This window comes from Cajanus cajan, chromosome 6, assembly GCF_000230855.2.
Source record: "Cajanus cajan strain Asha chromosome 6, NIPB_CcT2T_4, whole genome shotgun sequence".
In the NCBI taxonomy this organism is placed as follows: domain Eukaryota; kingdom Viridiplantae; phylum Streptophyta; class Magnoliopsida; order Fabales; family Fabaceae; genus Cajanus; species Cajanus cajan.
The window spans coordinates 13,488,678-13,550,781 of NC_138522.1; the positions used below are offsets into that span (position 1 = coordinate 13,488,678).

At 32.2% G+C, this 62,104-nt stretch overlaps 2 protein-coding genes and 2 pseudogenes across 5 annotated transcripts in view; 1 reads left to right on the plus strand and 3 right to left on the minus strand.

The window, feature by feature from the left end:
* Positions 1-3,046, minus strand: part of LOC109813331 (uncharacterized) — a 3,902-nt gene extending 856 nt beyond the window's left edge. The window contains exons 1-6 of one of the 2 annotated variants that reach the window (XM_020377491.3): positions 2,810-3,046; positions 1,332-2,153; positions 1,122-1,262; positions 948-1,029; positions 733-799; positions 1-75 (exon numbers count right to left, since the gene is read on the minus strand). The exon at positions 1-75 is cut by the window's left edge and continues 111 nt beyond it. In XM_020377491.3, the coding sequence (XP_020233080.1) occupies positions 1-75; positions 733-799; positions 948-1,029; positions 1,122-1,262; positions 1,332-1,884 (918 nt within the window). In that variant the 5' untranslated portion in view covers positions 1,885-2,153; positions 2,810-3,046. Of the gene's footprint in view, positions 76-732; positions 800-947; positions 1,030-1,121; positions 2,154-2,809 lie in introns of both variants that reach the window. The other variant, XM_020377490.3, reaches the window with a different exon arrangement.
* Positions 3,047-10,818: 7,772 nt separating this feature from the next.
* Positions 10,819-23,329, plus strand: LOC109813320 (pre-mRNA-splicing factor ATP-dependent RNA helicase DEAH1-like; annotated as a pseudogene). The gene is made up of 6 exons (XR_014434351.1): positions 10,819-10,905; positions 11,362-11,433; positions 20,410-20,496; positions 20,676-20,791; positions 20,872-20,938; positions 21,271-23,329. The product of XR_014434351.1 is annotated as a pre-mRNA-splicing factor ATP-dependent RNA helicase DEAH1-like (transcript).
* A 7,592-nt stretch (positions 23,330-30,921) lies between these two features.
* On the minus strand, positions 30,922-33,491 carry LOC109813321 (pre-mRNA-splicing factor ATP-dependent RNA helicase DEAH1-like; annotated as a pseudogene). The gene is made up of 6 exons (XR_014434352.1): positions 32,971-33,491; positions 32,667-32,729; positions 31,714-31,837; positions 31,539-31,639; positions 31,142-31,204; positions 30,922-31,053 (listed from the first exon to the last, which is right to left on the minus strand). The product of XR_014434352.1 is annotated as a pre-mRNA-splicing factor ATP-dependent RNA helicase DEAH1-like (transcript).
* Positions 33,492-47,232: 13,741 nt separating this feature from the next.
* On the minus strand, positions 47,233-48,920 carry LOC145958567 (uncharacterized). Its single transcript, XM_083076074.1, has 3 exons — positions 48,828-48,920; positions 48,243-48,298; positions 47,233-47,614 (listed from the first exon to the last, which is right to left on the minus strand). Exons 1-3 carry the CDS (start codon positions 48,918-48,920, stop codon positions 47,233-47,235), a joined length of 531 nt encoding a protein of 176 aa, XP_082932200.1.
* Positions 48,921-62,104: the final 13,184 nt, after the last annotated feature.

The following is a 62,104-nucleotide window of genomic DNA, read 5'->3' on the forward strand; positions in this document are numbered from 1 at the left end:
AAGTTCCTTCAACACAAGGGGCTTCTCTTTATTCTCAACAGTAGTGAATCGTGTTCTAGTGCAGTGGGACTGATTCTGCATATAACATTATACAAAGATTAATAGCATCTAGAGAAATTCCAAGCAGGAGTGGATTGATAACAGTAACCATTTTCAAGGTACAAGTTATAACCACATCATTAAAGATGGCAATACAAACTATTTTACTAAAGTGCAATTATGATTTAACAACATCAATCCAATTCCATTTTTGTCCAAACTGAAATCCATCCACACAAAATTCAAACTAATGAAAACTAGAATTGCAAGATTGCTTCTGTTTGGTAATGATAACAAAAAACATACAACTGATGATATGGAAAATCCTGCAGAGAAGATATAAGTCAGTCTGGAAGCAAAAGTAAAACAAGTTATAATGTAGAGACATGAGATGTTAACGGAGAAAAATTAAATAGGTCACAGGAATATTACAATGCTCTGTTGATCACCAAAATTTCCTGTCACTCAAAATGCAAGGAATAAATATAAATCAATCTCAATAACCACTCAGGTACACACAACAAAAGCCCAGTTAGAGTAAAAATGTTAATACAGTACAACTAGACAGAAGATGTATCCTAATTCTTAATGATGAGGAAAATAAATCATTTGTAGCAGATTAAAATACCTAACCAGGAACCAAGAGGCTCTAAAAATTATGCTAGAAACTACAAAAGATTTAGAACAGATTACCCAACAGAAGAGCAGTTTGGATGCAGACTTCCCCATAAGAAATGCGATTGCCTCATCAACATTCCTCCTGCCAATATAGGCACAGTAATAAATGTATGAAGACCGCTTTTCTATTGCTGAAATGCAAATCAGCCAGTCCATGATTGCATCCTAAGCCTAAGACAAAATAATAAAGAAAAACAATGAGATAAAATCAGTCATAGATTGGCAAATACTTGGCTCTAGATGACCATACTCCCACATGAAATCTGTCAAAACAAAACTGTAGGAAATCATCACAAAAGGGCCTCTTGTAGACTGCAAAAGGAAAAAGTAACATATCAGTCAAATTTTACCTAGACCAAGATATGAAATCTGGAATGAGGAAAAAAGATATTTGACCATATCACCTTTTTTCCCATTAAGAAAAATATCTGGCTCTGGATCATTATATCTTATACGAGCATCACTGACACTGACAAAATCAGCAAGGAGTCCATTCACATCAAGGATGAGAAGCTTATTCTTTGAGTTGCCAGCAACACTTCTGTCTAGTGAGAATTGTGAAATCTTTAAATGACCATCTCTTACTCTGTCTAAGCTTAAATCAGAAATATCACCTGCACAGGACAGATCATTTCTTGTAATCTCAGTATGATCAAGCTGTCTACTGTTTGTTTCAAGCTGCTCCACAGGAATATCTACTACAGAAGATGTAGTCATAAATCTTTGCTCATTAATGTTGTCACCGCTCAACTTTATTTCCTCAGCTGCAGCTCCACTTTGAGAGGTAACTTGATCAATTGAAAGCTTCGTCTCGCCATCCATCAAGCCAACTCTCAATGGTCCATCAGAAAATTGCTCTGATTTATCCTTATGATGATCCTGAATAGTTGGTTCCTTGTTACAATTTTCAGGACTTGTGTAACCACTATTTTCCTTACAATGGAAATTTACCACTTTTTTCCTTGTGTAGATTTTAACAGATAGATTATTATCAGAGAAGTCAACTGCTGGGTCATCAGCACCTTCATGCTCAACAACATCACCTTGTTTTCTCTTTCTCGACATTTTCTGCTTGTCTGGTGAATTTACATCCTCTGTACTAGTTAAAGAACCTCCCGAATTGGTTGTTGCTGGAGGCTCCATATGCAAATCATTTACCACATCCATCAATCACAAATCTTTAAATGCTAATGCGCCTCCTAAACTAGAAAATATGCAGTGGCTCCAAATCCACTACCAAACCAATAGTGATGATTGAAGATCAGCGCACGTTTCTCTCTATCTAGATATCTTTTACAGGTTCACCTAGCAAATCCACGTTTCTTCTTATCTATACATATTATACAGGGAGTTCAACTTCCCGGGCAAAATTCCCTACCGAAACTATACTCCCATCTATCTCCACGTCCTCTTTCTGTCCCCCCACCCTAAAAAACCTACAAGAATAGTCAATGGAAACATTCAATACGGCGAAACAAGCTTTCAGAACTCCAAATAGTGTCCTAAATTCACTAATCCACCCCAATAAATGAAATTTGAATAGCCAAATCCCAAACCACAAGTGGTTTAGATAAACAAAAATCCAAAACAACATAATACCAAGAGAAAAATATGCTGAATGCATAAACAACTAAACATAACTCCAAGGTTTTAAAATCGGTCATGGCAAGGTCTTTGCCAAGGTTTTCAGGATGTCCACAGCCACAACTTTAGCCGCATTGGCCACATTTGTTTCAGAAATGCGACCACAACCTTTTACAATTTAAAACCCTGCATAATTGATAATTCCCCCGTTGGGTTTCAAGCATTGACCACGAGACCATATCTTTCTTTTTTATTTTCATTTTTTAAAATAAGATAAAAAAAAAAAAAACAAATTGGCTTGCTTTCTCCCTGCTGAAAATGAAAATCCAAAACACAACAACAATGTGCAAAGAGGACTCAGATTCACTTTCATGATTCCATCAGCAAAAGCAAGAGCAAAGAATAAGATAAAAAAAAAAAAAAAAAAAAAAAAAAGGGCAAAAAGACAAGTAAGAGCATAGAGAGTGCAATTGAAAATTGAAACTTGTGAGAGTAAGAAGAAAAGAACCTGTTGAGTTTCGAAACGTGCACAGAGTGAGAGAGAAACGGGTTTTGAGGCCGAAACTGCGCCTATGGTTTTCCCTAATCGACGTTGCGGGTTTTGTTTTAGGGTTTGACTCAGAGTTATCCTCTGCTAAGCTTACTCTGTTCATGTACTCCAACACCAACCAAAGCACCGGTGAATGACGGTAAAAGTGCTATTTTCACATAAAATGATACACTTATAAGTTTTCTTTCAGATATGGATATTCTACCATTTCCTTTTGACGCCGGAATGTTAGTGCATGTTTGTATTGGATTCTAAACGTGGATTTTCACCTTTTAGTAAAAGTAAGTGTAAAATATTGTTGAATGTGAGAGAGAGAAAAAATTACTTTTCAAAATGAAATCCAAACACACGCTTACTCTTGGAATGAATCATTATTCTTTATAGTTAAAACTTTAATCGGATATATTTTGATTCTTAAAAATATATTTTTATTTACTAGAATAAAATATGATTTTATTTTTTATTTTATACAGTGAAAAATTAGTATGATAATTAATGAGTTTGTTTAAAAATAAAAATATTAGCATTTTAGTTTATGTATTTTAATAGATAAAAGTACTATTATTCATATAAAATAATACGGTTATAGTAAGTTCTTTTTGAAATATGGATTTTCTATTATTTCTTTTTAACGCAGGAATGTTATTGTTGGAATGAATTATTATTCTTTGTAATGGAAACTTTAATTGCATATGTTTTGATTATTAAAAATATATGTTTATTTATTAGAATGAAATATGATTTTATTTTTCATTTTATATAATGAGAAATTACTATGATAATTAATGAGTTTGTTTAAAATTAAAAATATTAATATTTGAGTCTGTATTTTAATAGATAAAAGTACTATTATTCACATAAAGTGACACAGTTATAGTAAGTTTTCTTTGAGACGTGGATTTTTTATCATTTCCTTTTAACGCGGGAATGTTACTGTTGGAATGAATTATTATTCTTTGTAGTTAAAATTTTAACTGCATATGTCTTAATTCTTAAAAATATATTTTTATTTATTAGAATAAAAAATGATTTTATCTAGGTAGACTTACTCCTAAAGTAAACGGGTCCCTCCTCATACATATATATAGATATATATATATATATATATATATATATATATATATATATATATATAGAGAGAGAGAGAGAGAGAGAGAGAAAGAGATGGATGAGAGAGAAAGATTTCAAATGAGAACACCTCTAATAATGAGAAACAAGAACTGTTGATAATAATCATTAGATTAAAATAGATAACTCAAATTAGAAGGATACAAACAATATATATATATATATATATATATATATATATATATATATATAGAGAGAGAGAGAGAGAGAAGGGGTTTAAATGAGAACACATCTTATAATGAGAAATGAGAATTATTCATAAAAATCATTAAATTAAAATAGACAACTTAGATTAGAAGGATATAAACAAAATTACCATGCAAAATATAATATAAATGATTCTAATTTTCTTTAGTAGATTAATACATTTAATATATTTATTAATAAAACAAAGAAAAGTAAAACTAATACATTTTCAATTTTTTAATAGATTATAGTTCCATATTTCAGATTCTCCTATATAACATTTTTCTACATATAGCTCTCTATACATTAATATCTTGTTCACGCTCTTAGGTTTGAAAAATAAGTTAAAAAATATTATATTCATCAACTAAGAACACAACATAAGTTCAACTCATGTATTAATAAAAATTGATGGAGGAGCATGGACCAAGGGTCCAACCACCAGAGCCATGACCAAGAGACTTCATGATGATTCGACTACTTCAGGGCTTGGTGGGCCTAATGGGCTTGGTAGACCTAAGTTGTTTTTCACTTGGGCCACACTTTGAGATGCTTCATTTGTATATATTATAAGAGTTAATCACCTATACACTGCCAGTGTAAAGTTTTTTTACACTGGTAACCAATCAGATCTATTAATAGTGTCATGTCATTTGCTCATTTAATTAAATTAAAATAAAAAGGCACTATTAACATATTTGATTGGTTGCCAATGTAAAAAACTTTATACTGACAGTGTATAGGTGATTAACTCATATTATAATAGTATAGGCTTTATACATTTTGGTCTTATATTTCGGATCACATAGATTAGGATTTTGGGCCATAAGCTTAGTGAGCCTTAGGTATTTTGGTATCCAATATTGAACTCATTTTGTTCGTTTTATTATTTCCTAGTGTTTGTGATAGGTTGGCTATTGTATTTAGGCCATTAGATTAGGAATATAGAAGGAAAGTTCAATTAGGCAAAGTTAGCTAAATTAAGATCACATTTAAAAGTAATTTGAGTTGCATTCGGTGCACATGTGCTAGCCTAAGGGTGGCTGCACATGGTCCGTCCAAATCAACATCAAATTAACCCTAAATGCAACCTTAATGGACATTGGATCTACACATGGACATGCACATGTGGCTGCCAAGAAATTTGAATTTGAAATTCAAATTTCTGGTGCCAATTGTACTTCTTGAGCTTGACACCAATTTGCTTGCTTCCTAGCCTATAAATTGAGTTATTTCCTCCCCATTGTTCTCACTTTTGATATATGAGATTTTCATATCATTTTTTTCAGTAAAATTCTCTCTCAAAAGTTTTTTTTCTCACACCTAGATTTAGGGAACCTAGAAGGCTTTTAGGCTAAACCTTGTGAGCAATCCTTTACTCCTTTAGGCTTAGGTGCTTCCTTCTACATTTCCTTTGCATGTCAATCTCTTTTTCTAGACTTTGCATGTCTAGAATTGCCTCAAGGAGAAGATCAAGGAGTTGGAGAAAATCAAAGGAAGAGTTCATCAATCGTTTCTCCTAGGTTTGCCATCAAAAATGATAATGGTAGACTTAAGAATTATGAAACATAATTTAAAAATATTAAATATTTTTATCTATTACACTCCTTGAAGAGGTGAAACAATTCATTTTCCTATCAAGATTCATTACTATGACAAGCAAAACTTGTGAAAATTTATGAAATTCTTGGTAATGATATTATCATAACAATAATATATGTGTGTGTGTGTGTGTGTGTGTGTGTAGAAAGAGAGAGTAGAGTGATGCACTTACTCCAAGAGTAAGTCTATTTAAACTTGTTTCACTCAATAACTCATATTCTACATCAAATTTCAATGATCCAACCATTGACTTAAAAGTTCTTAATGAATAGATCAAATATGTAAAATTTAAAAAAATTGAATATTATTTGATACTCTATTTCATTAATTCATATCAACGTATAAAATATTTTTATGATTATTTGTCAATTTAATTAATGAAAAGGAGTATCACATAGTTTTTAAAATTTTTAAAACTTTGTAGACTTGATCTATGCATTAGTAACTTTTAAATTAACGATTAGATTGTTAAAATTAAATGTACAACATGAGTTATTGAGTTTATTCTTGGAGTAAATGAATCCCTCCTCACACACACACACACACATATATATAGAGGAGGGAGTTGTCTACTCGAGGAGTAAGTCTACCTAGACTTACTCCATTCAATAACTCATATTCCACATCAAATGTCAACGATCCAATCGTTGAATTTAAAGTTCTAAATACATAAATCAAGTCTGCAAATTTTTTAAAAATTTGAAAACTATTTGATACTTCATTTCATTAATTCAAATTGAAGGATAATCATAAAATCATTTTATACATTGATTTGAATTAATAAAACGATGTATCAAATGGTCTTCAAATTTTTTAAAAATTTGTAGATTTGATCTATGCATTAAGAACTTTAATATCAATGGTTGGATCGTTAAAATTAGATGTAGAACATGACTTATTGAACAGAGTAAGTCTAGGTAGACTTACTCCTAAAGTAAACGGGTCCCTCCTCATACATATATATAGATATATATATATATATATATATATATATATATATATAGAGAGAGAGAGAGAGAGAGAGAGAAAGAGATGGATGAGAGAGAAAGATTTCAAATGAGAACACCTCTAATAATGAGAAACAAGAACTGTTGATAATAATCATTAGATTAAAATAGATAACTCAAATTAGAAGGATACAAACAATATATATATATATATATATATATATAGAGAGAGAGAGAGAGAGAGAGAGAGAAGGGGTTTAAATGAGAACACATCTTATAATGAGAAATGAGAATTATTCATAAAAATCATTAAATTAAAATAGACAACTTAGATTAGAAGGATATAAACAAAATTACCATGCACAACCAACATTATATTTGTCTTTATCATAATCATTATCACAATTGTCATTGTCACTACCACCACCGTTATTGGTACCACTAACGTTGTAACTCCTACTGCAAGAAAATCATAGGTTAGTCGATTTATATTTTTTCATTATGATGTTAGTTGCTTGAGTAGTGGTAGTATGGTGACCTATCGCCAAGTCATTACAATGTTATATGGTAAAGAAAAATAGTTGATTTTTTAACTTTATTTTTTTAATCATTAAGTCAACTATATTATTTTATAAATTGAGAGAATTTTGCTTACTAAAAGTAATGTCCTATTAATGGATGTATTCAAGTGGGAGATAATTTTCTTATTCAATGATATAATTTTACAAATATATTTATTTACAAATATTTCTTATTCAAAGATATAATTTTCTCTTCATTTATTATTTGTAATCATTTTATTGTTGGGACCTATATTAAGGATTATGAGAATCTCTTATAAAATATTGTTATGTAATATCCATGCTACTGAAAACATAAAAAAACTAACCTAGGATCTCATGTGAATAGTTCCTAGATATATATGAAACATTGTGTATATAAAGGGTGCAAGAAAACATAAAACAATTCTTGGACATACGAATTAAAATATAAATCCCCTAATGGGGTCACATTTATCACTATATATACTACAACATGCACAAGATCAAAAGAACTAAAAGTAGAAGTCCTATTATTGGTTAAGACAATTATATAGGTTACATCTGAGTAGCACCAACTTTATAACCACCACAAACATGACCTTCTCTACCTCTAAGCACTACGCCAAAATTGTTTAGAGAGCAATTGTTTTTTTTACTAATAGAGAGTACTTTTTTAAACGCTATCTATTGAAACACTATCTATTAAAAAAGGATGCTTATAAAATAGTGTTATCTAATGACATGGTGATAAAACATCGCTTGGTAAACAAACGCCACGTATGTACCTACAAATAGAAAGCACTTCCTACAACAAGTGCTTTTTATTTTGATATACATAAATAACACTTCCTATATAAAGTGTTGTCTTTATATTAGATAATAGAAAGCATTATCTATATTCTAATGTATAGATAAGACTTACCTAAAGAAATGTTGTCTTTGTAAATTAGTTTTTTCACTATTTTATTTACTAGTTTTAGGCCATTTACACCTCTTGTAGTGTTTTACATGCCAAAATAATGTAAGATAGAGATCTGTAATAATCAGTCAAAAATCTCACCAAATGTAATTCATAAAAGATATAATGTATACATTAGGCAAGTACGATGGTAGAAAATTCAAAATATTATAATGTATGTGGACCTAATATATTACAATTGTCTGTTGCCATTACAGTAACATATATAAACACAATTAATATTTTCTCTAATATCATGTAACTTCTATTGTTAAATTCAAATTAAAAAATAAGAGGCGATGTATATGGACTTAATATATTACATGATGTTGTCATTAACTCAACAACCACATATGTAGCCAATTTTTGTCCAATATTATGTAGCTTCTTTAGTCTTATAATATTTGATTGTCAATTGATGGTGCAAAGAAAATAAAATTTACTTGTCCTCAATTAATTACAACACATAAAAGAAAGTGTAGAGATTAAAATCAATATGAGTTGTGGCATAAATTCATAATGCAATGTACAAGTACAACATTCTAACATATAATAAGAATTTATTAATGAGATACCAACACCAATCTTCCCTAACTTCAGTGATTTGATCATCAGAATATCGCTACTAGTTGCAATTAGGGAAGTATTATGAAAATGAAAAATGAAATAAAAATTAGCCAAATGAAATTCTACTTCAAAGGAATTATATACAACCAAGATAACATACATGTTTTGTGATAATCTTTCCTTCACAATATTTGATAATTTTCTTCATATATCGACAATGTAATATTCACAGTCATTGTCATTAGGTTGTTTCAAACACTATAATACCAAAAGAATAAACATCAATATAATTAATATTAACACAATCAATTGAATTTCAAATTATAATTTATAATCTACCTTAATTTTTATCCTTTTGATGTTGCTTGACTTAGACTTTGAAACCATAGCTCCTATTTGAGCTCGGTATGCTTGTATAATCCTAGTTAATAAAGAGAAAATAAAGTATATATATACACATAAATAAAAAAATACAACAAAACATGCATATAATGTGAATCACATGTATATTCTTACATGTCAAATAACTTCAAATCTTGCCACAAACCAATGTCATTCTCTAATCAGTCAAGATTGATTTCGAGCAAGACTCAATGTCGACTAAAACAAATGAAATGAATCAACAATTTTAAATTGCATCTAACTTTCAAAATAATGAATTACTACTAAAGTTAGGAGGAAAAAGTCCTTCTCTATATTGATTAGTGCAAGAACAAATTTATCAATCACCCTATTATGAACAAAAATACTAATAATTATTTGCCTTCATTCTTTCATGGTTAATTAATGCGTTGTTATTTGAGAGATAAAAAGAAGGATGGTGTATGATTTGGATTAATAAAAGTGTGATACAAGTATCTTATGAAGGAAAAATATAATAATGAATTAGTAATATCATAAATGTGCTATTAATAAAAGTTTAAAAGTTAATGATGCAAAGTTGTATGATGTACCCAACATATATAAAAATTGCAATTGCATTTAGCCATGCATGGTCAATAACTTCTCCAATAACTTTTGCATTAACTAGTTCTTTATGTTCATCTAGTCCAAATATGTTTTTCTCCATTTCTATTGGGGCAAATGACTTTACAAGCTTCAATTTCAGGTGTGAAAAAGGATAGTTGAACCATTCAAGAAGATTGAGACAAAATACTATACAAGGGGTATATTGAATGGCCACCTTCCCCAAACCTTTTTCTTTGGGTGCAACAAATTCGTTCGTATTATTTGTCCCTTTCTTTTTAAATCGAATTGGATCCTAAAATGTTATCAAGTAAACAAGCTAACTAGTGGATAAAATATTATCATCAATAATTAATTAATATGGTTGTGCATGTATACTACATCAGATGATACATTAATGACAATAGGATAACCATATTAAGTAATGGTGATGATACAATCAATTTACAACATGAGATCCCATGCATCATAAAAAAATTATAAGATAGAATATTTAAAGTAAGAAAATTTAGATAGCTATTACTAATTTAAAGAAAGAAAATTACACTAACATTGAAGCTAATATAGAGAAATTAATTACCTTAGGAAAGCTATTAGATGTGATTATGCAACTCCCTTTACCACTATTAACACTAGCATCAGACTGTTCTTTATTATTTGTTGATTCTTTTTTCCAAAGCTACAAAATCTCATTTTTCATCCATGCCATTCTTATAATCATGTCTTTCATTTGAGCAATTAATTTATAATGTGTTTACTTTGTGTGTCACTTTTTGGGTGGGAAATAATCTTTGTGAGTGACTCCAAATCTCATTGCCCTAACATGACCTAAATAGTTTGGAAAACATAAAGCTTGATATAAAATGTTTGAACAAGCATCATTTATCTCCTCTAGATATATAGTTTGCGATAATATCTCCCAAAATAAGTAAGAATCAATCATATATATCAGTTTGGTATGACACATAACAACTATTTTCAAGTCATGTTTTAATATGAAATGATTTAACTTCCACATGTATGCCAAGCTTGTTAAACAATGTTAATTTCACTCGCCTTGTTCATACGAGCATGTTTCAACAATTCTTGATAGGGAATGCTCCTATAATAGTTGATCCCGATTCCTTTACACTAGTGCAAAAGAGGCTTTTTATGTCTGTATTTTCACGTCGAACCAAAACATATCCGACGTAAAAACGACGCGGTGACATTTTTAAAAATAATGCAAACTTTTTTACGTCTGAGACGAAGGGTCCGACGTAAATTCAACAATCTACGTAGGTTATATAAAATAGTTTTTTTTTATAAATGTATAGTTAAGTTGCATAGCGCCTCTCCATTCTTCCCGTTCTTCACCAGATTTTCTTCCCGTTCTCCATGCTTCGCACGCCAACACGTAGCGCCTCTCCATTCTTCCCGTTCTTCACCAGATTTCCTTCCGTTCTCCATGCTTCGCACGCCATTGGTTGGGAGCACTCCGATTTCCTTCCCGTTCTTCGCTCATTTCCTACGTTCGAAGGTTCCTTTCTTATCTTCTTCGCTCCTTTCGCTTTTCTATTTTCTTTATTCACCAGATTGCATGGTATCATAATGTTTATCTTTGGCTGCAAACAGGAGCAGAGTATGACAAGGAGTGCAAGATTTGTACAAGGCCTTCTGGATCTTGAATATGGACTACCAGTTCAAGTTAGGGACACAACTCTCAGGAGAACGACCCATTCTGCAAGGAGAACGGGTCGTTCTCCTTGCAGAACGACCCGTTCTCCTTGCAGAACGGGCCGTTCTCCTTACAGAACGGGCCGTTCCAGCGTATTTTTTTTTGGGTTTTTGAAAATTTTTTATGTCGGTGTTCGAAAATCTCCGACGTAAATTTACGTCGATCTAAAACGCTGACGTAAATTTACGTCTCCCGCTTTAACGTCGGAAGTTTTTCTGACGTAAAAACCTTAAAATAGCTGACGTAAAAAGCCTCTTTTGCACTAGTGTTATTCTAATTTTTGTTATAGTATTCATATTAGTTAGGATTGCTTATTGGCAACTTGTATATTATATATTTGTGGATATATTCATTTACCATTTATTGCTCAAAGCATGCATACCCCTTATGTGGGCCCTTATAAAGGTACTTAAAATGTGATGCTCTTCCTTTTTTTTTTTTTTTGCTTTTTACTTGTATAGAAAGGTTGTAAACAAATTATAGGTACATATTATGAATCAAATGATAAAGATACTATATTTGGATATTATATATTACCCAAAAAAATTCATCCATACATTTGCAACAAATTCTCTCCAAACATTCTTAGTGATCATTGATGCATACTTTTTAAAAGGTTGAGTAGGAGGATCATCTAAATAATTATCATTCTCATCTTTTAGATAATTACTGACCAAGTTAGTTTTAAAACTCCTAAGAAACTTACCCTCCACCTTTAATACATGAATCTTATGAGATGCATCAATATTAAAAGTTAATTATCAAAAAAATATTAGCACAAATAAGTTGGTTAACCATAACAAATAAATTAAAATAAGTAGACATAATTAGTATATTTTACTTGTATATCATTCATTCCAAATGATTTCCTTATAGGCACTAAAAGTTGAAGCTTTCCAATTATCACATGTTATAAGAACATTATATCACACAATAGACCCAAGATAACTAATGAATGTTATACTACCAAGTTCAACTGGTTGACCTTATGCATTCCATGAAACCTAATTAAAATAAATGAGTATGTATTAATATTTGAAAAAGAAACATAACTCCAAAAAAGGAAATAGATACATTACATCTAATTTTTTTCCTTCACTTTTAACTCGAACAATTTTCTTCATAACAACTACAACTTTCTTCCATTTAACTTCCTCGAAAGGAAGATTATTATCTTAATCATGAGATGCCATTTACTTGCAAGAAAAGAGATTGGTAAAAAATGTTAGCATTGATATAAAGAAAAGATATACAAATAAAAATAAATTATAAACACAACATAAAAATCATGTGTAAACCAATCTTTTCCTTTTCCTAGTCAAATTTAAACTTTTATGTTCCTTATTGACACGAAAAGATGGATTGAACCAAATCCCTTCATCATGGTCTTCTCTCCTATATAGGATATCATTTGTTGTTGGATCATCATCAACTAAATGTGACATCTCATACAAAGGATCACCTTAATATTTGGATCTTCATCCTATATATCTTCATTGTGATTATCATTTACTTTACTGGTCAACAACATTATTAACCAATTGATATCAGTGGGATAAGCGACATACAAAACTTTTTGAGCTTATGATGCTAAAATAAATAACTTATCTTTGTACCCACCCTATAAAAGTTCATTTGCATGAACTCTACCTCATCTTGTTGAACTCCATTATTATCAACCCACTTGCAACCAAACACGAGAACATGAAATGTTTTTTAATCCAACCCCATATACATACAATTAACCCAAAATATGACATTTGCATATATGGGATTTCTATCTTTAGCACTTGAGATATACATAGATTCAGCCACCAAACCAACGTCACTATTTTGCATAGTACTTTGATCATCTTGTTCTTTTGTATAAAATATGTACCCATTAATCATATACATGATGTAAGAGAAGACTTGAAAAGTTAAAGCATTTACCAACCATCACAATCTGTTAGAAATTGAAAAGAAATTTGCATTAACCTCTACAAAAATGTGGTTTTTTGGCCATTTTATAAAAGTTTCATTGTGTTTTCTTGTTATCCAATTGTCATTCCTAGTTAGATTTAACCTCTTAAGCATGTCTTTGTGTCTTTCAACATGTTGTTGGACTTCATCGTCATTGTTTAGAACATATAATAGAGCTTGTTCCAAATCATCCCTCAATAAGGTCACTATTGCTTTTTCAATAATCCTTTCTCTTTTGGTTCTCCCAAAGTGTTGAGACTTTGGAAGCCCTATTAATTCAACATTAGAAAGGTAATCAATACAAAATCCAATAACTTCTTAAAGCATGTATCGTTCCACAATACAACCCTCTGGTTGATTTCAATATTTTACGTGTGATACCCTTACTACCCAAACACATATATTGTAATAATGTAAATAAATAAAGAAATTTTTTTAACATTGGTAAAGGGTCTACATAAAACCTTCATAAATGTTCTTCAATATCCATATAATTAAAAATAAAACTTAGAAAATAAAACATGAGAGTTTACAAATTGTTTTCAAAAGAATAAGTATAACTCCAAATACATATAAAAATCCATGTCCTAGAAATTCTCTGTCCCGATGTCCCAATATCATAGCTCACCCGCAACTTAACTGTCAACATTCTAGATGTCACTCATAACCGGATCTTCCTCACCTAACATCCAGAAATTGTACGGTGAGAAAAGAATATATATATATATATATATATATATATATATATATATATATATATATATATATATATATATGTAAAGCATACAAAGAAATGCCACCAATTACAATTTCCATAAGGTTCATACATGTCAAGTTCTACCAATAATAAGTCAACATTTCATCATCAAATCTCAATCATATATATACACCACCATTATACAATATGCACTATGTCATGCTCACGCCACCGTTGTCGCATTACTCGATCAGCAACGTGCCAAAGCGTCATATGTACTAATTGCCACACACATCATACAACCAACACTATGTCCATAGCCACCATATCACGTAACCAGCACCATGTCATGCTCACGCCACCGCTATCGCATCACATGCCTAGTGTCATGCCATGCATACATCTATGCTAATTGCCACACATCCCACACTATGTCATGCTCACGCTACCGCTGTTGTATCACATTCTCAACGACATACCATGCATACATTTGTGCCAAGACATCACACCACAGTCCATAACTCAATTCCACATCACATACACAATCAACAGTTTCACTCAAAATAGTAAGTCATATACAAAACTTGCACTACATCCTCATACACATCAATATCATTACCAAGCATACTTATGAATAAAGCACCAATTTAATCATATATCATACATATATAAACTAACTCTACAACCTAGTATCATACTACTTTAAACAACTTTTCAATTCACATGATAATACCTTAAAACATTAAAATAACATATGTTTCCCTTTGACAACTGTCAAAGCAAACAACACACAGAGATTTATGCTCATCCAAATAAGATCAAACCTATCTCAAAAGAAACATAAAAAGATAATATACAACTCTTATGAAGACACGAAAGTCTAAAAAAAACATCTACTTAGTTAAAAATTTCAAAAACCGCAACAAATATAGTTCATGCTGACAGCTTGACCGCTATTCATTAAAATAGTCATAATTGGAGTTCTAGATCTCCTTTTTATGTGATTCCAATGCCATTGAAAAGCTAACATCCAAGGCTACAACTTTTATGAAGACAAACAAATATAATTTAGAAAGCACCAAACTGCTAAGCCCTTACCAAACCGCTCAGCGCTTTACCTCTAGGAATTTTCCCCTGTCACATAGCCCTCGAAGGGCTCAACCCTTTCAAACGGCTCAACCATTTAAAAAGCGCTCTGCCATTTTTGATAGCCCAGCCCTTTTCCTCCAAGGATCCTTTCCTGTCAGGCGGTCCCCAAAGGGCTTAGTCGTTTGATGACAACAACCTTCACACCTAAAACTCATAAAATTTAACATGCGACCCCTAGAATCCATCCCTATAACTATAGATTTTAGAGATTGTATAAATAATAAACTTCAAATATATTCAATAAATTCAATGATTTAACCAAAATCCAATATTCTAGCTTCCCTTACGAATCCTAACTCACAAGCACATTGCTAATGATTCAATCTCTCTCCCAAAATATCAATTTTAACAATTATTCACATATTCAGAATCATAAACACATACAAAATCTAATAACAACAATTCTCCATACATAAACAATTATAAAATTATTAAAAATTCTAAGGGAACTCTTGTCCACCCATTCCCTCATGGGACTGTACACATAAATCTCCCATTTTCCCCGATTCCTGGTTATGCAAATTCGAATAGTCTTGGTGTGATCTAAGATCGTTCCTGAGTACTTCTCCTTAGAGCTCTTAGTTTCTCCTCTCCCTTCTCTTACTCCTTCCAAAAATGCCAAATAAAAATTGATGAGGGTTAATCTACTAACCTTTTCCTTTTCATTCCCTTGGGCCAGATCAACCCAGTCCAACTTAATTCGTGACCCGTTTCCCCTTTCTCTCAAAATAATTAATAAAATACATAATAATACAAAATATTTTCCTTTCATAATAATAATCCAATATTTCTAACCCTAAAAATAGAAGAAAGAATATAATATTAATAATAATATTATTTTCTATAAAAAAAATAAGGTGTTACATCATGTACCCCTTTAATATATTCATATAACGTTTTATTGAATACATCCATCTCATATAAGCCGACCCACATTATTGTGTTTCCTTCACTAAGTGAATGGTAAGATGAACCATTATGTCAAATAAAGAAGGTGTAGAATACATCTCAAGCTCACACAAAGTTACAATAATTTCTCTTTCCAGTGCTTGTAATTTTCCAAGGTTAATAACTTTGTTACAAATGGCTCTAAAGAAGTAACATAGTTTAGTTATGGTTTATCTTACATTTTTAGGCAAAATGGAACTTACACCTATTGGTAGAAAATACTTCATGAGAACATGACATCCACAAGACTTTAACCCCTTTAATTTTAGATCCTTCAAAGATACTAGGTTCCTAATGTTTGATGAATACCCTTCTAGAACTTTAACTAATTCTAGAAACTTACAAAAAACTAATTTCTCCTTTCTAGTTAGTGTTTGAGCTGCACGAGGTAGATCTTGATGTTTGCCTTTCTTTATCGATCCCAATTTTGTTTTAATTCCCATATTGAGTTAATCCAACCTTGTGTTGATGTCGTTCTTAGACTTTCCAAACACATTTAGCAATGTATTGATCATATTATCACAAACATTTTTTTTCAATATGCATCATATCAAGAAAATGTCTTACATACAAGGACTCTGTGAAAGGTTTAGTTCACTGTACTTGGCAAGTGAACCAAGCTTTGATGTAGTATTTTAGTATCGTCATTAGGGATTTGCGATATTGGTAATTCTTGCTCTAATGATTTATAGAAAGTTGTTGATATGATTGGAAGTGAGTCAATTTGGAGTAAAATAGAACAATAATGTAAAATTCAGAAGAACAATTATATGAAATAAGGATAGGACTCAGGAGCACTTGCTAACTCTTAAATCTTCCTAAAATAAATGTGATTTCAATTGATTATTTTCACGTTCATTAATCAACTCAACCAGATTCCTCAAGATTGAGTCCTAAGGTTATTAATTTTAAACATGATTCCTCTATGTTTTGAAATTAATACCTTGCATTAAGAACAACAACTTGAACAAAGGTGACTAATTAAATCAAGTCTATTCCTAGAACAAGAGATGCTTAGGTGCAAGATTCAGTTCAGGTTCTAAAAAATGTTTCCCAACAAGATTCAAAAACCAAAAGTTCATAAACAGGTGATCAAGCCGAAATAAACATTAAGACAAGAATTAGGAACAAGTAATGAAAATGAAATGCATATATAATCAAGAAGTAGAAGAGTTAGTAGTTACACCATAACCAATCCCAAAGAGTTCAGCCACTCATGGCTATTACAAGATCAAAGGAGAAGAAGAAGAAATTACAAAGGAATAGATGGACAAAAGGAGTTGATCCTCGATCCCAAGTGATCCACCTCGGAATCTCTACTTCAAACCTTGTTTTTCCTTCTTCGTGAGACTTTTTCTGTTATCTCTATTCTCTTTTGTGATACCTTGTCTCTCTCCTCAATCCCCTTTTATATTGGCCTTCAAAACAAGGGGAAAATGTGGATTTTAATCCCACCGTTGTAGCTGTGAAATCCACAGCAATGGCTATGGAGAGTCCTTCATGTTTAAGTAAGCTCCATGGCTGCAGTTGTGAAATCCACAACCATGGTTGTGGAGAATCCTTCATGATTAAGTAGTCCCAACACTACAGCTGTAGAATCCACAACCATGGATGTTGCTCTTTGGATCTTTCTCTTGATCTCCAGTACCCCATGGCTCTATCTATGGACCCACAACCATGGCTACAAGTCTCAGGAACTTTAATTTTTGCACTCTAGGTTTCCACGGCCATGGCTGCAAAATCACAGCCATGGCTATAGAATTCTGTCTTCCAAAATTTTTCTACAAAAAAGGGAGAAAATTACCATTAAATTTCTACTACTCTTTTATCTTCTAATTTTGCCTATCTTGGGGTTAAATAACATCAACCTATTTACATTTTGATCAAAAAAAGTGCTAAATCTTAACAAAAAATATGTATAATAAGCACTCAACAAACTCCCAATATGACAAATAAAAAAAAAGACTTTTTTCCTACCTATTTGTGACTAGATCTCCTGCAAAATGCTTACAAAATTCATTATTTATATCCTTTACCGTTTTCAAAATCTTTATCACCAAACAACAATTTTATAGCTCTTCATTTTTCTATTCTTTCATTAAAGGCTTTTCTTCGCCCCCAATAATGATGTTTTGAAAGTAAATATCTATGATGGACAATAAATACATTTTTCTTACCATGTTCCAACCACATCCAATCTGTATTTTCCTTACATGTAGGGCATACAAGTTGCCTTTGATATTATATACTGATAGATTATCGTATGCTAGAAAACCATTAATTGTGCCAAACAACTTTACCCTTAGCTTGAAATTTCTTCCACATACTCATTATACACCTTTACACCTTCACTCTATAAATCCTTCAAGTCTTCAATCAAAGTAGCCAAGTATATGTCTATGTCGTTCCTTGGTTGTTTAGGACCTGAAATTAACATGGGCAACGTCATGAACTTTATTTTCATGCATAGCTATGAAGGTAGGTTATATATAATCATAACCATAGGCCATGTGCTATAGGAGTTGCTTTACATACCATGTCGATTTATTCCCCAATTATAGGTTATATATAATCATAACCATAGGCCATGTGCTATAAGACGTAGGTTTCTTGGTTCTTTCCCCAATTATAGTAATTGTGGTCAAATTTTCCCATTGAGGAGAATTTGATACATGCACATGAATCTTGGTATTATAGGAAAATACGATACCATTTTGATTGGCGATAATTTTTTCTTACAATGCTTGGCCCTACATTTAGGAATTTTATCCAATGACGCTTATTCATTTTGAAAAAAAATGCAATCATTTGAACAAGCATGTATCTTCTTGTAGCTCATTCTAATAGAGCTCAACAATTTTTAGCCTCATACATTCAACTAAGAAACACATTGTCTTATGATAGCATATCTTTTAAAAGAGTTAATGCTTTTGTAAAATTATTATTCGACCATCTCTATCCCACTTTCAAATTGAATAACTAGTACAACAATCATATAACGATGTCTTTACATCACTTGTCAACTTGTCAAACATCTTAGGACAATGTAGTTCTTTTTTGACAACATTTGCAATCTCCTCAACTTGATCACACTCACACTATCTTACAAATGAGGATTTGCATTGTTGTTTCTATTTTCACCGTATTTTGTCCAACATGAATATCTTTTATCAATTCCATTTCATACTAAATATTTATCCAACTCATGCATTAACTACACTTGAATTACAACACTTCAAGCAAAGACAAATGATTATACTGGGGATTGTTGCATCCTTAACTACAAATTTATGAAACTTTTCCACACCATCCTCGTATTCTTTAGATAGTTGACTATCAGACATCCATTTTTGACTTACATTTTATTGATCTATCATATTAGTTATTTATATAGATGTCAAATTCACATATTCATGACTTTCTCCCATAGCAAGTATGATCATTGTAACCTAACAACATGGAAACACAAGGGTAAACTTGTCTAAAAAGACAATAACATATATAGAAAGCTTAAAAAAAATAATACAACTTCAACTTTAAACAACTCCAATGAAAAAAAAAAAAAAAACTTTCAACATTAAGAGTAACATAACAACTCATTTCACAACTTACAACTCAACATTATCACATTGAAAGATTATTTTAGTGTGAAAATATTACATGAATTCAAAGGATAACATACGTTTTTAAAAATAATATAATTAATGAAAATATAATATAAATGATAAGATTTGATCAAAAAAGTAAAATAAATACATTTTCCAATTTTTTAAAAGATAATTGATTCAAATTTCATGTACTTCTAAGTAACATTTCTTCGCATATACATTAATATTTTCTTGTTCATGCTCTTAGGTTTGACCAATAAGTTTTAAAATATGATATTCATTAGTTAGTAATGGTGACGATAAAAATTCATCTATAACCTATAGATTCAGTCACTATTACCATTGCTACTGTCGTTAATATTGCCACCACCGCCATCACCATTTTTAATAACGTTGCAGGAGAAGCTTAGGTTAGTTGATTTTTTTTTCTTGTAATATTAGTGTGGATATGGTTTAAGAATTTACTTATGCTTGAGTTGTTCTGCGGTGAATGCTTGTAACTTTTGGCATCTTGCAGTTTTATTATATTCTTAATAGGTTTTGGGAACGAACAGATCTAAGGTGGTTTCATTTTTTTGCAGATCGCATGCACTCAGCCATGACGAGTTGCTGCAATGAGTGTTGCAGCTCGAGTTTCTCAAGAAATGGGCGTGAAACTAGGACATGAGGTAGACTATCTTCATTATTGAATATTATAACATAGATTTCTCATTTCTTAGAAAATGAATATGTATATGTACATTTTATTGTAAATATTATTTTTTAATATGTAATTTGATTATACATATCTCTCTCTTTCACATGTCTCATTCTTTCAAATATTTATTTCAAACTTGAAAATTTGTAGGTTGGTTACTCTATCTGTTTTGAACTTTGTACATCAGAGAAAACTATTCTGAAATATATGACCGATGGAATGTTACTGAGGGAATTCCTTGGTGAACCTGATCTGGCAAGTTATAGGTGAGCTTATATAGGATTCATATTTACGGGTTTAGTTGGATGCTATATGATTGTTCTCTTATTATGTTTGCAAATATTAGTGTTGTGATGGTGGATGAGGCTCACGAAAGAACACTCTCAACTGATATTCTGTTTGGATTAGTAAAGGTGAGCCGAAAATTCTTGTGATAGAATTGAATGTCTGCCTTATTTATAATTCTAGCAGGCTGAGACAACTAGTCCTTGAAAAATCTGCATTTTGATTGTGACATTTACGACCCTTTGGGATATATTTGATTGCATACATTCTTTTGTTCGATATTGTTGTGCATTCATTTTTATTTGATCACTTGTCAATTTTTAACTCATCAATGCATGGTCTTTGCTCATATTTGGGTGTATTTGAAGAGCTTGTTCAGGTTAAATGAATAAACAATCTTATTTGTAGTTGTTCATTATAATATCCTCCTTTGTACTTATATACTCTGTTTATGTGACAGGATATTGCTCATTTTCGGCTTGATCTCAAGTTGCTAATATCAAGTGCTACACTTGATGTAGAGAAGTTCAGTGATTACTTTGATTTTGCACCAATATTCAAAATTCCAGGGAGACGCTATCCTGTTGAAAAAAACTTTACCAAAGCTCCAGAAGCTGACTACATAGATGCAGCTATTGTCACCTCACTTCAAATCCATGTCACTCAACCTCCAGGAGATATATTGGTATTCCTTACTGGTCAAGAAGAAATTGAGACGGCTGAAGAAATCTTAAAGCATCGAACTAGAGGTTTGGAGACTAAAATTGCTGAGTTAATAATATGTCCTATATATGCCAACCTACCAACTGAATTACAAGCTAAAATATTTGAACCCACCCCTAAAAGAGGCCAAAAAGTTGTCCTTGCTACTAATATTGCAGAAACATCATTGACAATTGATGGGATCAAGTATGTCATTGATCCTGGATTTTGCAAAATCAAAAGTTATAATCCAAGAACAGGAATGGAGTCTTTGCAAGTAACTCCCATCTCAAAAGCTTCAGCGATGCAAAGAGCTGGTCGTTCTGGAAGAACAAGTCCTGGAAAATGTTTTTGATTGTATACTGCATACACTTTTCACAATGATTTGAATGATAACATTGTGCCAAAAATACAGCAGACAAATCTTGCTAGTGTAGTTTTGTCTTTAAAAAGTCTTGGTATTGGTGACTTATTTAACTTTGATTTCATGGATCCTCCACCTAATGAGGCCTTATATAAAGCACGGGAACTTTTATATGCATTAAGTGCATTAAATAAGCATGGTGAGTTAACTAAAGTGGGTAGACGGATGGCAGAGTTCCCACTTGATCCTAAACAAAATAAAAAAGAAATGAAAATAGAAGTCTTATTGTCAGTCAAGATAATTATATAAGTTACATCGAAATAGTACTAGCATCATAATAATCACAAACATTACCTCCTTTACCTCTAAACCAACCCTCCAACTTATTCTTAACTTACTTTCATACCTGTCGCCACCCGCCGAAACGGACATTGGCATTCGCGACGATGGTTGGACTCTTTTTAAGTTTTGAAAGATGATGGATTGTTAGAACGACTTATTCTCAAACTGAGACCTCATCGAGCTAACAATTTTGTTTAAATGGCTCTCACCAATCCATGTTAATCCCAAGCGGGACCCTCCATGGATTAGTGGTTTTCGCAAAAAGAAGGGGTTCTTGGAGTCGCCACCAATGTTTTACTCAAAACATTGGAAAAAGATATAAGGCAATTGATTTTCACAAATCAACTTTGGCCATTACAACCAGAGTCGGGTAAGGGAGTCGGTTACGTGTGAGGAAGGTGTTAGCACCCCACAACGCCCCTTTCGGGTTCCCTATGACGGATTATTTCATAAATAATAGTGTAAAGTTACTAAATTACCCCTATTTATTAGAAACGATTATGAGTAAAATATTTACATGATGAAAACTCTAAACATGCAATGTAACAATCAAAAAGCAATAAATAAAAGCGGTAAAAGAAGGGATTTGGAAAGAAACCTTCGAAGCGGGCTTTTATATATTCAAAACGAAGTTTAGGAGGCTTTTTGGCGCTCCTTCCCACTACACGTCCGCTCGCTCCTTTCCCTAAAGATAATTTTTACTATGGAAATCAAAGAGATTTCCCTTCGACTTGTTCGAGTCTCAAGCTAATGGCTCATGACTCAAGAACTTCGTCGGATTGGCTCTCGGAGAGACTTCTAGGGCAGAGAATAGCTCAAAAACCCAAGAATACTCAGCACGAGGGTCCAGAAGTGTGGAAAAAGTGTGGAATGACGTGCAAATGACGTCCTATTTATAGGATTGAGGCGCAATACGGCCTGGGAGGTCAATACGGCCCGTACTGGGTTTTTGAACTACAGTACGGCCGTATTGAATTCAATACGGCCGTATTGAAGTTCAAAAACTTCAATACGGCCGTATTGGTTTCAATATGGCCGTATTGTAGTTCAAATAGCTCAGTACGGCCGTACTGAACCTTTGGGAGGGCGTATTGGGCTCCAATCCTCACACACCCATATTCTAAGCTACTCTAAGACTTCTAGACCTACAAAGAATCATCCTAGGGTCTTCCAGGAGTCCTTCTGGCTGACTTTCCTTCGGTCTTTGAGAGTCTTTGAGCTTTATTTCCGACCCGGTCAATTTTAGGGGTCTACAGCTGCCCCCCCTTTACTTAGTCGAACGTCTTTTTTTGGTGTACCGGTTGACAAGTAAAGGAGTTGACCCAATTGTCCGGGGAGTAAGCCATCCTTCCGACTTGTAGTGTCTTCAGGTGAGAAAATTGTTGAGTAGCCTCTCCAGGTTGAGTTTGTCCTCTCCAGGGTGAGTATTAGTCGTCGCCTCTCCAGGCTCGTGCATACCTCGGTGTTTCTGACGACCTCGGTAGCGTGAGTTTGCCCTCTCCAGGGTCTGCATGCCTCCGTGTTTCTGACGACGTTGGCAGCTGCATACCTCCGTGTTTCTGACGACGTCGGTAGCTGAGTATTAGTCGTTGCCTCTCTAGGCTCGTGCATACCTCGGTGTTTCTGACAACCTCGGTAGCGTGAGTTTGCCCTCTCCAGGGTCTGCATGCCTCCGTGTTTCTGACGATGTTGGCAGCTGCATACCTCCGTGTTTCTGACGACGTCGGTAGCTGAGTATTAGTCGTCGCCTCTCCAGGCTCGTGCATACCTCGGTGTTTCTGACAACCTCGGTAGCGTGAGTTTGCCCTCTCCAGGGTCTGCATGCCTCCGTGTTTCTGACGACGTTGGCAGCTGCATACCTCCGTGTTTCTGACGACGTCGGTAGCTGAGTATTAGTCGTCGCCTCTCCAGGCTCGTGCATACCTCGGTGTTTCTGACGACCTCGGTAGCGTGAGTTTGCCCTCTCCAGGGTCTGCATACCTCTGTGTTTCTGACGACATTGGTAGCATGAGTATTAGTCGTCGCCTCTCCAGGCTCGTGCATACCTCGGTGTTTCTGACTACCTCGGTAGCGTGAGTTTGCCCTCTCCAGGGTCTGCATGCCTCCGTGTTTCTGACGACGTTGGCAGCTGCATACCTCCGTGTTTCTGACGACGTCGGTAGCTGAGTATTGGTTGTCGCCTCTCCAGGCTCGTGCATACCTCGGTGTTTCTGGTCACTTTGGTAGCGTGAGTTTGCCCTCTCCAGGGATTTGTGATGATTTTGTCTCCACAGTCCACGATGCTGCTTCGACAGTTGTTTTTGATTTTGGTGCCGCTGAGGGCTGGATAGCGCAGGGATCCGTCTAGGGGATGTGCAGTTACTCATAGGTTCTTGTGTCCCAACTTTCCATTGTGTAGTTGGTGTCCACTGGGAAATTCTGATTCCTTGGGGATGCAGACACAAAGATGCTCTTCCTGAGGTGAGCGATGCCTTATGATTGGCTGACGTCCTTTCGACGTTGGTGGAGTATCCCGGTTATCCTTATTCGGGTGAATTTTTGATTTTTGGTTTTGTTGCCTCTGCGTAGGCTGTTATCTGCTAGGGGATTCTGTCGTATTGATCTTGATTGGCCTCTTCTGTTAGGCGGATTATCTTGACGTTCGGTTTTTTGGTTGAATACCGAATTCCGCTTGGGGAATGGGTATCGATCTTTTTGGATTTTCCTTTTTTGGAGGAGTGCCTCTGAGTAGGCGAATGGGGATTGAGGATCTTATGCATCCCAGAGTATTATTTAGAAAGCCTCTTCAGGCTTAGCTTCACTCGTCGCTCGAGTTGGAAAGCTATCTTCCACTGAGGAAGTCTAAGTCCTTTGACTCGGATATTTTGTTTGGATGATCATGCTTCCATTGGGGAATCTTGCTGATCTTGCTCTGATAGCTTTCACTGGGAATTCGGCCCAAGAGTGCAAGCTGAGATGTCTCTGGGGAGTATTATTTCGGCAAGCCTCTCCAGGCTCAGTTATTCTGTACGATTGTTGGATTTTCTGAATTTTTGCCTTTTTTGTCGATTTCAGCTTTTTTCGGAATCGGAGGGATCTCAAACACACTCACAGATAAAGTATGCAGAGGAATGAGAGGAGGAGGGACGTATTTATAGAAAAAATTAGGTCAGTACGGCCCGTACTGAATTCAGTACGGCCGTACTGAATTCAGTACGGCCGTACTGACCTTACTGTTGATGTACAAAAGAATGGGCCGATACGGGCCGTATTGAATTCAATACGCCCGTATTGGTGTGGTCGTTATGGCCAATGCTGCCGTATTCATTTCAGTACGCCCGTATTGAGTTGAAAATTTGTTCATAACCCTAATTTTAGTACGGGTGTACTGAACATGATACGGGCGCTTTGTTTTTTCTGAAGTTTATATGTTTTTTGTTTTTTGTTTTTTTTTGTTTTTTTGTTTGTTTTTTCAATAAACAGAGAATAAGTGATCTTCCAGTACACCTATCATCTGTATGCATGTATGCGGTATGATGCACCTAATTCTATTTGATTTATTTTTCAAAAGAATTAACCGATGCGTTTCTTTGCTTGGATTTTGCCATTCCTCTTAGACGGGCTGTGCGCTGCCGATTTCTGTAACCGAGGAATGATGCGTGTTATATCGAGATTGGTGTCATCAACCCAGTGATCGTTCCCTTCCTTTAGAAGATGTATCAACCTTCCTATTGACCACTATATCTCCATGTTCCACTAGATTATTCTAAAATCGTTTGGGACAAGAGAAAAGAAAGGAAAGATATTTTTGTTCAAAAGTTTGTGTTTTAGAGGGGATTATTATTGGTTTGAAAACGGTTTTTGTAAGAATGGCTGGCCAAGGTAGGCTCATGTGTTTAGGCTTTGTTTGATTAAACACTTATGAAGTTAAGAAAGTCTTGTTATTGACGTTGTGATTCGACAACTTAGATAGTTTCCCTTGAACCTTTCTTTTTGAATTCAGCTCATGGTACCATCATGGATTTCTTTTGTTTTTTGATTGTCCTTATTTTTGCCTAAAACACCCCTTTGTGGCGTCTCAGCGGACCTTTGTTTTTGTTCATTTTTGCAACCCTAATTTTTGCCTAGGTCACCCTTTCGTGGGATTCCTAGCGGGTTCTTTGCTCTTATTTTTGCGCAGCCCCCTTTTTGGGTTTCCTGCCGAGCTGTTTTTTTGTTTTTAGGATTTTGTCCTTAAAGGATTTCTTTTTTATCCATGATGGCACTTGTCGAGGCCAAGGAAAGGTGCTCCAAGTTGTCACGCACACTTCCACATAAAAATGATGCGGGTTTATTATTATTAAGATGATTTTAACCTCATTCATGCTTATTCAAACAGGGTTAAAAATAATGTGGTCTAGAAATTTATTGCAAGCAAGAAAAGAGGCAATAAGAATTAATAAAGAACGATTTTATTATAATTCTAGCGGAAACATGTGCCCTATCGAGGCTCGGGGGTCGGGCTGTCCCCGAGGAGTGATCTCTAACAGTCATCAGGTCTATACATCCCTATCGGAAGAAGAAGAGCACTTGATGACGACGACCGGCCTTGATGCTTGTGAACCGACCTTCCTAAAGATCTGGCTTAAAGAACGTCGAGAAGGATCTTGGTTCCTCTTCGTCCTTTGATCTTTATTAGGGTTGTATCCTAACCCTTGTTTCCCCGGATTATCCTTAATAATGGGTAGCTCGGGAATTCCTTGGGAATCCTTGCCAAGTCCTTGTCCAGGCAAGTATCCGTTCTTGGTGAGCATGTAGGCTACCTTCTTCATTTCTCGGGGAAACGTTTCAACATTGGCAATCTCCAATGCTTGGAAGGCGGTCTCTAGAGCTTCCTCTGCTGCATCCACGTAAGGTATGGCAGATGGTTTGCTGATGAGTATGTCATCTTCGGCTTGTACGGTCACCAGCTTGTCACCCACTATGAATTTGACTTTCTGGTGGAGCATAGAGGGAACAGCTTTCGCATCATGAATCCAAGGTCGGCCGAGGAGACAGCTGTACGCAGGAGTAATGTCCATCACTTGAAATTCGACATTAAAGATGGTGGGTCCAATTTGGATTGGAAGATTAATTTCTCCCACCACTTCTCTTTTAGAACCGTCGAAAGCTCGGACGATCATGTTGCTCGGGCGCATTTGGATTCCCTTGATTGCCATTTGATCGAACGTTCTTTTTGGCATCACATTCAAGGAAGATCCGTTATCCACCAAGACTTTAGCGATGTGGTATTCCTTGCACTTTACAGAGATGTGCAAGGGCTTGTTGTGATTTGGTCCCTCAGCGGGGATTTCTTCATCGGTGAAAGTGAGGTGATCATTAGTCGTGATGTGACTAACAATCCCCTCAAATTTGTCTTGGGAGATAGTGTGCGACACGTATGCCTCGTTCAAGACTTTCAATAGAGCTTGCCGATGCGGTTCGGAGCTTAGGATCAACGACAACAGAGTAATCTTTGCTGGCGTCCTATGAAGTTGATCCACGATGGAGTACTCGCTCTGTCGGATATATTTTAACAGCTCATCAGTCTCCTCCTCGGATTCCTTATTTTCCTCGGTTTTCTCCTTTTCTTTTTCCTTTATTCTTGGGAGCTTTATCATGAAGATCTTCGGGAGTGTAGATCCTGCCACTCCTAGTCATGCCCCCAAGTCCAGCGATGTTAGAGATATCGCTGTCGACAGAAGAATGGATGTCGTATATCCATGGCACAGCCTTATTTGATTCGTAGGGAAAAGGTCTTGGAGCAGTGATCCTTAACGGTGTCGGACCTTCCCCTTTATTTGTCTTGATTACCAACAACGGAGTTGATGTGCGTTCGCTTGGCGCGGTTGTTGGCTTACACTTAATAACAAACGGCGTGCGATCCATTCTGAACATACGCATCGATTAATCCTTTCTTTTTATTACTATTATTAATGAATTACTAGGAGAGATGTATGCAAATGAATGACTATGAAATGCACCTAGATCCCTCCATGATCTTCGATAAGAATGCATGATATGAGATGATGGCGTTGAATATGCATGCATTGTGTTTTTTCAACTAAGCATTATCATGTTTTCAGGATGCTCCTAAGATGATGCATGATATTGCTTGGTTTGGATAAATAATTTTTTTTTCTTTTTTTTTGGGTATTTTGCTTTTTGTATTTTTTCGGGTGAAAAGGGAAACTACCTACATGAATGTGATGAGGGCAGATGTTAACACCATGTAATGGAAGATTCTTATTCCTATTTACTCTTATTCTAAAAGGGGAATGTTGTATGTTTAAAGAATGCAATGTATGCTCAAACAATGTCACATAAACAATGCACAAACAATTCACTCATCCACGAACAGTCACGAGCGAATCACGAGGTAGGGGTATCCTGCAGACAAGTGCATATTCAAGGAGGTTCTAACTGTTCTCACCGGTCTAAGGCCCCCAAGGTGCCCCCATTATAGGGACCCAATCCCTCTCGTTGTAAGTCGATGGAAAGCTCCAACGCACTGTCGGACTTGAGTTCATGGTTTTCACCTTGAGTGATGCTTTCCGACAACGGTCTACGGGCACCTATAGACCCATTCGACAACCGGCCGTACTAACATCCACTCCCTATGGCTTTCCACTCATGCCCCCGGGTATAGAGGGAACTGTTGTGTGCAAAGGTTCGTGTGCAGTTTATCTTTCAAACGATTGCGGAAATTTAAACATCCAACAGTTATTAAAGCCAACTAGGTAAAACATGTTATCATACAAGCGAGGGGTAACGAAGTAATTTTAAACTATTATTTTAGAAATAATCCATCACTAAATGGGACTGACTCTCGAGGCTTCCCCAGTGAAGTCGCCATCTGTCGCCACCCGCCGAAACGAACATTGGCATTCGCGACGATGGTTGGACTCTTTTTAAGTTTTGAAAGATGATGGATTGTTAGAACGAATTATTCTCAAAGTGAGACCTCATCGAGCTAACAATTTTGTTTAAATGGCTCTCACCAATCCATGTTAATCCCAAGCGGGACCTTCCATGGATTAGTGGTTTTCGCAAAAAGAAGGGGTTCTTGGAGTCGCCACCAATGTTTTACTCAAAACATTGGAAAAAGATATAAGGCAATTGATTTTCACAAATCAACTTTGGCCATTACAACCAGAGTCGGGTAAGGGAGTCGGTTACGTGTGAGGAAGGTGTTAGCACCCCACAACGCCCCTTTCGGGTTCCCTATGACGAATTATTTCATAAATAATAGTGTAAAGTTACTAAATTACCCCTATTTATTAGAAACGATTATGAGTAAAATATTTACATGATGAAAACTCTAAACATGCAATGCAACAATCAAAAAGCAATAAATAAAAGCGGTAAAAGAAGGGATTTGGAAAGAAACCTTCGAAGCGGGCTTTTATATATTCAAAATGAAGTTTAAGAGGCTTTTTGGCGCTCCTTCCCACTACACGTCCGCTCGCTCCTTTCCCTAAAGATAATTTTTACTATGGAAATCAAAGAGATTTCCCTTCGACTTGTTCGAGTCTCAAGCTAATGGCTCATGACTCAAGAACTTCGTCGGATTGGCTCTCGGAGAGACTTCTAGGGCAGAGAATAGCTCAAAAACCTAAGAATACTCAGCACGAGGGTCCAGAAGTGTGGAAAAAGTGTGGAATGACGTGCAAATGACGTCCTATTTATAGGATTGAGGCGCAATACGGCCTGGGAGGTCAATACGGCCCGTACTGGGTTTTTGAACTACAGTACGGCCGTATTGAATTCAATACGGCCGTATTGAAGTTCAAAAACTTCAATACGGCCGTATTGGTTTCAGTATGGCCGTATTGTAGTTCAAATAGCTCAGTACGGCCGTACTGAACCTCTGGGAGGGCGTATTGGGCTCCAATCCTCACACACCCTTATTCTAAGCTACTCTAAGACTTCTAGACCTACAAAGAATCATCCTAGGGTCTTCCAGGAGTCCTTCTGGCTGACTTTCCTTCGGTCTTTGAGAGTCTTTGAGCTTTATTTCCGACCCGGACAATTTTAGGGGTCTACAATACCATGTATGATCATTGTAATCCAACACTTGAGAACATAAGGGTAAACTTGTATAAAAAGATAATAACATATAAATAAGACTTAAAAATATACAACTTCAACTTTAAACAATTTCAGCGCAAAACAAAAATTAACAAACTATAATCTAATCAGAAGTTCATGCCATAAATCAACAAAATATTCTTGTTACAACAATTAACAAATTGGAAGTTTATCAATATGCTATTCCCAGCTTCACCAAAATGTCTTCCGATAGCTCGCTTGCGAAGTTCATGACAACTGCACTTTTTTCCACTTATTGAGTTAAATTTGAATTTACTGATTTTACATGTTCAATAGATAACTCATGGTATAACAATAATGCTTTCAAGCGGACTAATTATGAAAGGGATGTATAACAATTATTTAATTAACTATCCATTATTAAGTTACACAAGATAGGTAAGTCAAAAGAATAACAAATCCTACTACAATGTTCTCCAATTAATCTGTTTTACTTTTCTCTGAATTCTATCAAGTGAGTAGAAGGATCAGTAAGATGTTGTCAAAGGATTTATAATTATAGCCATCAAATTCCTTAAACCAAAGAGAAGAAAAAAAATAAATCCCATCAATAGGAGGAATGAAATGCAACTATTAAATTTCAAATATTATAATTTAACGGTTTCTTCTTTGCAAAACAATATAATGCCAATTTAAGAGAGAAAGAGAGATACAGTCTTCAACATCCTTAAGCTGGTAATAGTGGGGGGCAATTTCCACCAACCACTCTAGCTTTAATTCTGTCACCTGTAATTTGAGTATGCAATTTCAGCTATTGACCGATATCCATTACAAGAAGTCATGAAACATTTGACTTAGTAACAGTTAGGAATACCTGTCTCATATATTCCTTGGTTGTGAGTACTAGTTCATGGTATACAACCCATCTAGGAAGAACCTATGAAAGGTAAACAAAGAGAACAAAAAATGAAATGAGAAACAATTGGGTATCTTTTACTAGAGCATAGCAGTCCCAACTTCATAATTCTTAATGCACATTCATGCAATATAAAATTGATTGATTCTTATAAAATTTCCTAAAAATGGAGTACAGAAAGTCCATTAAAACAACATATGTCATCATAAGTTGTTGCTGATGACATCTGTTGTTTTAATGGACTGTGTACACTAGGTTGAGTTGTTAGGATTTCTTTTAAAATTTCTCTAAAAAAGGAGTACACACAGTCCATTAAAACAACAGATGTCATCAGCAACAAACAACACCAAACTACCTCCACCAGCCCTGAATTAGGATGTATATGAACAGTCTGTGAAAGTTTAACAGTCTGATATGACCCATACTTTTGCAGTCATGCAGTGTGTGGGAAAAACCCTGCAGCAGTTAAAAATTAGATTTGGTAGACTAAAAAAATAACTACAATCCAAGAAATTAATAGTTTATTTTACCGGATGTAATGGTTTTCTTGATAGCATCTAAATCATTAGCATTTGAAGTTAATTCAATATCAACCCTCTCTAAAAGACCTACAAGTTGATCACGGATATCCATAGCCCGTTTTATACTCCTAACCTGAATATCAAAATAAAATAAAATATTACACCAAAAGTCAAAGCATGGATGTACAAAATATGAATAAATTCTAACAAAGGCATTTTAACAGATGAAAGAATACTCAAGTATCAAATTGTCACTAACAGATCATTGTTGAATGCTACAACATTTGAGATGCAAAGTGGCAGGGGAACTAAACATGGGCAGCATTGTCATAAGCCTACATACAAGTTCTAAAATGTTCTTTACAAAACAAATATAAGTAAAATAAAAAAAGTAAGAAAAGATGACATCCTTCTACAAGAAACCCAAAAAATAATAGGTATATCGATAGGAAGAAAACACTACTAAATACAACTTCCTAAGGATAGCCAATCTCTTTGCAAATGAAAACCCTCTAGAGTAGCTATAACATAGCACCATAATAATTTACAACTAAAACACCATACATCTCCATAGTAAATAAGGAGAATATGCAGGTAGATTTTTACGGCCAAAATAAATATTACCACTCTACAGATTGGCCAAAATGTTCCTTGATTATAGTTAAAAGAGAGAGAGATTTCATTTTCTGAATATGCTTGAGTGATAATTCCACCCAGCAGAATGAATTTATTTATATACAAGAGAACAAAATTAACTAAAATTAAAATTGAAAATAGTAAAAGCAAGAAACATTTCTAAACCTTACACCAATACTTTCTTTCCTCACTTCCCCTAATTTTCTCAACTCTCGTAGTCACTACTTATTTTACGTAACAATGGACAGGTGGGTACCACTCTCTAGCACATGCACTAAATATAGAAGTGACAAATACTGGATTGCAAAACAAAGATCCATATGTACCTGTATATAATTTTCATAACACCATTGTGTTGAAAAATTGGTCTCCTTCCATGAATCGTAGACCTGAATGAAAAAAAAAATCAATAAGGTCCAGCTAGAATCTCGAACAGATTAATATTTGACACGTGCATGCCAATGATAATCTGGCCATGTTTCAACTAGATGAAAAAATAAATACACAAAAAATATTCAAATCTATAATGATATCAACAATAGTGTCTTACATTTCACAGAAAGGAAAAATGGATATACACAAGTTGATAACAGCCAAAATAAAAAATAAAAAAGTCACAAGCAACATAACCTTTAGCAATGCAATATGGTCTCCCACATTTCCAGTGTGAAAATTCATCCTTGCATTGTTTGCATGCAGTTGTTTATCCTTTGGACGGTAAAATATTGAGTTTTCAATAGAAAGCATAGCAATAATAGAAATGATATCATCTGAACATTTTTACTTTTCTGAAGCCACTACCATTTTTGACAACATAGAATTCTTTTTTAAGAACTTCAATTCTATTGATCTAATGAGTTGTTGAATTGAATTTTGTGGCAGCATCCTCGAAGAAATTGCCACGTGGACCAGGACGTGCTCAAGAGGACAGATAGCTGACGCATCTTTACATATGCTTTGGCTGGTAAAAAAATGTTGTACTGTATATAATTTATAACTGTTTATTTAGAGTATAGCATCCTGTATCCTTACCTGGTGAAGTAACTTTCACAAGTTGCAGTTGCATGTGCATCCTTTGGCCGAGTGTTGATTTCACTTACCAACAAATTTTGTCATGTAGATATCAGGCTCATTCTTTTGTAATAAGTGACATCTAATTCAATTTTATTAGCACTGCTAGTTTAATATTGTATAAATTTTTTAGGGCAGTGCTTTAACGTAGAAAATATTCAGAGCAACTTGTATTTATTGCTCAAGGCTGTACAATTTCATTGAATCTGGCATATGCCATTCAATAATTTCTTAAATTTGGTTTTTGGTATCTCAAATTCAAATTGTTTTTTTTATTTCTATAATTTTAAAAGGTCTATATATATATATATATATTATATTATTTTTCTTTTTAAAAAAATACTACTCTATTACTAATCTTGTATTTTTACGATTAAAGAGCTAAAAAAATTATAGAGTAGATAAAAATAAATTGAGATATTTTCATTCTTCTTCCAAAGTTAAGAGAGTGCGTTATTTATAATCAATAGTTACAAGGTAGTCCTACAATTATTATCATCTAATATTTAAGGAGTTTAAAAATATAAATTGAATACATGATATTAATAATAATAATAATAATAATAATAATAATAATAATTTATATTTAAGTCAAATAGATACAAGATAATTTGACGAGCATATAAAAAAAAGGACATAGAAGAAACAATTTGAGCGGGAATTTAGTTGTTTAGGGCGTGACTCATGTTTCATTTTGAATATTGACTAAATTATCCTTAAAAATGACATGTGTCACAAAAATAATATGGAGTATGTTTGCAATTTTCCTAGTCTAAAGACGACAAAATGAATTATTCTGAAACATTTTTCTTGCATCAAAATTTAACATGTTTAGTTAAATATTTTATTTACTTAAAATAATAACTATCAACATTATAATTAGTTATTATTTCAAATGAGTAACTAAAAGTATTTAAACTAAATTAAAAGTCATTAATTCAAGTACTTTGACATGTGTATTTTTCAATCAATAATTAAGTTTAATCTTTATCTTGAACATATAATTATACTTCTTTATTAAGAAATTATTTTTTAAAATAATTATCAAAATATTTTTTTTACTGACATTCTTATAAATCATCGTAAGTAGTGTTTTTCTTTTAAAAACAATTATACATACCCTTTGTGTATATTAAATTATTTATATTAAAAAATATTGTAAATAATTCGTAAGTAATGTTTTTCTTTAGAAACTAAAATACATGGATAACGTTTTGACCATTTTTGATAAATTATAATCTAAATATTAAAAGATAAAGTTAAAACAAATAATGAAGGTATTATCACAATTTTAGTAAGTTATTCCGTCTAGTTATTTTTTCTTTAAAAAATCACCTTTCCGTTATTATTATATATAAAAAAATATAAGTTCTTTAATTTATAACTTTTCTCTAACTTACATACAGTGTTTTAAAAACAGATCGAACCGGCCAGTCGGACTGGTTGGATTTGGGAACCGGTGGTCCAGTTTGAGTTGTGACAGTGTTTATAATCTATTGGATGGTTACAAAGTGATCATTATGTGATAAAGAAAAATGATTATTATTTTTTAACTATATAGTTTTAATCAAGCCAACTATATTACTTTATCAAGTGAGAGAATTTTTCATAGTAAAAGAAATGTCTTATTAATGGTGGTGTTCACGTGAGAGATAATTTTCTTATTCAATGATATAATTTTAAACATACATTTGTATTTACAAGTATTTCTTATTTAAAGATATAATTTTCTCTTCATATTTTATTTGTTATTACTTTGTTGTTGCGACCTATAATAAGGGTTGTAAGTGTCAATTATTAAATGTTGTCATGAAATATCCATGAAAATGAAAAACATAAAACAACTAACCTATGATCTCATAAAAATAATTCTCAAATATCCATCATTATATATATATATATATATATATATATATATATATATATATATATATATAAAGGGTCTATGAAAACAAAAATCAATTTTTGGGCATATGACGAAAATATAAATCCTCTTAAGGGGCTAAATTATTCATCCTTATATATACTACATGTACAAAATAAAAAAGAATTGAAAATAGAAGTCTTATTATTAGTCAAGACAATTATACAAGTTACATCGAAATAGTACTAGCATCATAATAATCACAAACATTACCTCTTTTACCTCTAAACCAACCCTCCAACTTTTTCTTAACTTACTTTCATATCATGTATGATCATTGTAATCCAACACTTGAGAACATAAGGGTAAACTTGTATAAAAAGATAATAACATATAAAGAAGACTTAAAAAAATACAACTTCAACTTTAAACAATTTCAACGCAAAACAACTTTCAATATTAAAAGCAAATTAAGAAACAAATGCATCTTCAACTCAATAGTTCAAAAACAAATTTAAATGCATTAACTCAACAACTTAAACGACTTTATGAATCGTCACACATTTTTAACTTTGGAGATCGTCTATAATTTAGTGAACAATTTAAGATTAGGCTTAACCCTAACGAGCAATGTCTGCCTTTCATCTTAGGGTCAAGATAGTATAACATATGTTCCTTATAGGATAAAATAAAAAAAAACAGTGTTTACATTTATGGTTTGACTTACAATTATCCTCCAGAGGGTTTACTTTGTTCTTGTACAAAAACACCCATTAAAGTGCCTGTGATTGGAAATAATAGTATAATTTACTCAAAATGACACAGTTATAGTACATTTTCTTAATTTTTGGGATCTTGATTTTCTAACTTTTTTAACGTGGGAATGTTACTGTTGGAATGAATTAGGATTCTCTATATTTAAAATTCTAACAACCAGTGATTTAAAAACCGGACCGAACCGGCCGGTCGGACCGGTTGGACCGGGAACCGGTGGTCCAGCCGGTCCGAATCTTAAGTTGGATCGGTTATGCAGTCGACCCGTTTCAAACCGGATTGAACCGGTCAATTTTCCGGTTCAACCGGTGAACCGGTGGGTCAAACCGGTTCAACCATTTTTTTTCTTTTTTTTTTTTAAATTTTTTTAAGGGATCATAAACTACAAAAAATAATAATGAAAATTAAATCTCTTAATGAAAAAGCAAGGAGTCTTATTAAATATAACAATGACTACTTGTTCTAATATATTTGTTTGCAATATATACAACTTAAATAACTTTTATAATATATTATTAATTTTAAATTATATATTTAATAATATAATATTTATGTAAATATTACATATATTATTTTGTGATATTAATTGTAAGCATATTATATATGTCATATTATTTATATTTTTAATTTGTATTAATATACCGTTTAACATGTAATTTTTTATATATTTTTTTACAAAATAAAAATAAAAATAATTTTAAATAAGATAGAAATTGAAATTTAAAATAAGATATGAATTTATTAAAATTTATAAGTATAAAATATATTTAATATGAATATTTTTTTAAATAAAAATAAATAAAAACCGAGTCATGCGGTTCAACTAATGACCCACCGGTTCAACCTTTGACCCACTGACCCTGTACCTTAACCGGTTCGATGACCGGTCCGGTTTTTAAAACTATGCTAACAACACATATTTTAACCTTTAAAAATTTATTTTTATTTATTAAAATAAAACATTTTATTTTTCATATATAACAAAAAATTAACATTTCAATTAGTGAGTTTGTTTAAAATTAAAAAATATATTTAAAAAGAGTATTTTAAAAAAAAATAGAAGTTAGATTTTATTAAAATAAAATATGCATATAAACACATTAAAAAATAAAAAAAAAATTACTTATTTTATTAATTTAACCAAAATAACACAATTATAGTATGTTTGTCAATTTTTGGAATTTGAATATTCTACTTTTAATGTGAGAACTTGACCATTGGAATGGATTAAGATTCTCTATGATAACAATTTTAAATGCACAAATCATAATTTGGTTCATTTCAAACCTCTAGAGGATTCACCTCCCTATTGGAATAGTTTTAGTCATTAAACTATAAAAATCAATTATAAATATATTGAATTGAGATTTTGAAAGAGTATTTAAATGTGAAAACATGTTTTAAATTCATTGAATAACTGATTTCTAAACAAAAATATAATTATAAAAATATAATATAAAAACAAAAAAATAAAATTAATTCATTTTTTAAATTTTTTTTTAAAAGATAGTTGATTTTAGTTTCATATCCTCTTTTGATATATTAACATCTTCTCATTGATGCTCTTAGGTTTGAACAATAAGTTCAAAAATATGATATTCATTAGCTAGTAATGTTGAAGATGAAAATTCATCTATGACCGATGAATTCAATTGAAAATTTATAAGAAAAACAATTTTTGTGATAGTTTTGTTCAAGTTAACATAAGTTCAACTTAGGTATTGAATAAAAATGATAATGTTGGACTTAAAATTTGTGAAGCATAATTTAAAATAACAAAAATCATAAAGCAACTAACCTAGGATCTCATGCAAATATTTCCCAAATATCCATGCAACATTATATATGTAAATGGTGTAGGAAAACATAAAGCAATTTGCAATAGTTGAATGAAAATATAAATCCTCTTGTGAGATTACATTCACCCCTATATATACTACATGTCCAAAATAAAAAAAATAAAAAAAAGAACTAAAAATAGAATTCCTATTGTTAGTCAAGATAACTATACAAGTTATATCAAAGTAGCACCGACATCACAACCACCACAAACACAACGCATCCTCTACATCTAATCTAACCCTCCAACGTGTTCTTGACTTTCTCTCATGCCAAGTATGATCATTATATTTCAACTCATGGGATCATAAAGGTAAGCTATTGTAAAAAAGACAATAACATACAAAGAAAGCTTTTTAAAAAAATATAACTTCACACTAGTGAAAAAATTGCTTTTATAACTTCACACTTCACGTGAAGTTGCCTCTCCTTATCGCATGACACTACCTTCAATTAAGATGATTGTTGGTTTTAGTAGTAAAAAGGATTTGTAGGTGGAACAAAGTTGTTGTGCGACATTGTGGTTGTGGGATGAAGTTGGTGTGCAACGTTATGGGTGTAGAACAAAGCTCACATGTGGTGTTATAGAATGAAGCTAGTACGATCACAAAAGGAGGTGGTGCGATGTTAGAGAGAGCAAGAGAGAAACTGATTGGAGCACAAGTGAGCGAGAGAGAGAAATAGAGGTGAAACGTCTTGCGAGAGAGAAATGGTTGTATCGCAAATGAGGAAGGAAACAAAATATATGTAGACCTTTTTAAAATTGGTTCTTTGTGAGCCAATTTTGTATACCTCTTAAAAAATAAGTTATCCAAGTAACCAATTTTATAATTAGTTTTAAAATTGATTATTTTGCAATCGATTTTAAAATAGGTGGTATTATTTACAAAAAATGCCTTTGCATTTCTTTTAAAATTAGTTGTCCAATAACCAATTTTAAAAGTCTGATTTCGTATCTCATTTTTGCACTAGTGTCAACTTTAAACAATTTCAATACAAAAAAAATATTCAACATTAAAAGCAACTTAACCACCCATTTTCCAACTTACAACTCAAGAGGTCTCACAACTTAAGAAATAAATGTAACTTCAACTCAACAACTAAAAAACAACTTTAAATGCATTTGCTCAACAACTTTAACAACATCATGTATCATTACATTTTTAACTTTGAAAATGTTATATAATTCAGTGAACAATTTAAGTGGATTAACTACGAGCAGAAGGACCAGAGTATCCGACAAGGGTCTGGCCTCCCCCAGACTTTATAGCCTCATTAATATTGTTTTATAAAAAAATATTATGGCCCACTTCCATTTTCTTTTCTAGTTTCTAAGATGAGAGAGTCGAAGTTGTTTTTGCACTTTTATTGTTTTGCATGACACTCCTCCTTCTGCTATTCTACATGATAGTTCTCCTTTTATTGGTTGTTTCGATGTTTTGTATCAAACTTCCCCTTTCACTTAACATCTCCCTTTTACCTGTTGTTTTCAAGTTCTACACGTTACAGACATTTTGTCTTCACGCTTGGAGTTGTTTTTGCAAATCCAATTCTTGCCTTTAAGTTATGTAATTTGTCGCACAAAGTTTGTTTATGCACTTTTGCTTCCTTCCCAATCCCCCACTTTTCCATTGTCTGTGAGTTCTTATTTTTTGGTTTTATAGCATTTTAGTCTTTTAATTTAGCATTTCATTTATTCTTATTTGATTCCAATTTTATTTCTCATTGACATTCTTATTTCAATTTTTATTGTGCAAATTTATACATTTTAATAGAATTAAATTCTATATTTGGTAATAATATATTTATTGTGTCAACCATAAAGCATTTTGTTCAACCACCTACTTCTAAAACTTTGAGAACTAAACAAGAAATAGTTAATATTGATACTTTGGTACATAACCCTGGAAAATGCCCACCAATTTGGAATTATCTCAATAATAAACGAGATGAAATTTGCATGGCATATATAAAGTTTGGAACATATCAATTTTTTATGGATATGTATCCATTTTCTGGTCAAGCAGATCATCAATGTCAATGTCAAGATAATTGGCTTAAACTTTTTCTTGGTTAGAGTATTCATTGGGAGTAGATGCTGCGTTTTGCTTTTAATGCTATTTATTTTCTAAAAATTCATGTACATTAACTTCCAAAGGATTTATACATTGGAAAAAAAGTAAACAGTGGAAAAGATTGTGCATTTTTATCTCATATGGGAAAAGAATCCTAATTTACCTCAATGTTGCTCTTAGATGCTATGAAGATTTTAAAAATCAATCTTGTCATATTGATAAAGTGTTTCCAAAACAAACGTTAGAACAAATTTTGAGTAACTAGTTGCATATTAAATCCTCTAAGGATATAGTAAGATGGTTGACATTTCAAGCTTGTGCTTTTAGGGGGCATGACGAAAGTGTAAGGTTTTGAAATCAAGGTAATTTCTTGGAATGATAAAACTTTTGACTTCTTATAATAAGGAAATAGATGACATTGTATTGGAAAATGCCCACCAAATTGCAAGGTATACTTCACCCACTATTTAAAAAATAAATTTTACATGTGTTTGTTAGAAAGGTGCAAAAATGAAATTCGAGAAGAGATTGGTTATGCAAAATTTTACTTGATAGTTGATGAAGCTCGTGATGAATCTAAAAGAGAATAAATGACTCTTATTGTTATATTTATTGATAACAATGGATATGTTAGATATGGTACATGTAAGAAATACTACATAATCCACTCTTAAGTAAAAGATTTTTTCAATATTATCCCATCATAATCTCAACATTCAAAATGTTAAGGGCCAAGGATATTGTTAGCAAAATATTAGGAGAAATATTTTGATTATGTTAGGAATGATTTGATTATGTCATTATAGAAATATCTTGATTATAGCCTTCTGATTTAGTTAGGAATGATTTGATTATGTTATTACAGGAATACCTTGATTTTAGTCTTGTTTCCTATTTTAGCTTAGCTTCAATTATATATGTATATTGATACTGATTGGAATATACAATTTGAAATCCAATATTCTGATATCAACTAATATGGTATCAAGAGCTTGAGTTACGAACCATAGCCTCCTCTATTTTTTTTTCTAGCCACACCATCATAGCCACTAAATCATTCTGGTGTTCTACAACTTGACGAATTTTGTCTTGTCATTTTCTGTCTCGTAATAATTTCTTCCAGCTCTGCTTATCTCTCTGCCACATTCATCATGGAAAAATCTAAATTTTCAAAACCCATCATAACTGTCTTGACGAGATCAAATTACACTTTTTGGGCTCAAGCAATGAAAAGTTTCTTGATTGGCTGCAAGCTTTGGCGTATCATCGCTGGTGATATCAAACAACCAACCAAGGAAGCAAGTGAAACTGATGTAAAATTTGTTGATCGTCTTGAGGATTGGGATAGCAAAAACCATCAGGTAATCACATGGTTCCGCAACACCTCTTCTCCATCTATTCATATTCAATTTGCTACGTACAATTCTACAAAAGAAGTTTGGGATTTTTTGTCTAGCCTTTATGAGACCACCGACCTTGCTCATTATTACCAGTTGTGGACTACACTTCACAACATCAAGAAAGAATCTGACTAATCTGTGAATGATTTCCTTGCCCAAGTACAACCAATTTGGCATCAACTATCTCAAGCCAAAATCAGTGAAGATCACTTTCGTCTAATTCAAGTTCTTATGGCTATACGACCAAAATATGAAGCTGTCCGCGCCTCATTATTGCATCGACACCCACTCCCATCATTAGATATTGCTATGCAAGAGATTATTTTTGAAGAAACACGTTTGAATATGGACAAACCCCATCTTCTTGATGCTGCTCTGGCAACTGCTCGGTTCTCACAAAAAAAATCAAGCTACCACCCTTGTAAAAATTGTAATTGAACTGGCCATGTGTTTGCTAATTGTCCCACTATAGAATGTAGATACTGTCATAATATTGGCCACATTCTTGAGAATTGTCCCACACAACCTCCAAAACCAAACCGTGGCACCTTCAAACCTAAGGCTGTCAAAAAGAATGAGTCCCATATCTTTGTTGTTGCCATTGAGGGTTCCACTAGTATTACTATGAGTGATATTGAGGAATTACTCAAATAGGTTGTCTCTAGCAATAACTTTATTGCCATGTCTACTACTTTGGGTAATTCTCATTGGTTTTTTGATTATGCCTTTTGTAATCATATGACCACTGATATTAAATTAATGCCCTCCACATCACCTGTTTCCTCTCTACCACCAATCCACACAACTAGTGGAAATAAAATGAACATCACTCATATTGGTCAAGTATCCACCCCCAATCTCACTCTTACTAACACTTACTATATACCCAACTTGACACTTAATCTTATCTCTGTTGGTCAGTTATGTGAACAAGGACTAAGTGTTCTTTTTTCTCTTTTTACTGTACAGGTACAGGATCCACAAATGAGACAGATTCTTGGGACAGGTCGCAGGGTGGGTCGGCTATTTGAGCTCAAATCTCTCCACCTTCCAAAGAAACATGTGTTTGCAGCTACTATCATCTCCCCCACTCATCAATGGCACCTTCGACTTGGTCATGCCTCAGCTAGCAAAATTTAACCTTTAATCTCTCGTGGATTATTAGAATCTACAAAATTTGAGTCTTTTGATTGTTTAAATTGAAAACTTGCAAAATAGTCTGCACTACCCTTTAAGAGTAGTGATTCCATTTCAAAAAGACCTTTTTGTTTAATCCACTTGGATATTTGGGGTCTTTCCCCAGTTTCTTCAGTTAATGGTTTTCGTTATTTTGTCTTGTTTGTTGATGATTTCTCTCATTTTACATGGATATATTTCTTAAAAAATAGATCTGAATTAACCCAAATTTACATCTCATTTTCACATAAGATTAAGGCTCAATTCTCTTGTGCTATCAAAACTCTTCGCACTGATAATGTGATGGAATATCGTGATTCCTCTTTGCTTTAATTTCTCAATCAACAAGGCACTATGGTCCAACGCTCATGTCCTCACACATCTCAGCAAAATGGTCGAGTCGAGTGAAAACATCGACACATCCTTGATTCTGTCTGTGCTCTTCTCCTCTCTGCCTCGTGTCCAGAAAAATTTTGGGGGGAAGTTGCTCTTAATATTGTCTATAATATTAATCGCCTTCCCACTTTAGTTCTTCAAAATTTGTCTCTTTTTGAAAAATTGTTTGGTAAGCATCTTGACTACTCAATTCTTAAACCTTTTGGATGTGCTTGTTTTGTTCTTTTACAACCTCATGAGCACACAAAATTAGAACCACGTGCTCGTTTATGTTGTTTTCTTGGCTATGGCATTGAACATAAAGGATATCATTGTTGGGATCCCATATCTAACAGATTACGCATCTCATGCCATGTTACCCTTTGGGAAAATACTATATTCTCTTCTCTTTCAAAATTTCATCATACTATTGTCTCTGACCCCATTTTTTTACTAATCCCTCCATTGAGTTATTTCCAAGTTTTGATACAGATACATCTAATGAGCTCAATACTGGCACCTCCTCACCTTCTCCTACTGAATCTGTTCCAGTTGATGATACTGTACCTACAACTGCTACTCATCATTCAACTCGGGAAAGAGAACCTCCTCAATATCTTAGTGATTACCATTATTATTCTACTATTGCAACTCTTCATGAGCCCTCCTCTTTTTGTGAAGCACATACTAACCCCATTTGGAAGCAAGCTATGTCTTAAGAAATCTAGGCTTTAGAAAAGACTCATACTTGGGATCTAGTTGATCTCCCTCCTGATAAGATCCCTATTGGTTGTAAATGGGTCTATAAAATTAAGACTCTTTCTAATGGAATTGTTGATTGTTACAAATCTCGAATGGTAGACAAAGGGTAAACTCAAGAGTATGGGATAGACTATGAAGAAACATTTGCTTCGGTGGCCCATATAACATCTGTTCATAGTCTCTTGGCCATTGTTGTAATTCATAAATGAAAGCTTCTTCAGATGGATGTCAAAAATTCCTTCCTTCATGGTGATCTAACAGAGGAGTCTATATGCATCCTCCTCCTGGCTATCATTCTCCTCATAAAGTTTGTAAGCTTTGACGAGCCTTATATGGTTTGAAACAAGCACCTAAGGCCTGGTTTGACAAGTTCGGTTCTACTCTTACAAAAATTGGTTTTCTTCTAGCCCACATGATAATGCCTTGTTTACTTGACGAACTAAAAGAGGTATTGTAATTTTGCTGCTTTATGTTGATGATATGATAATAACTGGAGATGATTAATCTGAAATTTCAGCATTACAAAGTTATCTTGGTCAACAATTTGAAATGAAAGACCTTGGCACACTTCGCTATTTTTTGGGCCTAGAAGTCTCCCAAGACTCAACAGGCTATTACCTCTCCTAAGCCAAGTATGCATCTGACTTACTTTCTCAAGCAGGTATCACAGATTACAAGACTGAATCAACCCCATTGGAACTCAACTGCAAACTTACACCTCATGATGGCATTCCTCTTGAAGATGCCACTTTCTATCGGCAACTTGTTGGTAGTATTGTTTATCTCACTATAACTCGCCCTGATATTGCATATGTTGTTCATGTAGTCAATCAATTTATATCTGCTCCTCGATCATCACATTTTTCTACAGTTCTTCGAATTCTCCGTTATATTAAAGGAACCATTTTCCATGGCTTGCACTTCTCTGCTAATTCATCTTTGGTCTTGTCTGGATATTCTAATGTTGATTGGGCAGGCAATCCAATGGATCTTCGTTCTGTATCGGGTTACTATTTTTTTTTTGGAAATTCACTTATTTCTTGGTGTAGCAAGAAGCAAAAAGTTGTTTCTCACTCTAGCATAGAAATTGAACACCGTGCTCTTGCTGATGCTACTTCTAAATTACTTTGGTTATGATGGTTATTAACTGATATGGGTGTTGCACATCCTTCCTCCACTAAGCTTCATTTTGACAATAAAAGTGTTATCCAAATTTATCACCATGACGTCTTTCATGAGCGCACAAAACATATTGAAATTGATTGCCACCTTGTGCGGCATCATGTTGCCAATGGTACCATACAATTGATCTTTGTTCCATCGGTTGACTAGGCTGCTGATGTCTTCACCAAAACACATCAACATGCTCGCTTCAAAGATCTCTTGAGCAAACTCAAGTTGGCATCCACCATTCCAACTAGAGTTTGAGGGAGGGTGTTAGCAGAATATTAGGAGGAATATTCTAATTATGTTAGGAATGATTTGATTATGTCATTATAGAAATATCTTGATTATAGCCTTCTGATTTAGTTAAGAATGATTTGATTATGTTATTATAGGAATACCTTGATTTTAGTCTTGTTTCCTATTTTAGCTTAGCTTCAATTATATATGTATTGATACTGATTGGAATATACAATTTGAAATCCAATATTATGATATCAACTAATAGATATGATGAAGCTAGCAATATGCATGGAGAGCGGAATGATTTGCAAGCTTTAATTTTTCATGAATGTCCTTATTGTTTCCTTTCAAAATTTGACTATGATTATTAATGTTGTGTTCTTCTTGTAATCGTAATGATAAGTTACAAGTTGTTTATGCTATTGAAATTTCACGTTTGTTTGGAAATGATGAATGTGAGATTGGGAGGAACATTAATCAAATTGGAGCATTATAGGGACTTGGAGACACTAGATGGAATTCTCATTTCAATTCAATATGTAGTCTTCTACGCATGTATAATGCAACTACTTTAGTTCTTGAAAATCTAGTTATTAAATGATCTAATTATTCTTAATGAGGGGATGCTACTTATGTTCTTAAGGTATTAATCTCATTTGATTTTGCTTTTTTACATGTGATGAAAGAAATCATGGGAATTATTGACAAGCTTTGTCATGTTTTGCAACAAAAAATCTCAAGATATTTTGAATGATATGTGTTTGATTTTTAGCATAAAATTATTGATTCAAAAGCTAAGAGATTTTGGATGAGATGTTATTTTAGAAAAAGTCACATCTTTATGTAATAGTCATGATATTCAAATTCCTGACGTAAGTGTTTTTCCTCTAACATAACTCAATCTCATCATCAAAAAGATTTTATGACTATTAAACATCATTATCATTTAGTTATATTTAATGCTGTCATAGATTATCAGCTAAAGGAATTGAATAATAAATTCAATGAGCAAGCAACTGAGATTCTTAGATTGAGCACAACTTTAGATCCTAAAGATGCATTCAAGTCATTTAATCTTGTTGACATTTGCAACCTTGATAAGAAATTGTACTCTATTGATTTTTTTGATCAAGAAAAGATTCAGTTGGAATATGAATTACAATATTATGACTTTGATATGCTTAATGATGACAACTTTCAAAATTTTTCCACTATTGGTGAATTATGTCAAAAATTAGTTGAGACGAAAAAATCTATTTTATATCCCTTAATTGATAGATTACTATGATTTTTTTTACACTTCCTATGTAAACGATAACTATAGAACATGCTTTTTTTAACTTTGAAACTTATGAAAACAAGGTTACACAATATGATGGAAGATGACTTTATCACTAATTACATGATTGTATATATTGAGAAAGAGATTGCTAAAAAATTTATCACATATATGATAATTGATGATTTTCACTCTCTGAAAGAAAGACGAGCACGATTTCAAAAGTGAAGGTTCATATTTTTTTTTTATATATCTTTTAGAATATTAACTATAATTATATCATGTTTCAACCATTCTCAAATTATTTTTTAAATATTGCATGTTCACTTAACATCATTATTGGTATCAAATTTTATAAGTTTTTTCACCATGTTCACTTGTTGGTTAGTATCTCCCTCTCTTTATACTTTTTAAAATTAAATTTTAAATACAATATTATATATTATAATTTTTATAGTTTTGAAGTATTATATAATAAATTTTAATTAAACATAGATACAATTTATTATCATATATTGATAGAAGTTAATTTTAAAGAAAATAATGTGAAAAAATTATTGTATTTAATTTATTTAATTAATGTTATTGATAAATATGTTACAATTAAATATATAAATTAAGCATATAAAATAAATATATTTATTTGTAGTTTATATTTTAAATATATAGTGTGACTTTAGAGGAATGGACAACTGAATCTTTCTCCATTGCAAAAGTCAAGGAATTATGATATACATGACTGAGTATTATAGCATTAAGATTTTGGATACACATTCATTAATGATTAAGGTCATTATTGATATTATTTGCTAGTTGAGGATAGTTTGTTCTATCATGACCTTCAACCCTACAATGTCTACAACATTGTCTTCATTGACACTCTGTCCAATCCATTTCACTTCGTATATGGGTTGATTTTGGATGCCCTTTAGCATGTAACATAGTTTGATCAGGGATAATGCGAGGTCCATTAGTAGGATGAATGTTGTCATCACTACCAAGTGCGTACCATTTCCCAAAATATGCCTCTTTGATATATGCATTTAAATAGGCAACATCAATATAGTTCAAGGGATCTACACGAACATGAGCACATGCGGCAATGGCATGTGAACATGGATATCTATAAGCTTGGAAAGCACCACACTCACATTTTCGTTCATTAAGAATTATTGTCCAAGTATGACCACCTCTTTGTGCAACTGAATTGAAAGTTTCTTCCACTTCAAATTTGGTGGCCTCATAGTCATATCTTCAAATGAGATGAGATGTTGCCTTCTTTTGATTGTTTTGCATAACATCCATTTTTTTTGACAATATTGTTGAGCAACTACAAGCTTTGCATTTGTTTGACCTAACTTTGCACAAAATACTCAACTAATCTAGTACGTGAACACTTCACAAGAGCTATCATTGACAAGTTATAGGAAACCTTTAAGATCTTATTGACAGCCTCAAATAAGTTTGTGGTTATGTGACCATATCTGCGTCGACCTTCATCATCATGGGCGAGACTCCATTTTTCTAGTGAAATCCCATCAGTCTATTGATGAATTTTTGGACTTATGTCATAAAATTGTTTAAGCCTCCTAAGAAAGTTATGTTTGCAAGTTGTCTAGTTTGTCTAAATTTTACAAGAAATATAAACATTAGGTAATATGATAACATTATATAGTACAAAAAATAGAATATAAGAAGGAAATAATGTTATACACATGTGAATTAGCTCTTCTTTGAGTTTGACATTTCTTAAAATCGTGGTTGAAATTGCTTGCGATGTGTCAAATACAATAGACATGATAGGTATTAGGTGGTTGCCACAACTAATTTGATGTTTTGGTGTCGATCTGATATCAAAAAATGTTTTGTTTTGTAGATACATATAGACGAATGTTTGATAAGAACCATCACCAATCACTGAATGTTTCACCTTTAACTGCAACAAAAGCAATTGGTAAAACACAAGCATTACCATCTTATGTTGTAGTGATTAATAGAGTACCGCGATATTTTTCATATAAAAATGTTTCATCAATTTTTATAATGGGTTTTGTGTAGATAATGCATCACAAATAGGTTTGAATATCCCAAACACATGATGAATGTAACGCCTAGTCGTATTAATATTAATCTCAATATTATATGTATGTAATAATTATGAACATTATATCATTAATATTATTATACATAAAACAAAAGAAAATTTTATAAACTTGCTTACATATAGCACTTTATATTTGCATCATATATTAAACAAAAATATTTACATTAATGTACATACTTATAAACTACTTATTTCTTACACTAATTTTATAATGTTTACATATTGGGTTGATACAAGTTCACTATAGGATTAACATGATTTGTTGGAGGTAGGAAAAAGGTGTCGATCCATCAATAACGGTAGGAACTTCTTGAGTAGGAGAAAACATAAAAGTTGATAGTGCCAATCCTTGAAAAGTGACCGAGTTGGCAACGACATCTACAAACCAAGTAGTTCCTGGAAATACTGCGGAGATGATGGAAGTGAAAGGTCCTGGAAGTGTTGTTAGGTCCATCTATTTTTATTTATTTTTATAAATTAATTACATATATTACACAAGAAACATAAGGAGTGAGAACAATTTTCAAAGAAAAATTTATAATCACATAACATGCGTAGCAATAGTTAATACTAGAAAATATACATATAAAAATTTAAATTACACTTGCAGTGACTAGTCATGATAAATGAGCATTATAATATCAACCAACAAAAGGATTTTTAACCTTAACTTCTTACTCATTTAAATCCCCAAGGTTAAACCCAACTACAAATTAATTCAAACTTTTATTCTTATGGCCATAGAATAATATTTATCTTTAAATACATGAAGAAATAACAACAAAATGAGTCAGATATTTTAACAAAACTATATCATAGTTAATCATAAAAATAATTACGCTAAATAAATTTGAGTATTTATCATTATTTAAGCTTTAAGTAAATAATATTTACGTAAATGGAATATATTAAAGAGCACCAATCAAGTAAATAACAATGATAATTATTATAAAATAATTAAACAACATAAACTATGAACACCTTATTAATTATTATGAGTAAAAATTATCATAGATTAAACAAATAATTGAGGTTAGGGACACCTCACTAAGTAAATATACGCAAAATATAACATAAATAAGTAAACAAATTAAAATTTTAAAAGAGATAACGTTCTCCTCCCCTGATCTTAGTAGAGATATAAAATTGTTCTAGAGATAGCCCAAAACAGTGTACCACAATTTTCTTCCTCGCGTTCTTTTTTTTCCTTACTCTTTCTTTCTCTTCTTTCTTTTACGTTCTCTCCCACTGTTGTTGTTTGAATGTTCAATTGCTACTGCTATTTATAGAGGGTGTCATGTAATCTATACCACGTAATGTCCCCTGCCTACGTAATATCATGCGTAATATCATGCGTAATCTCTTGCTCAGTAATTATTTCACCACGCCAGCACTTACACTTATCCATTTACTGCACCACACACCACATTTACTTTACCACGTCTACACTATTTACTTATTTATCTACTCCACATTATTCACTTATTTATCTACTACACATACTTATCATTTGCACCACACACCACATTTACCACGTCTACAATATTTTCTTCGTACCACGTCATCTCACACACTTATCCACATAATCTATTTAATATAATAACTAAAATCTAATAATCTTAAAAAATTAAGATAATAATAATAATAAAATTATGAATAAATATGTGATTCTATTTTATTAATCAGATCATAATAATTATAAAATTAGGAATAAATATTATATAGTTCTATTTTATTTTACTTAAAATTTTGTAATAAAAATTTAATATATTGTAATTATATAAAATATTGTACTTATTCTCTATTATATATATATATATATATAATAACTAAAAATTTAGATTACTATTTTAAGAAGAGTATAAAATCGAGAATATTGTATCTAAAAATTAAGACATTGCAATGAAACTTGAGAAAATGTGCGTCTACGTTATTATTGGACATATAATTTATTGTCTCGAGTCTATAAGTAGACCTAGGACAATATTCTAGCATCCTATCCAACCACCATGGCAAAAGATCGTATAATTCTTCTTAGTCGCGAAAAACTCTTGAAATGATTTTTTTTGTTTTGCTTTCCATGTCTTTCTGTACAAAACCTTATAATTAAATTATCCACTTATTCCTTCTTGAATTAACGAATTTGACCACCTCATTTTTTTATGGCCCACTTGTTATTGAACTTAGTGGACAAAATAGCCCTTAGTTTCCAAGGGCAACCTTCATTGCTATTAGGGCATCTTACCAATAAAACTTTCAATCTAGACTTAATTGAAGTTAGATGAAAACACATAGAATGAGGGGTTGAATATGTGTGTGTGTGTGAACAAAGGAATTTTAAAAACTTTTCGCAATAAGGCTCTCTTTCGTCTAGTAAAATAATATTAGAGAATGTAGAACAGGAACTACCCAGGATTGGTTTAACAAAATCGTTTTGCGTCTAGGAGTTTCATCGTCTGCTAACAGAAAAATACTTCATAAACGAAAACTATTCTTTTAGGATAGTCAGTTGAGAAAATATAGTTTTTCGTCTAAAGAAGGCTTTAATAAACGATAAGCATTAGACAAAGTTTTCAATATATAAAATCAATCAATTTAAAGTGCATCTAAAACTTTAAAGCGTAGAGCAAATATTTTTATATTGGTTCACTTAAACTGAGCTACATCCAGTCTCCTTCAAATGAAGGGTTCCACTAGATAATCAATAAAGTACAAGTATTGTTTGTTCAACCTCTTCAGGCTCGTAGTGAGTATTATAGACCACCCAAGTCACGACCACTCCTAGTCCTAAGTATTCTCAACCACTTCTGGCTCGTCAACTTCACTCGCAGACGCTAGTATTCTTTACTCAGCCACTTCTAGCTCTCAGTGAGTATTATCGACCAACTCCTGGCCTGCCAGCTTCACTCACTAGAGCTAGTATTCTTTGATCAGCCACTTTTGGCTCCCAGGAGTATTATCGACCAACTCCTGGCCCGTTGACTTCACTCATCAACGCTAGTATTCTTTACTCAGCCACTTCTGGCTCGTAGTGAGTATTCTTTGACAAGCCTCTCCAGACTTTACAAGTATTCTTTCCCTAGCCTCTTCAGGCTTTACAAAGGTCAACTAGACAGATTTGGTTTGAGTGTTTAGGTTACTCTCATGGAGAGGATACATAAGAATATACACTCACTAAGGTATGCCACCTTAGTCTTTACAATGATTGAGTGTTTGAATTACTCTCATAGAGAGGATACATAAGTTGAATACACTCACTAAGGTTCATGTTCCTAAGATGCACAAGCTTGGAACTCCTTAGTTTACAAAGATGAATACACTATGGTACATTTGACTCTATACGCTCTATCTCTAGTTTCGTTATTTCGTGGGCTTGATATCACTTTGTTAAAATTGCAAACACGGAAGCCAACCTTTCAAGGTTTGAGATAGTGATAAATATCTTGTAGAATTTTCCCGTTGCAAGTGTTCGTTGAAGCAGATATAGTCGTTTATGACTAGTTTGATTTCTCATTTAATGCTTGAGTTCTTGCATTAAATGTTGCTTCCTGTGATAGACATTGCGTGTACTCTTCTTTGCCTTGTTAGCAGCTGTGTCTGAATTTAGCAAAGACCTAGGAACCTTTTTATCCTTTTCTGGTCACATAATTGTAGAGTGTTGTCCTTATCTGAAAAAGTGATGTACTTTTTTTGACACATGCATGCTTTTGCTTTTGCGTGCTTTTCTTCTTCTTTTTCTTTTTTCTTTGATCACGCGTTTACGTTGAGAGCATTTGAGTGATTGTAGACAATGCCTTGATATGTATTTTAAGACTTGATTCTTTAAGTGCTTGCGTGGGAATCTCCGTCTGTGTCTATTGGTCATGTGCATCTCAATTTTTGATCTTCGTTTGAGCATTTAAGTTTAATACTTTGACTTTCTTTTGATCTGGTCAACGTTACAGGTGGATAGACCTTGTTCCTTGTCTGAAGTGTCTTTTAGTTTGTGTTGTCCTTCATCTTCTATGTTGTTGACTTTCTTTTGTTCTTTGTCTCATGTTTCGTCTAATTTCTTATGTTGCACTGGAGGTTGTCCTTGACACGCTTTCATCTGATATTGGACTCATAGTCGTCTGGTGCCCATATTGTACTTTGTCTTTTTCAATTTGATTTGTCTAGTTCTCATGATGTGCCTTGCCTTAACTGTTCTTTTATCAGAGTTGACCATTTGGTTTCATCTGATGTTCAACACAACTTTTCTTGTTCCAGGTTTGGTCTTGTTTTGGCTTTTCTTCTGATACTTCAATATCTCGACTTGTAGTGGGCCTCATCTAGTGTTTGTTGAATGTTCTTTCATTTGTGATCAATCCTAATCTTAATGCTTGACTAGCCATCATCTGATTCTCTTGTTTAGTTTGTCTAGGCTTCGTGGATCTTGCATTTAATGCATTTGATCTTGCATTAAATGTTTGCTTGCTGAATCTGCGTTACACAAAGTCTTTTATACCATTTATTTACTTCTATGTCTGGCATTAATCATGACCTAGACATCTCTGTATTTTCCTGGCATTGTAGCTGCAGAGGCGTTATCCTTTGCTAACTGGTAGGTGTACTTGCTCTGACACATGCAACTTTGACTTGTGGATAAGCGCTAGTTCATTTTTCTTTTCTCTATTCTTTTATTTTGATGATTTCATGTGTTCTTTTGAGAGTGTGGATGCTAGGTAGTTCTTTTCGTTATGACTTCAGACGCAATCTAGCATTCTTAGTTTTTGTGTATTTGAGTCTTCGTTTGGTCAGCTATGCAAGTTCTTGACTCCGTCTAGGATGCTTTGATTTTAGATTTGTCCATCGTCTATGGTTTTGTATCATTTGAGGCTTCATTTTTTTCCTTCTTGTGTTGGGCTTGTTTTCATTTTGATCTCTTCATATGATGTCTTGCAGCTTTTACCCTTTACCTTGGTTGCTCGTGCTTTGTTTTGGGAAGGTGGCATTGTATTTGTTGGACTGCAAGGTTTGTAGCTTGTGAATAGCTTTGTCTAGTGTAGAGGGTGGTACATGCATATTCTTTATTCTTCAACTTGCTTGTATTTATGTTTTTATCTGAAACACTAACACATTTGTTAGAGATGATAATATGCATTATATTTGTCTCATTCAAAACATTACTGGGAATTTTTTCGTCTGACTTAACATCAATAACTACAAATGTCTGGTGTGTATTCATAGAGTAGTGTTTAACATCCATTTATACATCAGCTTTTGTATGAAAACGTAGCCTAATATATAACTCATCCCCAACACGCCAAGAATTGGGAACATCTAACCCACCATATCATATCTCTTGATCTAGATGAGACCAATCGATGTAACTATAATGTGTAGTATTACTCTAAAATGAAGGTTGTGATGGACCTACATGGTGACAAAAGCAATATGAATAATAGATTATACAAAAACAAAATGATTCTAGAAAGAAATTTACAATAACTTGTTTCGTTGATTGTGAGAGGTTCAATGTCAAATGGTGATTGGATGTTCATCATAAGATTATCGTTGGTATCAATGTTACCTTCGTCTAATGAACTATCATCTGCAATTTCATCATCTTGTTCAACATTGATATGATCATCCTCACTTAAGTTTTTTTGCAAAATCAACGTTTGAATTAGGATGATTTCTTGGTAGCAAAATTATTTGTTGAAGTTGATGGTCACTACTCATTACATTTGAATGTGTCAAAAGTTGGGCTTGATGCGCTTCTTCTATTGTAGTTAAATCTTGCAAAGAAAAAGAAGACAAACTAACAATATCAATATCTATATATAGTTCTATCATAGTCATATGAAATTGCCATTCAAAATTATTAAACATACACTAAACGTTTTCATTGTCTACAATTTCTCATCCTTCATAAAAAAAAACAGATTAAGAGAATGCAAATATCTACAAGTGATGCTAAAAACAATTTGGTTATGATGTAATTTCAACTTGATATGAATTTTTTTCTTTAAAGATTAAAAATCTATTCCATGATTTACACGATTTTTTTTGTTGGACCAATAAAAATATAACCTTGATGATTGTTAACTCTACTACCATTATAATAAAGTAAGCAAATGAAACACATTTTCAAAATGAGAGTAAAATTTACCACCAATGCACGAAAACAACTGAAACACAAATAATGATGTTAAAAGCTTGAGATATGCATTTTAGTGAAGAGTATTGACATCTTTAAATAATGAATGATGTATATGTGCATTTGAGTGGATTGGTGTGATCTTGTGTGTTAATTTTGTAAGTGGGATCTGGGCCATTCATTTTTTATGGGTAGAAATGACAAACCACATTTATGATTCCTTACATGTGAATAGTTCATTTGACTACATAGTGTGATCTTGTGCATTAATTTTATTGGTGGGATCTGGGCCGTTCATTTTTTACAAGAAGAAATGAAAATCCGCATTCATGATTCTTAACATGTGAATAGTTCATTTAACAACACGGTGTGATCTTGTACGTTAATTTTGTCAGTGGGATCTGGGCCATTCATTTTTTACAGACGAAAATGACAAATCACATTCATGATTCCTAACACATGAATAGTTCATTTGACTACACGATGTGGTCTTGTGCATTAATTTTGTTGGTGGGATTTGGGCCGTTCATTTTTTACAGGTAGAAATGACAAACCATATTCATGATTCCTAACACGTGAATAGTTCATTTGACTACACGATGTGATCTTATGCGTTAATTTTGTCGGTAAGATCTAGGCTGTTCATTTTTATAGGTAGAAATGACAAACAAAATTCATTATTCCTAACACGTGAATAGTTTATTTGACTACATGATTTGATATTTTCTGTTAATTTTATGCGTTTCTTAGTTCTTTTAACTCTTAGCTTCCAACGAATTTTATGTGTTTCTTAGTGTTTGAACTACCTTTGTGAATGCAAATTTTATGACTCAATTTAGTGCAACTTTAGACATTAACAAGTATTCACAAGAATAAATATTATTCAAATTGTAAATATTATTATAAGTTTAATGACAAAAAATATTACACAACGTTCAGCAAAATACATAAAAAAAACCTAAACAATAACAAAAAACATCATCTACGTGGTTTCCACAATGGATCATGCTCATCATGGGGAATAAGAATACATCACCTCTACCTATGTCTAGCTCCACGATCTAGATTCCTCCTAACACCCTGCTCATCATCTACATCATCTCCATCATCTCTATGGAGGTGTGACTATTCTCCTGCAAATGTTGCATTTAGGTCATAACCTAAACTTGGATGTTGGAAAGAACTACCACCACCAAAAAAACCAGCTGATGGTCCTATAGTCATGAATGATGTACCTACCATGGTTGACCAAAACGATAAGGCAAATATGGTGCAAATTGAGTCATCATGTTTGCTTGATATGTAAGAGCAGTAAATGATGGTTGCATACTAGGAACGTATTCACCAAACATTGTGGCCACATTGGTGGTCATAGGGATATCAGGTACATCAGATGTTGAAGGTGTCACAAATGCACCATTACCACCAACAACATGTTTAGACACAGCATGAGCAGAAGAGTAAACATACTACATATAATCTCTAGATGGCGACATAAGAGTTGCATAATAAGTCCTTGTAGGGGTCTCACTCGATGGCGTTGGTAACTCTAATGATTAGTGCTCAACCCACCTACATCGATGACTAAGACCTTGACCTTCACGTCAACCTGCCCCAATATGCTCGAAAACCACCAAATCTGGCTCATGTTGTGATGGAGGTGGAGCTGGTGTAGAAGGGTAAGTAACCCTATGCACCTCATAATCAACCTCCAAACAACTTGTGAGATTCTCCCTCATAGCAGCCAAATCAAAAACATCTTTATGCTTTGGGTTGCTACCGTGATAATTGTGCTCTAACACATTAGCTTGAAAGAATGAATAAAAAAATTATAATTTTTATTAATTAATACAAATTCATAAAATAATTCCTTCACTTTATAGTTAAAGAAAAATACACTAACCACATATGCATTTTTCGCGGTACGATGTGACATCCATCGTCGAGTATCTTTTTTTATATCAAACCATGTACTTAGAGTTAGAACTTACTCTGGTGTATCATATATGTGTTGTGTCCATACACAGTCCCATCATGATTTCCACTCCTGAATAAACTGAAAGTGTGTAATTCTCCAGTCAATATCATCCTAGTCTCGTAAAATAAGATTGTGCAATTTATCAGGATGAATTGGATCAGAAGGAATGTGTTGGACCATGCCAAATTTCCACATTACACAATCCACATAATGTTACTCAACGATGTGGTAATGAATAAGATGTACAACAACCCTCCAAACTCTAGAGTCTTGTAGATAGTAAAGAGGTAATGTAGACAACAATTAAATATATGGTTGCCATACAACTTGCATTAAACAAAAATGATTACTATATCAATATCAAATAAATTTAATTATAAATAATATTTAAGCTTAATAAAAAGAATTCTTAGATCCTGTTGACCTAATTTGTCAAAAAAAATTCGATATTTGACTATCTTTTTTCCTTCTCTGGGTTTATGCAAGTCATTGTTCCACCTTTTAAATTGATAACAACATTGTTAGTATAACGTAATAATTAAATTTTGAAGCTTAATATGTTTAATATACCACAAATTATATACCTACTAACCTTGCACTTAGAGGAACACTAGTAACAGATAGTGGTGGATGTGGTGGTGCAACTATTGGGAATCGATACCATGCCCATACTTGCAACAATGTACATGCACCACTTGTTTCCTTGTGGTCATAGTTGGTGGATACGCACAACTCTTTATACATATTTGCTAGCACAGTTGATCTCTAACTAATATGACCACAATAATCCAAGTCTACAAGCATAGCCAAATATCTCAAAGGTACATATGTATTTGAATGATCAAAAAATAGGAAACCGCCAATGAATCGTAGAATAAATGCTATAGTAAAACATTCCAATTGCTCTTGGCTATGCAAATGCTTAAATATATTAGAAAAGTGGTTGTCGATCCAATTCATCTTTAACCTGCCACCACTCAACACATTAGATATGGGTGAAACTCCTAATAGTTATTCCACCAAATTAATCCAATGTCGTGTAGAAAATACAATCATAGGCTTCCCATCGACCTTCAACTCAAATATAATGGCAATATCCTCCAACATAATAATACACTCATCGAAGGTCATGTGAAATGTATGGGTTTCCGGTCTCCAATGCTCAACCAATGCAGCTATTAGGTGATGGTCAATCGAAAAATATATAAAATGTGCCACTCCCAAAAATTCAGCTTGATGTAATAAAGGTTGGATTTCATCATGAATTATCCCATCACACAATTCACTCTTTATAGCTCTTCTGACCTTTAATATTTTGTCTTCTATACCATTCCAGACATGTTCAGACACATGAAATGGTTGTAACTTTACTAATGACTTATCCATGGGTTTAGGATGAACAATTTGTCGCGACATACTGAAATCATAAATAAATTTAATTTTAAAAAATAATTATAGAAATATTATTAAATCATAACAAATATAAATGACCAAATAAAATTTATAAAATAATCGATTTCTCAACTTTTACTTTAACCATTATAATAAAAAAAAACTATACAATTAAATATGATAATACTAATTAAATGCATCAATGTCTATTTCAAACAATTTATATACTAATAAAATGCATGCATGTTTAAAAATTCTTCTATAATACTTTTAAATTATAAATAAGAAATTTAACTTTCCAAAAATTATACACATTATCAACTAAATGTAAATATCTCTAATTTATATAATTTTTTGTACTATAATTTATAAAAACATTAATTAAATTAATATAATATTAAACTTTATATATACTTAACATTTAAAATATCAAAATAATATATTTTAAATAAAATTAACTTTAAATATATTTAACGATAAACATAATTTATTTTAAACATTATTCAGTTTTATAATCATTTTACACGATTATAATCTCAAATAATATACAAATATAAACCTAAAGAAATATAAATTTAACTTTGATTATAACTAACATTTATATTTAATTCTAACATAATCTAAAAATATATATACAAATTTAACTAATTTATTTATTTTAAAATTTTCTTCAATAAAAATATAATAATATAATTTATCTAAATTATATTTCATTATAAAACTTTATAATTAAATAATTAATTTTGTTCAACTTCATCATATTTCATAGTTTTACAAACTAAATTATTAAATATGCCTAAAAACATTTCTTTAATTTCTACAAATTAAGTTATTCAATATTAAATGTCATAAATGTTTTTTTTTCATAAAATTTAAAGTATAAAATAAGATTTATAACTAACAAACATATATTTCTTTATTTAAACCCTAAACAAAATTTACAAACAATGACAATATTTCTTTATTTATTTATACATGTTAAGTATTTAACTAAATTTATAATACTTCACAAAATAATTTCAACATAATAAAATAATTATGGTCACAAATATTATAAAATAAATTATATTTTTAAATTTAAAATTTGTAACTAAGCTTTAATGAAAATATAAATCCGGATACAACAATTTATGAGATTAGATGAACACCAACCTACAAAATAAATTTACAATATATATATATATATATATATATATATATATATATATATATATATTAAAAATCACATATCAACAACAAAAACAAAATATAATCTAAAAAATAATAATAAAAATAAATTAAAAAACACACAAATCAATCATATTTTAACAAAGTAAATTATTAATTTTCTAACAATATTTATTTTTTTTACAAATTTTTAAATTAAACAAATATACAATATTTTTCACACAAATTTACTCAATAATAAAATAATTAATGTAAAAAATATTTAATTCATAAAATATAAACTATAAAATAACAAATATAACTAAAAAAACATATATCATAATTAATCTTTAATTTAAATAGTAAAAATATACATAACATATAAGTAATCACAATATTTCTACACATTAACTAATTAACTATACATATAATATTTAACCAAATAATTCCTAAATAATTAAAAACTCACATACACAAATGTTTATTTAATCATATTTATGCTATAATTAAACCAAAATACTGAAATAAATTAACCTATACAAAATAAATATTGTCACTATCTTTCAACTAACTTATGCAAAGAAAAATGTTCCAATGAAGGAGAGAAGAACAACAAAACAATAGCAACAACATAGTGAAGGAAAATAGTGAAGTATGAATGAGAGAATTAGAATGAGATGAGAGAGTGAGGGGATGGATGATATATTTATAGGAGGTGAAGTGCGATTCTCCTCCCCCAAATTCAAATTTTGAATTTTGTTGCGAGGTTAGGAAACATGGGGACAAGAAACGTAACACGCACACCCTCCTTTTGCTTTCTCTCCTATGCGATTAAGCCTAAAAAATTTGCATCTACATGCATGGTAGGCACGTAGAGGTCAGTATATATATAGTATTAGTAGTATCATTCACACAGAATGAATTACAATATGTTTTCTCAATTTTTTGGATTTTGATTTTCTAACTATTTTTTAACACTCGTATGTTACTGATGGAATGAATCAAGATTCTCTATAGTTAAAATTCTAACTACAAATATATTAATATTTAAAAATATTTTTTTATTTAAGAAAATAAAACAATTTTATTATGTAACGAGAATTAACATTAGAATTGGTGAGTTTGCTTAAAAGTAAAAAAAAAAAAAAAAAAAAAAAAAGTCTAAGAGTATTTTTTTAAAAAAAATATAGAAAAAGATTTTATTAAAATAAATTTTTATACAAACCCATTAAAAAGTATTTATTTTATTAAAAAAATTATTATTAATTTGACCCAAATGACACAATTAGAAACATATTAGATCAAGATTTTGAAAGACTGTTTTAATATGAAAACATGTTATAAATTCATAAGATAACATGGACATCTAAATAAAAATATAATTAATGAAAAATATAATATAAATGATAAGTTTTGAAACAAAGAAAAATAAAGTTAATATATTTTTCAATTTTTAAAAGATAATTGATCCTACTTTCATATCTTTCAAAGTAACATTTCTCCACATATACAAAACATCTTCTCATTCAAGTTCTTAGGTTTGAATAATAAGTTCAAAAATATGATATTTATCGGCTAGTAATGTTGAAGATGAGGTTTCATCTAGGATTGGCGAATTCACTTAAAAAATTCTCAGAACGACATTTTTGGTAATAGTTTTATAGATGTTAGCATAAGTTCAACTCATGTATTGAATAAAAATGATAATGATGGACTTAAAATTGTGAAGCTTAATTTAAAAATACCAAGTATTTTTCTCTATCAAGATCATTAAGGACGTGAAACAATTCATTTTCATGTCAAAAGTCATTCCTACAATTAGCAAAATCCTATGAAAATTTATGAAATTATTGTTGGGATACAAATAAGTTTCACATCAATAAAATAAGAGAAGAAATAACAACTTATAAAACACAAGCATACTCCAATGATTGAGAGGCATTTTGGGTGATGACTCAAGGCCTCTCAATCATTGTGAAGTTGTGTGTGAAATAACATTTGATCATTATCTAAAAAGCCTCTTAATCATTGTGGAGTCGTGTGTGAAATAACTTTATAAAAATAAGTCTTATAAAAGACACTCCTCATAACTCATAACTGATAGTGTATAAAACTAACTCTTATAAAATATCTCCTCAGATAAATATCATAAAATAACCTCATCAATTATATGTAACAATATTGTCAACACAATATATAAAAAATACATTTTAAATGAGAACATTTCTTATAATGAAAAATAAGAACTATTGATAATAATAATTAAACTAGACAGTTCATATTAAATGGCTATAATCAAAATTACCATACACCATTAACATCATAATTATTATAAATGTCATTACGATTGTTATTGTCATTGTCGTTGTCACCACCATTAATATTATTGCCACTACCACCGTCATTATCACCACTACCATTGCTACTAACACCATCACTATTATTTCCAATATTATAGTTGTCACCATCACTATTACTGTTGTCATTACTGTTGTATAAAAATCCTAGGTTAATTGATTAAGTAAATCTACTAAGACTTACTCTTAGAATAAGAAAAATTCCCTTATACATATGTAAGTGAGTATATATATATATATATATATATATATATATATATATATATATATATATATATATATATATATATATAAAATTAAATACGAAAAACCTATATTTAAGATTATAAAATTATGATAATATTTTATTATTATTATTATTATTATTTTATGTGCCATTTAATTATTACTAATACTAGTAGTATTTTATTAATACCATTTTTTTATCAATAAATGGCTACAATTTTTTTATCAAAATATTAATATTGATTTAATACAACTGAATCATGAAAATCAAGTTTAGTATCTTATCTAATTATTTATTAGTTCAAATTGTGATGACATCAATAAAAGTTATGGGAACACTAATAACTATGACATCTAATTTCAAATGACAATTACTGTTATAGTAAAAACCATGATGATAGTGGTGTGAGGACAACTAC

What these genes read in the sequence shown, in the direction of transcription:
- LOC145958567 (XM_083076074.1), bottom strand. Translation starts at nt 48,920, where the DNA reads ATGGACCTAACAACACTTCCAGGACCTTTCACTTCCATCATCTCCGCA. An exon ending in TAGATGTCGTTGCCAACTCG is followed by an intron (nt 48,299 to 48,827) that starts GTCACTTTTCAA and finishes CTTTTGTTGCAG; the next exon opens with TTAAAGGTGAAACATTCAGT. An exon ending in TATCAAACATTCGTCTATAT is followed by an intron (nt 47,615 to 48,242) that starts GTATCTACAAAA and finishes TCTCATTTGAAG; the next exon opens with ATATGACTATGAGGCCACCA.